Source organism: Arachis ipaensis, chromosome B4 (genome assembly GCF_059453495.1).
Source record: "Arachis ipaensis isolate K30076 ecotype BB chromosome B4, ASM5945349v1, whole genome shotgun sequence".
NCBI classification, from domain to species: Eukaryota; Viridiplantae; Streptophyta; class Magnoliopsida; order Fabales; family Fabaceae; genus Arachis; species Arachis ipaensis.
Window position 1 is genome coordinate 73,356,132 of NC_142439.1, and position 72,089 is coordinate 73,428,220.

At 36.5% G+C, this 72,089-nt stretch overlaps 3 non-coding genes and 3 pseudogenes across 3 annotated transcripts; 3 read left to right on the forward strand and 3 right to left on the reverse strand.

Moving 5' to 3' along the window:
• Positions 1-7,424: 7,424 nt before the first annotated feature.
• Positions 7,425-8,475, reverse strand: LOC110271510 (PR5-like receptor kinase pseudogene; annotated as a pseudogene).
• Positions 8,476-17,228: 8,753 nt separating this feature from the next.
• LOC148567920 (uncharacterized) lies at positions 17,229-17,828 on the reverse strand (annotated as a pseudogene).
• Positions 17,829-26,102: 8,274 nt separating this feature from the next.
• Positions 26,103-28,415, forward strand: LOC148567921 (uncharacterized; annotated as a pseudogene).
• LOC148567922 (small nucleolar RNA R71) lies at positions 26,637-26,744 on the reverse strand. Its single transcript, XR_015882714.1, has one exon. It is a non-coding gene; the product is annotated as a small nucleolar RNA R71 (small nucleolar RNA).
• An 8,172-nt stretch (positions 28,416-36,587) lies between the features above and the next one.
• On the forward strand, positions 36,588-36,695 carry LOC148567923 (small nucleolar RNA R71). The gene has a single exon (XR_015882326.1). It is a non-coding gene; the product is annotated as a small nucleolar RNA R71 (small nucleolar RNA).
• Positions 36,696-66,022: 29,327 nt separating this feature from the next.
• Positions 66,023-66,130, forward strand: LOC148567924 (small nucleolar RNA R71). The gene has a single exon (XR_015881762.1). It is a non-coding gene; the product is annotated as a small nucleolar RNA R71 (small nucleolar RNA).
• The last annotated feature ends 5,959 nt before the right edge of the window (positions 66,131-72,089 follow it).

The window sequence follows — 72,089 nt, forward strand, 5'->3', positions numbered from 1 at the left end:
GAAATTGAGGAACTTGAGCAGAAATCAGATTCAGAGGTTGAAAAAGGACTGCTGATGCTGTTGGATTCTGACCTCCCTGCACTCAAAGTGGATTTTCTGGAGCTACAGACCTCGAAATGGCGCGCTTCCAATTGCGTTGGAAAGTAGACATCTAGAGCTTTCCAGAAATATATAATAGTCCATACTTTGGCCAAGAATTGACGACGTAAACTGGCGTTCAACGCCAGCCTTCTGCCCAAATCTGGCGTCCAGCGCCAGAAAAGGATCCAAAACCAGAGTTGAACGCCCAAACTGGCACAGAAACTGGCGTTCAACTCCACAAATGGCCTCTGCACGTTCTACACTTAATCTCAGCCCAAACACACACCAAGTGGGCCCCGGAAGTGGATTTATGCATCAATTACTTACTCATGTAAACCCTAGTGACTAGTTTATTATAAATAGGACCTCTTACTATTGTATTAGGCATCTTTGGACGCCTGGTTCTTAGATCATGGGGGCTGGCCACACGGCCATGCCTGGACCTTCACTTATGTATTTTCATACGGTAGAGTTTCTACACTCCATAGATTAAGGTGTGGAGCTCTGCTTTTCCTCAAAGATTAATGCAAAGTACTACTATTTTCTATTCAAATCTTCTTATTTCTCTTCTAAGATATCCATTCGCACCCAAGAACATGATGAAGGTGATGATTATGTGTGACGCTCATCATCCTTCTCCCTTATGAACACGTGCCTGACAAACACTTCTGTTCTACATGAATTAAGCTAGAATGAGTATCTCTTAGATCTCCTAACCAGAATCTTCGTGGCGTAAGCTAGAATGATGGCGGCATTCAAGAGAATCCGGAAGGTCTAAACCTTGTCTGTGGTATTCTGAGTAGGATTCAATGATTGAATGACTGTGACGAGCTTCAAACTCGCGAGTGTTGGGCGTTAGTGACAGACGCAAAAGGAGGGTGAATCCTATTCCAGCATGATCGAGAACCGACAGATGAATAGCCGTGCCGTGACAGGGTGCGTGAGCATATGATTCACTGAGAGGAGGGGATGTAGCCACTGACAACGGTGATGCCCTTGCATACAGCCAGCCATGGAAAGGAGTAAGACTGATCGGATGAAGATAGCAGGAAAGCAGAGGTTCAGAGGAACGAAAAGCATCTCCATTCGCTTATCTGAAATCCCTGCCAATGAATCTACATAAGTATCTCTATCCCTTTTATTGTTTATTTTAATCTAATAAAGTATCATGTTTAAATCCGCCTGACTGAGATCTGCAAGGTGACCATAGCTTGCTTCAAGCCAACAATCTCTGTGGAATCGACCCTTACTCGCGTAAGGTTTATTACTTGGACGACCCAGTACACTTGCTGGTTAGTTGAACAGAGTTGTGTCCACACATAGTAAAGAGCCATAATAATGATTCCATACAATAACAAAGAGTACTACATTAATGTGATCACAATTTCGTGCACCAAGCACCTACAACAATCCAACTGCTCCAACAGATACTTGAAAAGTTGGATCGGCATGAACAGAAAGCTAAGCTGAGAGAGCGCCGTAACAAGCGCCGATTCACATACCTCAAGGAGCTGATCATGGAAAAATTCAAGGACTCAGACACCCCGAACTCCACTTCTTTTACCAGCACAGGGAGCCATGATGGTCCCGACTGTGGAGATATTGCTACCAGCCCACCCCTATTCCTGACAGATGGCACCGAGGACGGTGCAAAGCCTTAAGTGTGGGGAGGTCGGTCAGTACCTGACTTCCGAAGGTAATTTCTCTTCCCTAGCACCAATAATTAGGATATTTTAGTTAGATTTTCTTTCTTTTATAGAATAGGATAAATTGTATAGTAATAGGTTAGTCGCATGCATGTTCTCCTTGATTGAAAAGACAATAGGTTTCTTCTAAGACTCTATCTTTGGAACAAAATTTCACTAATTTTTAAAATTTTTATGATAAAATTGCTTGAAGTTATATTTGGAACATGATGTTTGAGCTAAAGAACACACAACCTGTGAGGATTTGAGCCATTATGCATGATTACATTATTTAATCATAATTATTTTATTCTTGTGTGTGTTACTTCTCTATGATTGTAATCTATATTTTGTTTTATCTTATACGCCCAATATTTATTATATTTATATACTTGCACATGATTGAGGCCATTATTTATTTAAACTCACTTATCCAAATTAAGCCTACCCTTTTCAATTACCTTTGTTAGCCACTTTGAGCCTATAAATCCCATTTGTTATATATTTTACCACATTACTAGCCTTAAGCGGAAAAACAATTGTATATCCCAATTTGAATCTTTGGTTAGCTTAAGATAGAATTGTGTGTACTAGTTAAGTACGGGAAATTGTGGGAACAAAAGTCATTAAAGGAATGTATCATGATAATACAATGGGAATTTGGATACCTACTCATGTGAGACTATAAGAATTAAAAATCTATGTGCATTGATAAGCTATATTTATTTTTATGAAAAAAAAAAATATATATATATAATAAATAAATAAGGGGACAAAATCACCCCAATGCTGAATTAAGATTCAAGGATCAATGCACATATGATAAAAATTAAAATAAAAAGTTGATACATGAGTATGGATTGAAAAAGGGAATTCTGGGTAGCTAGGTATGAATTTTAAAATTACATTATATATAGGTTGGGTTGAAGCTTGGGTTAATTAAAGATTCAATTTATAAGCTCACTTGACCATATATGTATCCCTACCTTTACCTTGGCCCCATTACAACCTTGAAAAGACCTCATGATGTTTGCATTGGTATATTAACTGTTGTTGATTGGTTAAGAGAAGAACAAAAGTTAGAGAGCATGATTAGAGAAGAATAGAGTGATCACCCTATACACTAGAGATTAGAGCGTACAAACATTATCAGTGAGGGTTCAATGCTTGAATTTCCATGTTCCCTGCTTTCATGAGCTATCTTCTTGCACTTTTGTCTGTCTTACTGTATAACGATAAAATTAGTAGAATTTGATTTGTAATTATTCTGAAGAGCCTATTTACTTTTGATCAAGTGGACAAGTATCATATAGTTGCATTCATTCATAAATATAGGATTGCATTGCATGAGTTTCTACATGTTCATACTTATTTACTTTATCTCCTTCAATTAAGCATGAGGACATGCCAATGTTTAAGTGTGGGGAGGTTGATAAACTACTATTTTATGGTTTATATTGTGTTTAATTGTGTGGTTTTATCATGATCTTCACCTACTTATTCATTAATTTAGCATGCATTTATATTTCCTTCCTGGAATTAGTACATGATTGAAAACAGCTTCCTAGAGATTTTAATTATGCATTTTAATTCTCCTTTATTCCATTCGATGCCGTGATCTGTGTGTTAAGTGTTTCAGGCTTTATAGAGCATGAATGAGTTGGAGATTTGAAAGGGAAGCTAGCAAAAATGGAAGGAACACAAGAAATTGTGGAGATAACCAGCGAGAGGTGACGCGGCCGCATGAACAACGTGACCGCGCGGAAGAGAGCAAATTGCAGTGACGCGGCCGCATGGATGACGCGACCGCGCGACATGGAACAGCACGAGTGACGCGGCCGCATGGATGATGCGCCCGCGTGGTAAAGCGAAAACGCGAATGACGCGTCAGCATGAGCGACGCGATCGCGTGACATGCGCGATCTGCACAATTTGCAGAATCACTGGGGGCAATGTCGGGCCACATTTTGACCCAATTTTCGGCCCAGAACAGCGGACTAGAGCCAGAGAACATGCAGAAACAAAGCAAAACATTCATTCTACATATTTTGAGTGTAGAGATCTAGTTTTACTCCTCCTCTAGGTTTTCTCTCTAGACATTCATAGTTTTAGGATTTTAATTTTTACTTGCTCTTTGCATTGGAACACTGAGAAGAGTTATTACCTCATCAAGACTCCGTCATTCTAATTCGTTTTCTTTACTGGGTACTATTCTTCCATGTTCTTTGCTTTGTTTAATTTCACCATTGGGATACTTTTATGCTTATTTAATACAAAGATTATTTTTATTTTCTAATTAATCAATTTAATTTCTATTTATCATGTCTTCTTTTAATTCCCTTTCATATGTTATGGATTTATTATTTACAATGAGCGAGTAGTTCCCTCACTTGATGGGGAGTTGATTCAAAGGAACTCTTGAGTTGGAAGGATTGAAAGAGAAATTGTAATTGGGTTAACTGTTGGATTGCTCTCTAGTCACCAACACCAATCCCTTTGAACTAAGTGGGTTGCAACTTGTGAATAGACGTAGTATTCCAACTTGTTTGACTTTCCTTTACCTAGTAAAGGATAACTAAACGGAACAACCATTAATTATCAATTAATCTTGAAAGCATTCCAACAATAATAGAGATTCCAACTAATCAACTCCCAGTCAAGGCTTTTATTTATATTATTTAATTTCATCAATTTAAATTTCCTGTTTACTCAACTCACTCCTTTGAAAACTTCTAGTTAATAAAATAGCATACTTTTCTGCAACTCATTGGGAGACGACCTGGGATTCATACTCCCAGTAATTTAAATTTTAATTTTCTGTGACACCTTTCTAAATTGATTAGCGGATTTCCGGCAAGTTAAGAACTATACTTGCAACATGAATATTTTAACAATTTTTAATTTGCCAAATTCTGCACCCCATCAGGAACCCCCGAGATATAGTGCTCGGATCACTGTCCAGGTACCGGCTCCTGCACACTCTATGGATCTGAAGGGATGCGAGCGGGATACTCTTGTCACCGACCTCGCATCTAAGCACAAGCAGGATGAACCACCACCCTTACGACGCCGCCGCCGCTACATCGACAGGCGGGATCCAACCGCAGCCCCTGCCGGGCGCATAGCGTCTCATAATCTCAATATAAAACAATAGTACAATGGTTTTTCAGAAAATAGTTTCAATGCATCAGTGATTCCTCATCACACATTCGAGTCCTCGACTCATCTCAACCACCACCAATTCACATTTTAGTTTTCGAACATCAACAGTTAATCATTTCTCATTTCATATATCAATCATCGTTCACCTAACATCAGACCATCCTCAGCACGGCAGAAATCTAGGCCTCCGTTTTCTAAGTTTTCCAAATAATATCCTTTAAAACCCTTAGATTCATTCCCATGTTCTAAATAGCCAAAACTAGGCCCAAGAGTCCTAAAAATGGTGTTAGAGAAGCTTGCAACCTTGTTGGGAAGGTTAAATAGTTGAAAACAAAGTTTAAATTTGTGAAACAGGACATGTGCGTACGCACAGGGGAGTGCGTGCAAACAGGTACTAAAAATTATGAGGTCTGTTCATTCGCACAGGGTGTGCTAGCGCCCCCAATAGACAACCCTTCCCGACTTGTGCGTGCGCACAAGGCTGTACGTCCGCACAGGTTGCAATTCTTCATTGATGTGCCCGCGCACAAGCCGTGCTAACGCTGCAAGCAGTAAGCCTTTACCTGCCTGTGCGTGCACACATATCAGAAATCCTGAAATTCTGCAACTCTGTAGAATTTCAGATTTTTCAACACCATCTTTGAATGATCATAACTTCCTCTACAAAATTCCAAATTTCAAAAACTTTATATCGATTTAAAGGATTTTCAAAGATCTTTAATTCTAGACAAGTTTCATCTGATTTTAAAAACCAGAGAAAAATTTATGATCAGACAAAGTTCACCAAAAATCCACTTTTACCAAATAACCCAAAATTACCAATTTTTCCCACTTTCATATCTCAAACCAACCAAAACAATACCAAACCATTCCAAATTCCCTTCTTCATAAAAAATCAACACTTTATATCACATCACACCAAAATTACCACACTTTCCTTTACCATTCATCATCCTCAACCTCAACATCAACATATCACATTATAATCAAAATCCCTGTTAATATTTTTCCAACTACATTACTAAATCATCAACATTATCATCACATATATCAACACAAATCACTTCTCAACTTCACAATTATTCATCATCATCATATCACTACCAATCATCATAATCAAACTCAACAATCACCAACTCATCATAAATCACCACATACCATCATTCCATAACTCAACAACCATTTAAATTCAAACTTATCCTATGGGTCACTAGCCTAAGTGTCTATGAATATTATATACTACATAGAGAAAACCGAAACCATACCTTGGCCAATCCCCAATATGCATCAAGACCCCAATTTGAGCCCAAGATAAGCTTCCAATCACAATCTAAGCCACCAATAATCTCCAACAAGCTCCAAACTCACCATAATCAAGCTATATATACATAAATCATCATAAATCAACCTAGAGCTCATTATAATTGAAATTTCACAAGAGTTTCAATATCTCTTACCTTGCCTAACAGTTTTGAAAGCCAAAACCAACATCAATCAAAGGCTAAAGTGTACCTAAACACCCAAAATACAAGGATCAGTCAAAATCAAAACCAAAATTCGACTTTCACAAAGGGCACAAAAATGAGCAAGGAACTTCGAGTTCTTACCTACACAAGTTAGAATAAAACTAACGGGCTCGATGAGGGCTTCACGTAGAAACTGACGGCACGCGAATCAGAGGTCTGGAGAGTGAGATATGGCTCCAAGAAGAAGATGATGAATAGTAAATAAAACCCTCACCTCTCCTCTCTTCACATTCACGTTGCTGCTGCTATTTGGTGTTAAAAGTGACTGAGTTTGCCACTTAATGGACTTATATAAGGTTGGGCTTGGGCCCAACTTGAGCTCGGTCCAACCCGTTAGCGTTTTTAGTCCGTTTGGCCTAACTTCGGGTCAAACCTTTAAAATTAATGCCCGGTTTTCGACTTCTAATATTTTTCCAAAGTTTTCGACTGTTTTCACTTTTTCTCGCACAGTATCGGGCAGACTTGAACCGGTTCAACTGCTGGTTCATATTTTTTTTGGTTTTTCGCAAAAAATATATTTTCTGACTCCGAAAGACCTACTGAGTCCAAAAATTATATTTAAATTCCCAAATTCTCATCCTAACTTTTTGGAATCTAATTTGGCATTTAAAAGATTTTATTTGTGAAAAAATCTGGTTCTTACATTTTGTATGATATTAATTAATAATTAGATGGTTTAAGATTTATTTTAGAATTTTAAAATCGAAATTTTGAATTTTAATTAATTTGATTTTTGGATGTGAATTTAGATTCTAATATTTTAATAGTTAAAATATATTAAATCTGAAATAGAAATTTAAAATTTAAATTTTAAATTTTAGTTTTATTTAGTTTGTATTTTAGATGTGTATTTAATTTTTAAAGACACTAAATTTATTTCTTTAATTATCGAATTTGTCTCAAATACATCGCTATGAGATGCATCTAAATACAATAAGAGAGGCAATGTAGAAGAAGACATGATAGATTTCTAAAGATATGGTATTGACTTAAGTTGTCCTTGTAACATTTTCACCACTTTTGACATTGATGGTCTTTTTAATGGATCTATTTGAATATACCATAAGCCCACCAATAAAATCTTTTTTATTATAATTTTTTCTTCTTCTTCAAAAGTCAAACTCGTGAAACGAATAAAATCTTCATCTAGATCCTTATAAAACCAATCAGGAAAGTAGGATTCATTACCATGAGATCCTCTAATATCATAATTATCTTTTTCCCCCAATCATTTCAAGAATTAACATTTCATAACTATACACATCTGATTGGGAAGAAATTCCTCCATACGTTTGACTAAATATTTCTCGTGCAATATAACCTAGAGTCCCTCTTATGCTAAATATTGACCCACTATTTTCATTATTTTTATATATTTTAGCTAATCCAAAATCTGTAATTTTTGGACAAAATTTTTCATCAAGAAGCACATTTTGAGGTTTGATATCAAGATGCAAAATTCTTGTATTTCATCTTTCATGTAAGTAGTCTAATCATTGAGCAATGCTAATTACAATATGATATAATTCATTCCAATCTAAAATAGAAAAGAGAGAAATGAGAGAGGAACGTCCCTGTTTATATTTATATCTATCGAAAGAGCCATTGCACATGAATTCATAAATAAGAGCTTGTTTATTCATTTCGTAACAAAATCCCAAAAGTGAAACAATGTTCACATGAGATGTTCTACTGATAATAACAACCTCATTTACGAATTCTTCCACACTTCTTTTTTACTCCTTAAATATCTTCACTGCCACTTGATGACCATCATTTAAATTTGCTTTATATTACCATATTCTCCTTGTCCCAATTTCTCACCAAATGAGTTTGTTATCTGTTTTACCTCTACATAAATATATCTTACTGGTACTGTAGTACTATAACTTCTTATCAACATATCAACTTGCCGATCAATAAAAAAATTTTTTTTTATAATAAATGTCTCTTATAATAATAAACAATCACAACAAAGATTATTACAATAACATCAACACCAGCAATTAATATACCTGCATATATACATTGAAATGAAGAATAATTACAAAATAGAAATTTAGATATATCAAAAAACGTCACTTTTCTTCTACCATTATATGCATTCTAAACTATTAAGTGTATAGTAAAAATTAGTTGGTATATGTCTATTAAAATATAGAAAAAGAGAGTCTAAAGTAATGTTATAGTGTATGAATGATATATAAGATCTTAAATTTCATATAAAATTGATATGTCATCTATTGTAACAACATAGAAAAATATCTATTTTAAAATTATATTTATACTATCATAAAAAATAGTATTTATATAATCAATCTAATGTTAATCTCATAATTTCACACACTAAACTATCTAACTCTAAATAAAAAATATAGTATAAAATATTAATTCATATCAATGGTCTAAATTCTAATATTGCATATCCTATTTAAAAAATAAATTTTATTTTATAAAAATCTATTTATTTATCTATCTATCTATTAATTTATTATAATGTATAGAAAAATCAAGTAATAACACAATAATCTCTTGACATACTAGATAACTTTTAATATTATCATATAAATATTTTGGTAAAATTGTCATTTTATAGTTTTTCTATCATCATATCACTTTTTATTCTTCTTATGTAGTACTTAATTTTTAAATTTTTGTCATTTATATATCATATTTTTTTTAACAATATACATTTTTGATATTATTTAGTTATAATAATAATATTAAAAATTATATTCATCTTTGCATATATGCCTCATTTTTGTATTACATTATTTAAATTTGTTAAACATATTTATTAAGTAATCAGTAACGAAGTCAAAAAATTTTAGTTGTGGAGACAAAATTATATTAAAATAAATTTTGTTAGACATTAATATTTATATTTATACTTTTATCTATCTATATTTATACTACATATAATGGGGATATGAAAATTTAAAAAAGTTGATCACAACTTTCTATTCTAAAATACCCTCCATTATATATAATTTATAAACAATATCTTTTGTTTTTTCTATTTCCAAAACTTGAAGTTAATTAAATTATAAATAATTTGTCATTTCAACTAATTTCATTGTTATTACTTTTACACACATTTAATAAATAAAAGTATAAATCAATGGACATATATGCAAATTTATAATTTGAAAATAGAATTATATATAAAATATATGAAAATTAAATTTATGTTCTTAAATAATTATTTTGTTATTTATTGCAAATTCTAACAATTAATTATTTCCTACTCAATTAAAAAGTCCATTTACATTGTTAAATATTTAAGATATAAGAAACTTATTAACAACATACAGTTGTTACAAATAAAATTATTTAAAAGTAAAAATAAAATATTAATTAATAGATAAATAATATCATTTTTTATCTCTTTTTATTTTTTATAACAAAAAGAAAGTATTAATAATTTCACTTATGGTTAAAAATTAATCTTTAGTTTGATAGTTAATTTTGGCTAATTTCAAAAAATATATTATTATTATTTATTAATTTTTTATTAAGTCAAATTATTTATTTATTTTTAAATGAATACTAAATTAAACTTGCAAGATGAAAGAAAATGGAAACAAATAAAGACAACCTAATAATTTATAACTGATTATGGACACAAAAATAATATAACAAAGGGACAGTGATATATTTATTATATATAATTATATATATTTTTTTTAAACTCTTCGGAGGCAAGTGCTCCCTCACTCTTTAACTTTGATCTGTGAATTCTTTTAAATATTAAAATATATAATGTTCTTGTAGTTTTATTTAAATTTAATATTAAGTTTTAAATTTTTTTATTGAATAATTTTTTATATACAAAAATTAAATTTTTTAGTTAATTAGGAAGTTAGAAGTCCTAAGTATTAATGTATGAGTGTATGAGAGTATAACACTTGTAATCAGAATATCACAATCAATATGTAGAGTTCTATATCAGTTTTTATTTCTTTTCTCTATCATCATCAATTTGTCAATGGTGAGTTATTTGGTGGCAAAAGATTGCATTCCAAATTTGCCGAAATGCTTCAACACTCAATGGAATATGGACAAGTATTATGATGTGGGTCCAACAAAGGTAGAAAGATTTTAAATAGATGAATGGAATTAGTTGTTTCTTGGAGATTGGAGTTTGTGCCACTGACATTAGGTCAATAGGACATCTGAATGACTAATAGCTTATAATAAAATATGTGGCACTAGCATTAGTGCATTACTGAAATGCTTTAATTTTTTAACTAGGTTAATTTAAAATACTATTTAAGTATCATCTTATTAAATAATTAAATGTATATTATTTTATATATTTTTAGAAAATAGGTAACAAATTAACTAATTTTACTAATCTACCAAAAAATATTATATATTATTTTTATACAATGATAATAAAATTTTATTATCTCCTAATAATATTATTTTAGTTAATTATGACATGCCACTTGAGAAACTTAATTAAGATTTAATCCTAATTATAAAATTATAAAACTATTATTATTTATTTTGTATTAACAACTGAAAAAACTATAAAGTAATTACTTTAGAGTTAAAAACACCAATGTATGGGTATTTAACAATTAAATATTTCTAAATGTATCATGTAATTTTGTAGAAAGTAAAAATATAAAATGAATATATATTATATTCAAAAGTTAAAATAATAATTTTAGTGAATGTTTTTTTATAAGCCAACAAATACTGTATATGGAAAAATGAAATTTATATTTGTTTGGTAATGTAAATTTGCATACTAGTTAAACAAAATTTTAAAATATTTTATTTTTAAGCACCATATTTAACAAAAAAATATATATAGCAATGTTAGAACCCAAGTATCACACCATCCATGATAACTACATGCATTTTTAGTTTTATAATAGGACAAATTTTATTTTCCAATATTTTACGTAGGTCAACTTACTCCGTTAATAGAACTGAGGTTTTCGGCAAATTCGGCACACAATCTTTTGGCATCGAAGAACTCACCTCAAAATAATTGTTGTGTAATTTATTTTAATGTTACATTCTGTTATTATAAGCTCATTATTCACACACTGCTTTCTTAAATTACTACTTTTGCATGTAATCTCTTATATGTATAAATTTATAAGTTTAACATCTTAATTTTGTTTTGTTTTTTATTTTTATAAATTTAATATTACTCAATATAGAGATAATAATGAGCGTACCTAAAATAAAAGTAGAAGATAGCGAGATTTTGAATGAGTGAGACTGTTGAAGAAAAACATTACTTGTGGTAATGACGATGATTTTTGTTGAGAATGGTAAAAGGTTTTCTGATAGATTGTTATTGGACGCATACAGAAACTTGAGTTTTTTCATTAGCTTGTCAAGCTCTCTGGTGTGGACCCATTCAATTTATTCTCACCAAGATACGATTCACACATATCCGTTAAATTCTTGAATGAAGGAGATATTGACCCCGTCAAATTCAAATTTGTTAAATTTACGGTTCTGATGTTGCCCTTGTCATCATAAGTGATGAAATCCCAAGCTTGACAGGGATTGTTTCCTCGCCACGATTGCACCAACAGAAATGGGTAATGAAATTCCTGAACAACTTAAAATAAAGTAGTGACTCTGTGATCACAAGGCCCAGTATGGTCTAAACAAAATGTATTAGAAGCAAGATTTACTTTTGGACTCCAAACTTTACTAAATGAAGGAAGAGGACCCTGCAACCAGTTGTTTTCTAATGGAACTTGATAGATTTCATTGAACATTCCTAGAAAAGGTAAAACTACACCTGTTAACCTATTATTTGCAAGAGATAGATATTTCAAGTGTTTTTAATTGGATAGGTCTCGAATAGAATCCTTGAAAGAGTTTCCCTCAAGACTCACTTCAAACAATTGTGGCATAGATGAAAGAAATTGAATTGTACCTGACAACTTATTATCCTTGGGGTGGTTGAAATTCAATCTAATTAGCTTGGTTAGTTTTGAAAAAAACTTAGGCAACATTCCCATGAGATTTTTTTTAGAGAGATAAAAAGTTTGCAATACAGAAAAAGAATCAAAGATATCCGGCAAGGAGCCCATGAGGTTTATAGTCTTGAGTATGATGATGGTAAAGTGTGAGTTGGTATTCATGTTGGTGGGAAAAGTCTAGGGTGAGAGGTTGGTATTGTTACTCAAGCCAAGGAGCTCTAAATTTTCTAAACCCCGAAAGCAATCGTGAGGAATGGAGGTAAAGTTGTTCTGGAATAAATATAGATATTGGAGGTAGGAGACGCTCGTAAAGGAAGGCAAAGTATCACTGAGAAAGTTGTTTCCAAGATCGAGAAAGTGTAGATTGACAAGAGATTCATTAATATATAAAGGGATTGTTCCGTTGAGCTGCCTTGAATTGAACTGGATCTTTTCTAGATACTGAGAATTAGTGGCTGAAAATTAACCGCAAACAGTGGCGTATCCAAAAATTTTATAAGAGGAGGATCAAATTAAATACAAAATAAATTAAATATAATATAACAAAAACTCAACAAAATATTAGTATATAGGTCAAAATTAATAATTATATTATATAAAAATCAACATTCAACTACATACTTTAGGATTTTGGTATTTTTAAATTTGTTCTGCAATGTTCATATAACTAAAATGATCAATTTACCATTTGAAATAAATTTTGAAGCATTCTCTTTTTCAACATATACAATCATATAATCTGCTAAAAATTCGTTTTTCATCTTGTTTTAATAATTTTTATTGTTTAAAAAGTTTATTTAGTTGTTACTGTTGTCATAAAAAGAGTCAAAATAATTCTTTTTATAGTTATTGATTTTTTACATTAATTCAAACCTATATTTTTCAATAACTTTTCAATTATTTATATATTTATAAACTTTTATTATTTTTTAAACTTATTTTTTAATTGCTACTAATATATTATAATACACATTATAATTAGTACATATTAAGTTACTAACATGTAAATTTTTTTAATATGTAATATACTAAAATATATTTAATTTATAATTAATATATGTATATATATTAATTATATAATAATAATAAACTAATAATACTATTTTTTTAAAAAAAAAATGGGGGACCATGGCCACCTTAGACCTCCCTTAAATCCGCCTCTCTGACAGCAAACCACACCAACTCATTTGCACATAATAGTATTGTTGTCGAACCAATTAAAGGGAAGATTGTGTATAGCTTTTCTAAACTTCAACAAGTACGTAGCTTCTTTATGACTAATCTCATTATCATTACTATTAGATAATACATGTGCACACATAATAAAAAAAAAAAGAATGTTGCAATATTTTTTAGATGAGCCATCTATGCCATAGTTTTGAGATGAACTATCTGTGCTTTTTTTTTTCTCTCGCATAATGAAAGATGAAGAATGTTGCTTTCCTTTTATTTTCGTTTAGCTTTCCATAATAGAAAAAACATGCCCTTCCAATGCTAATAATTTGTTTTGCTTAAAGTAAACTATCATACAAATTCTTGTCCTTTTCATTATCCTTACATTTTCAAGGACATTTACAAGTATGAATACTCAGTAAAATTATAGAGCTAGTACTTACGAGTCCCAAAATTTACAAGCATAATGAAAATGAAGAAAACGGAGGTATCAACTTTCCTACTTTAGTTCTTTTGGCAGCTTATTCCTTAGAATAATAACTACTACTATTTAGAATTTTACAGGTCCAAATGATGTATAATCTCTTCACCGCTTTTTTGAATGGTAGTGGTGTTGATTGGCAATTTGGCACCATACATATAACATGATTGAATCCTCACCTCTTCACACTTGAACCTATACATTCAATTTTTCACAAACAAACTACATCAATTCATTGACTACTTCTGAAAACTAACTGACGTGACGGAAATTGGCGAGTCAAGAATTGTTATAAGATATGCGTTAGTATAGTTCTTAACCAACCAGAAATTCGCTTATCAATTTAGAAGGGTGTCACAAAAATTAAAATTAATATACTGGGAGAATGAATCCCAAGTCGTCTCCCAACGAGTAGCAGAAGGGTGTGCTATTTTATTAATCAGATATTTCAAAATGGTTTGAATTGAATAACAGAAAATTAAATTAGAGAATTTATGTAAATTAAATAAAAGCCTTGACTGGGAGTAGATTAGCTGGAAGCCCTATTCTTGTCGGAGTACTCTCAAGATTAATTGACAATTGAAGGTTGTCCTGTTTAGTTATCCCTTACTAGGTAAGGGAAAGTCAAACAAGTTGGAATGCTACTTCTATTTACAAGTTCCAACCCACTCAATTAAGAGGGATTGGTGTCAGTGACTAGAGGGCAATCCAACAATAAACCCAATTACAATTTTTCTTTTTGAGCATTCCAACTCAAGGGTTCCTTTCAATCAACTCCCCATCAAGTTAGGGGACTACTCGCTCATTGTGAATGTAGAATTCATAACATAGGAAAGGGAATTAAAGAAAGACATGATAAATAAAAATCAAAGAAATCAATTAAAAATAAAAGTAATTCTTGTATTAATAAATTCTAAAAATAATTCAATAGTAAAATTGAGTAAATTAAAGGACATGGAAGAGTAAGAGCTAAGTAAAGAAAACGAACTAGAATGACGAAGTCTTGATGAGGAAATAACTCTTCTCAATATCCCAATGCAAAGAGCAATAGAAATAAAATCCTAAGAACTATGAATGTGTACAGAGAAAAGCTAGAGGAGGAGTAAAACTAGATCTAAAAACTAAAAATTGTGTAGAATGAATATTTTTCTCGGTCTCTGCATGTTCTCTGGCTCTAGTCTACTTTTTTGGGCCGAAATTGGGTCAAAACAGGGCCTAAAATCACCCCCAGCAAATTCTACAGATTATGCAGATCGCGCACATCACGCGATCGCGTCATTCATGCGGCCGCGTCATTCGGCGTTTTGCCCTGCCACGCGAGCGCGTCGTCCACGCCTCCGCGTCACTTGTGCTATTCCAATCCGCGCGGTCGCGTGAGCCATGCGGCTGCGTCACTTCTCGCTGGTCATCTCCTCAATTTTTTGTGTTCCTTCCATTTTTGCAAGCTTCCTTTCCAATCTCCAACTCATTCATACCCTATAAAGCCTGAAACACTTAACACACAGATCACGGCATCGAATGGAATAAAGGAGAATTAAAATACATAATTAAAAGTCTCTAAGAAGCAAGTTTTCAATCATGTAATAATTTTAGGAAGGAAATATAAATGCATGCTAATCATATGAATAAGTGGGTAAAGATCATGATAAAACCACACAATTAAACACATTATAAACCATAAAATAGTGGTTTATCAACCTTCCCACACTTAAACATTAGCATGTCCTCATGCTTAGTTGAAGGAGATAAAATAAATGAGTAGGAACATGTAAAACTCATGCAATGCAATGCAACCTATATATGTGAATGCAACTATATGATTCTTGTCCACTTGATCAATAGTAAATAAGCTCTTCAAAACAATTACAAATCAAATTCCACTAATTCAGTTCTTATACAGTAAAAACAGATAAAAATGCAAGAAGGTAGCTCATGAAAGCAGGGAACATAGAATTTTAAGCATTGAACCCTCACTGATGATGTATGTACACTCTAATCTCTCTAGTGTATAGGGCAATCACTCTATCCTTCTCTAATCATGCTCTCTAATTTTTGTTCTTCTCCTAACCAATCAACAACATTTAATATACCAATACAAATATCATGAGGTCTTTTCAAGGTTGTAATGGGGCCAAGGTAATGGTAAGGATACATATGTGGCTAAGTAAGCTTATAAACTGAATCTTTAATTAACCCAAGCTTTAACATAACCTATATATATTCTTTATAACTTTAGAATTCATACCTAGCTACCCAGAATTTCCCTTTCACATTCCATACTCGTGTATCAACTTTTTATTTTAATTTTATCATACAAGCATTGATCTTTGAATTCTTAACTTAGCATTGGGGTAATTTTGTCTCCTTATTTATTTATTGAATATTTTTGGTTTTTTTTTAACATAAACATAAAATAAACATAGCTTATCAATGCACATAGATTTTCAATTCTTATAGTTTCACATGAGTAGGTATCCAAATTCCCATTATATTATCATGACACATTTCCTTATTATCTTTTGTTCCCACAATTTTCCATACTTAATTAGCACACACAATTCTATCTTAAGCTAACCAAAGTTTCAATTTGGGATATATAATTGTTTTTTTCTGCTTAAGGCTAGTAATGTGGTAAAATATAGAACAAATGGGATTTAAGGCTCAAAGTGGCTAACAAAGGTAATTGAAAGGGTAGGTTTAATTTGGATAAGTGAGCTAAACAATTAATGGCCTCAAAAATATGCAAACATATAAATATTATAAACATTGGACATATAAGATGGAAGAAAATATAGATTACAATCATAGAGAAGTAAACACACAAGAGTAAAATAATTATGGTCAAATAATGTAACCATGCATAAAGGCTCAAATCTCACAGGTTGTGTGTTCTTTTAGCTCAAAAATCATGTTCCAAATACAACTTTAAGCAAATTTAACATAAGAGTTTTAATTAAAGTTAGTGAAATTTTGTTCCGAAAATAGGGTCAGAGGAAAACTTATTGTCTTTTCAATCAAGTAGAACATGCATGCAACTAACCTATTACTATGCAATTTATCATATTCTACAAAAGAAAAACTAACTAAATATCCTAATTTATTGGTGTTTAGGGAAGAAAAATTATCTCCAGAAGTCAGGTACTGACCGACCTCCCCACACTTAAGGCTTTGCATCGTCCTCGGTGCCATCTGTCAGGAACAAAGGTGGGCTGGTAGCAGTATCTCCACAGTCGGGACCATCATGGCTTCTTGTGCTGGTAAAGGAAGTGGAGTCCGGGGTGTCTGAGTCTTTGAATTTTCCCATAATCAGCTCCTTGAGGTATGTGAATCCGCGCTTGTTACGGCGCTCTCTCATCTTAGCTTTGTGTTCCTACCGATCCAACCTTTCGAATATCTGATGGAGCAGTTGGTCTGTTGTAGGTGCTTGTGGTGTTGAAGAAGGAATATCTTCAACCGATTCAGTAGGATGGCTTGTGGCGGCTGGTGGAGGTTTGATGTATTTTCCGTTAGGGACATACTGATCATCCCGTGGGAGCATGGCTTTGGTGTCCCCAGCTATGTAGGAAATTCTGGTTGCTGAGACAAGATCTGAGACCAAGGCGGGAAAAGGTAAGTTGTCCGCAATTTGTACGTGTCCCATGGCATTCCGGATGTGTCTTGGTAGGTTCAGAGGTTGGTCTGTAAGGATGCACCATAGTAGAACGGCCATGTCCGCAGTGAAGGAGGACTCGTGAGTGCTCGGAAAGACGTAAAGGGACATGATCTGTGCCCATACGCGAGCCTCCAAGGTAAGTACTGAAGCCGATATTCCCTTAGGGCGGGTACGATGGTATCCGTAGATCCAACGGCTGCCAGGTAGTGCGATAACTTTGAGAATGGCGTCCCAGTCAAATTAGTACATCTGGCGCTTGAGTATGGCTTCTTGAAAGGTGTCCAATCCTTCTGGAACAGGGGGAAGACCTAGAGCTTTTTGAATGGCCTCTTCTGTAATGGGGACTTGCTTTTGACGGACAAAGACAGATTGCAGGGTTGGCAGGTAGAAGTTGGAGTAGAACTCGACTACCCAAGAAAGATTGACTTGCCTCGGCTGTTTCTGTAGGAAATTCCATTGTCTTTGTGCAATTTGCGGCTCAACAAAGATAGCAATATGGTTTGGGAGGAGAAGAAGGTATTCGTTGTTGTAACTCCTTGCTGCCAGGATGGGAAACATCTGCTCACAGTAGCGATTAGGAAATCGCGCAGTGTCCTTTGCTGGGAAGGCTTTTTCTTTATCATCAACCTTTATAATCCTCTTAGTTCTTTTTGTTGAGGGTTTAACCGCAGTTGAAGAGGGCTCTGCCACTAATGCTCTTTTTGTTCCTCTTCTTGCTGGTGGTTTGGGAGTAGCTTTCTCTTTTCCTTTCTTGGTGGCCATCCTGAAAAGGGAAAAAAAGAAAGTAACATAAATTCAAAGAGATAGAGCAAGGAAGAGGGTTGTATAAGTGATAAATAATGCACGGTAAAGAGGATGTTGTTAACACATGGTCATGACTACATGCAAAAAGTTCATCAATGGAAATATAGCAAGTGTATTGGAGGATAATTAAATGCAAGGGGTTTATTGGCATGCAGGCAAAGGCATGAGTAGCATAGATCAAGCATTTAATTAGTTGAATGTGTTATCACTCGTAACAAACTAGCCATCACGTTTGTATTGACAATTAAATTCAATTAATACAATAGTAAAGGGAATTTGTAAAAAGCAAGCATTGAATAGTAGAATAGAATAATGTAGAAAAATGCATGATGCCATATAGGCTTTTTCACAAACACATAGCATGCATGGTAAATAAGGTATAGAAAGTATTAAAGTGAACATGCAAGCAACTCTTTAAAAAAAGTAATATATAATTGTCAAACAATTTTACAATAATCCACAAGCATATAATGAGAAATAATGACTCAAATAAATTTCCAACACCAAGTAAAAAGGAAAAAGAAAGAAAAAGAAAATATGGATAATGAAAGTAAAAAGAAAAGAAAAGAAAGTAACATATAAAAATAAGAAGAATAATAGAAAAAGTAAGGGGGGAAGAAGAAAAGAAAACCTTGTTAATGGGGGTGAGAGAGAGAGAGGGTAGAAAGTGAGAAAGAAGGAAGAAGGAAGAAGGAAGAAATAAGGAGGGAAAAGAGAAAATAGGATTTGGGGAAAAGAAAGATAAGATAATTGGCAAATTAGGGAAGCTGTGTGGCGCAAGCGACGCAGTTGCGTGGGGCACGCGGTCACACGACTTGCACTTATACTAATTGACGCGGTCGCGTCGGTCACGCGGTCGCGTCGGTCACGCGGTCGCGTGACCCGTTTTATGCTACTGGCGCGAGGGCAGCCTCGCACTTGCACAACTCTCTGTTCATACTCTTATTGCACCAAATGTTGGGTGACGCGATCGCGTGGGGCATGCGATCGCGTGAGAGGCCATTAGAAGGATATGACGCGGACGCGTGAGCCATGCGTCCGCATGGAAAGAATTGTGCGTTCAGCGCCAATCCAACACCACTCTAGCACAACTTTCGGTCGTGCACCCTTTTCACGTCGAATTCCAGGGTACGCGGCCGCGTGAGTGACGCGGTCGCGTGGGAGGCCAATGTTCCCACCCGACGCGGACGCATCAGCGATGCGGTCGCGTGGGGAAATTTGTGCCACGGGCACGCCTCTAGCCACGCTCTCGCATGACTCTCTGATCTTTTTATTATTTTCTCCAATCACCTGCGACGCGGACGCGTCAATGATGCGGTCGCATCGTGAAATTTTTTTTTTTTAAATAAAAGTATGTAAATGCAGATGCACGAAATGTACTAATAAAGAGAAGAGTTATGGAATAGGAAAACAAAGAATAAAAAAAAGAACGATCATACCATGGTGGGTTGTCTCCCACCTAGCACTTTGCTTTAACGTCCGTAAGTTGGACGCTCCACTAGCTCAGTCTTTGGCTATGTGGGGATCTTCCAAGAGGAAGATCTCGAGCTCCTTGTTTTTCTTCATCCTCTCTCCATGGTACAACTTTAAACGTTGTCCATTAACTTTGATAAGTTCAGAGCTTGAAGGATGACTTAGGTGAAAAACTTCGTACGGTTCGGCCTTCTCTACTCTGTATGGACCTTCCCATCTTGATCTCAACTTGCCTGACATGAGTCTCAGTCGAGATTTGTAAAGGAAGACTAAATCCCCAGGTTGGAACTCTTTTCTCTTGATGTGCTGATCATGTACAGCCTTCATCTTCTCCTTGTATAGTCTTGAGTTCTCATAAGCTTCTAGGTGAAGGCTTTCCAGTTCTTGCAGTTGCAACTTCCTTTCAGCTCCAGCTTTCTCAATTCCCATGTTGCACTCCTTTACTGCCCAAAAGGCTTTGTGCTCTACTTCAACAGGGAGATGACAAGCTTTTCCCTAAACTAAGCGGAAAGGACTCATCCCAATGGGTATTTTGTATGCTGTTCTGTATGCCCAGAGTGCATCTTGTAGCCTGATGCTCCAGTCTCTTCTATGAGGTTTGACTATCTTCTGTAAGATACGCTTTATCTCTCTGTTTGACACCTCGGCTTGCCCATTAGTCTGAGGATGGTAGGCTGTTGCAACCTTATGAATTATCCCATGCTTCTTCATTAATCTTGTTAGTCTCCTGTTACAAAAATGGGTGCCTTGATCACTCACGATTGCTCGTGGTGATCCAAAGCGACAAATAATGTGGTTTCTCACAAAGGAAACAACAGTGTTAGCATCATCAGTGCGGGTAGGAATTGCTTCCACCCATTTGGAAACGTAATCCACAGCTAACAATATATAAAAATAACCATTAGAATTTGGAAATGGACCCATGAAGTCAATGCCCCAAACATCAAAAATTTCACAGAAAAGCATAATTTGTTGAGGCATCTCATCCCTCTTGGATATATTACCAAATTTTTGGCATGGAAAACAAGATCTACAAAATTCAGCAGCATCTCTAAAAAGAGTAGGCCACCAGAATTCACAGTCTAAGATTTTTCTAGCTGTTCTTTGAGGGCCAACATGTCCTCCCCTCTCAGATGAGTGACAGGCCTCTAAGATGGACTGCAATTCTGATTGAGGCACACACTGTCTAATTACCTGGTCAGCGCCACATCTCCTTAAATATGGGTCATCCCATATATAATATTTAGACTCGCTTTTCAGCTTGTCTCTTTGATTCTTAGAAAAGTTTGGAAGAAAAGTGCGGCTAACTAGATAATTAGCTACAGGTGCATACCAAGGGACTACCTCAGATACTGCTTGCAGGTTATCAAATGGGAAATTATTAGCTATAGGAGTGGGGTCATCTGTAATGTGCTCAAGGCGACTCAAGTGGTTTGCCACTAAATTTTGGTTACCACTCCTATCCTTAATTTCCAAATCAAATTCTTGTAATAGCAGTATCCAACGTATAAGCTTTGGTTTGGACTCCTTTTTAGCTAATAGATACTTTAGAGCTGCATGGTCTGAGTACACTACTACCTTCATACCAAGTAAATAGGCTCGAAATTTATCCAGAGCAAAAACAATAGCAAGAAGTTGTTTCTCAGTAGTAGTGTAATTGAACTGAGCGGCATCTAAAGTTTTAGACGCATAAGCAATAACAAAGGGGTCCTTACCTACACGCTGAGCCAGTGCTGCTCCTACTGCATGGTTGGAGGCATCGCACATTATTTCAAATGGCTGGCTCTAGTATGGTCCTTTCACAATTGGAGCTTGAGTCAGGGCGGTCTTCAGCTTATCAAACGCTTGTTTGCAATCCTCACTGAACTCGAACTCAATATCCTTCTGCAGTAGTCTGGATAAGGGTAGTGCTACCTTACTGAAGTCCTTAATGAATCTCCTGTAAAAACCTGCATGGCCAAGGAACGAACGGACTTTCCTCACAGAGGAGGGGTAAGGTAAACTAGAAATAACATCCACCTTTGCTAGATCTACAGAAATGCCAATATTAGACACAACATGTCCTAGTACAATACCTTTTTTTTTACCATAAAGTGATATTTTTTAAAATTTAATACAAGGTTTGTACTGACACATCTATCTAATACTCTAGATAATCCATCTAAGCAAAGGCTAAAGGAATCGCCATATACACTAAAATCATCCATAAAAACTTCCATACAGTCCTCAATAAGATCAGAGAAAAGACTCATCATGCACCTTTGGAAGGTAGCTGGTGCATTGCACAAGCCAAAGGACATTTTCTTATAAGCATAAGTCCTAAAAGGACATGTAAAAGTGGTCTTTTCCTGATCCTCAGGAGCTATATGAATCTAGAAATAACCTGTGTAACCATCTAAAAAACAATAATGTGATTTACCTGATAGGCGATCCAGTATTTGATCAATGAATGGAAGAGGATAGTGATCCTTATGAGTGGCTTGGTTGAGGCGTCTGTAGTCAATGCAGACCCTCCAGGCGTTCTGAACTCTAGTTGCCATGAGATCTTGATGAGCGGAAAATTTATACGCTTTTTGGCATTGTTTTTACATAGTTTTCAGTATGATTTAGTTAGTTTTTAGTATATTTTTATTAGTTTTTAATTAAAAATCACATTTCTGGACTTTACTATGAGTCTGTGTGTTTTTCTGTGATTTCAGGTATTTTCTGGCTAAAATTGAGGGACCTGAGCAAAAATCAGATTCAGAGGTTGAAGAAGGACTGCAGATGCTGTTGGATTCTGATCTCCCTGCACTCAAAGTAGATTTTCTGGAGCTACAGAATGCCAAATGGCGCTCTTCTAATTGCATTGGAAAGTAGACATCCAGGGCTTTCCAACAATATATAATAGTTCATACTTTGCCCGAGTTTAGATGACACAAACTGGCGTTGAACGCTAGTTCCATGTTATAGTCTGGCGTTCAGCGCCAGAAACAAGTTGCAAAGTAGAGTTCAATGCCAAAAACACGTTACAAACTGGCGTTCAACTCCAAGAATGACCTCTCCATGTGTAAACTTCAAGCTCAGCCCAAGCACACACCAAGTGGGCCCCGGAAGTGGATTTCTGCATCATTTACTCATTTTTGTAAACCCTAGTAACTAGTTTAGTATAAATAGGACTTTATGCTATCTTTGTAAGGGATCTTTGATTAGTTTTATGCTATCTTAGACTTTCATGGGGGCTGGCCATTCGGCCATGCCTGGACCATTATCACTTATGTATTTTCAAACGGTAGAGTTTCTACACACCATAGATTAAGGTGTGGAGCTCTGCTGTTCCTCATGAATTAATACAAAGTACTACTGTTTTTCTATTCAATTCAAGCTTATTCCTATTCTAAGATATCCATTCACAGCCAAGAACATGATGAATGTGATGATTATGTGACGCTCATCATCATTCTCACTTATGAACGCGTGCCTGACAAACACTTCCGTTCTACATGCAAACAAGCTAGAATGAATATCTCTTAGATATCTAATACAGAGGACCGAGTCTGAGATATTAGAATCTTCGTGGTATAAGTTAGAACCCATGGATGGCCATTCTTGAGATCCGGAATGTCTAAACCTTGTCTGTGGTATTCCGAGTAGGATCTGGAAAGGGATGGCTGTGACGAACTTCAAACTCGCGAGTACTGGGCGTAGTGACCAACGCAAAAGGAGGGTGAATCCTATTCCAGTATGATCGAAAACCTCCAGATGATTAGCCATGTAGTGATAGCGCATCGGACCATTTTCACAGAAAGGATGGGAAGTAGCCATTGACAACGGTGATGCCTTACATACAGCTTGCCATAGAAAAGAGTATGAAGGATTGGATGAAGACAGCAGGAAAGCAGAGGTTCAGAGGGACGAAAGCATCTCTATACGCTTATCTGAAATTCTCACCAATGAATTACATAAGTACCACTATCCTATTTTATATTTTATTTATTTTCATCCACTATAATTTCTTAAAACAATTTAATCCGCCTGACTGAGATTTACAAGATGACCATAGCTTGCTTCATACCAACAATCTCCGTGGGATTCGACCCTTACTCACGTAAGGTATTACTTGGACGACCCAGTGCACTTGCTGGTTAGTTGTACGAAGTTGTGAAACAGAATTAAGAACATGAACGTACGTATTTAGTTTTTAGCGCCGTTACCAAGGAAGGAACGATCACGATTTCGCACACCAAGTTTTTGGCGCCGTTGCCGGGGATTGTTCGAGTTTGGACAACTGACGGTTCATCTTGTTGCTCAGATTAGGTAATTTTCTTTTTGTTTTATTTTCAAAAAAAAATTCTTTCAAAAAAATGTATCACCTGTTTTTGAAAAAAAAAATTTCAGAGTTTTTAAGAATGAATTCTAGAGTTTCATGTAACATGTTGAAGCCTGGTTGGCTGTAAAGCCATGTCCAAATTCTTTTGGACTGAGGCTTCTAAACCATCAGCATAGAGGCAAGTTAATTTGAAGTATCAGCTGTTGTATGTCTGATTTGAATGCTAAAGCTGGCTGGCTATTAAGCCATGTCCAACCCTTGGATTGGAGCTTTAGGCTAAACATTGAAAGATTCCTGGAATTCTTCTAAAAAAATTTTGAATTTCTTATTTTCTTTTTCCTATATGTTTTTCAAAAAAAATAAAATAAAATACAAAAAAAATATAAAATCATAAAAATAAAAAATTATTTTGTGTTTCTTGTTTGAGTCTTGAGTCAATTTTTAAGTTTGGTGTCAATTGCATTTTTTCTAAAAAAATTTATGCATTTTTCGAAAATTCATGCACTCATAGTGTTCTTCATGATCTTCAAGTTGTTCTTGGTAAGTCTTCTTGTTTGATCTTGATGTTTTCTTATTTTGTGTCTTTTGTTGTTTTTCATGTGCATCTTTGCATTCATAGTGTCTAAGCATTAAAGATTTCTAAGTTTGGTGTCTTGCATGTTTTCTTTGCATCAAAAATTTTTCAAACACATGTTCTTGATGTTCATCATGATCTTCAAAGTGTTCTTGGTGTTCATCTTGATATTCATAGTGTTCTTGCATGCATCATGTGTTTTGATTCATAATTTTCATACATTGAGTCTTTTTGATGTTTTTCTCTCTTATCATTAAAAATTCAAAAATAAAAAAATATCTTTCCCTTTTTCTCTCATAAATTTTCGAAAATTTGAGTTGACTTTTTCAAAATTTTTAAAATTTAGTTGTTTCTCATGAGTCAAATCAAATTTTCAATTTAAAAATCTTATCTTTTTCAAAAATCAAATCTTTTTCATTTTTCTTATTTATTTTCGAAAATTTTAAAAATATTTTTCAAAAATCTTTTTCTTAATTTTATCTCATAATTTTCAAAAATATTATCAACAATTAATGTTTTGAGTCAAAAATTTCAAGTTTGTTACTTGCTTGTTAAGAAAGATTCAAACTTTGAGTTCTAGAATCATATCTTGTGATTACTTGTGAGTCAAGTCATTAATTTTGATTTTAAAATTTCAAATTTAATTTTTAAATCTTCTTAATATCTTTTCAATCATATCTTTTCTATCATATCTTTTTAATCATATCTATTTTCAAAATAAATTTCTATCATATCTTTTTAAATCTTATCTTTTTCAAAAATTTGATTTTAAAATATCTCTTCTAACTTCTTATCTTCTTATCTTTTTCAACTAACTAATTGACTTTTTGTTTGTTTCTTATCTTTTTCAAAACTACCTAACTAAATCTCTCTCTAATTTTCGAAAATCCCTTCCTTCTTTTTCAAATTTTCTTTTTAATTAACTAGTTATTTTAATTTTAATTAAATTTGATTTCAAATTTAATTTTCGAAATTTAACTTTAAAATTTTAAATTTTATTTTAATTAATTTTCAAAATTCCCCCTCTCTCATCTTCTTCTATTTATTTATTCATCTACTAACACTTCTCTTCCACCCAAAATTCGAACCCCATCTCCCTCTCTGTGTTCGAATTTTTCCTCTCATCCTTCTTATATTCTTCTCTTTTCATACTTGCATAAGGAATCCCTATACTGTGACATAGAGGATTCCATGTTTTCTTTGTTATTCCCTTCTTTGTCATATGAGCAGGAGCAAGGATAAGAACATTCTTGTTGAAGCAGATCCTGAACCTGAAAGGACTTTAAAAAGGAAACTAAGAGAAGCTAAAATACAACAATCCAGAGACAACCTTACAGAAATTTTCGAAAAGGAAGAGGAGATGGCAGCCAAAAATAATAACAATGCAAGGAGGATGCTTGGTGATTATACTACACCTACTTCCAAGTTTGATGGAAAAAGCATCTCAATCCCCACCATTGGAGCAAACAATTTTGAGCTGAAATCTCAATTAGTTGCTCTAATGCAACAGAACTGTAAATTCCATAGACTTCTATCAGAAGATCCCTACCAGTTTTTAACTGAGTTCCTGCAGATCTGTGAGATTGTTAAGACTAATGGAGTAGATCCTGAAGTCTACAGGCTCATGCTTTTCCCTTTTTCTGTAAGAGACAGAGCTAGAACATGGTTGGACTCACAACCTAAAGATAGCCTGAACTCTTGGGATAAGCTGGTCACATCCTTCTTGGCTAAGTTCTTTCCTCCTCAAAAGCTGAGCAAGCTTAGAGTGGATGTTCAGACCTTAAATCCAAAAGATGGTGAATCCCTCTATGAAGCTTGGGAAAGATACAAGCAGATGACCAAAAGGTGTCCTCCTGACATGCTTTCAGAATGGACCATTCTGGATATATTCTATTTTGGTCTGTCTGAGTTCTCCAAGATGTCACTGGACCATTCTGCAGGTGGATCCATTCACCTAAAGAAAACGCCTGCAGAAGCTCAAGAACTTATTGACATGGTTGCAAATAATCAATTCATGTATACTTCTGAGAGAAATTTTGTGAATAATGGGACGCCTCAGAAGAAGCGAGTTCTTGAAATTGATGCTCTGAATGCCATATTGGCTCAGAGCAAAGTGTTAACTCAGCAAGTCAACATGATTTCCCAAAGTCTGAATGGATGGCAAAATGCATCCAACAGTACTAAAGAGGCATCTTCTGAAGAAGAAGCTTATGATCCTGATAACCCTGCAATAGCAGAGGTAAATTACATGGGAGAACCTTATGGAAACACCTATAATTCATCATGGAGAAATCATCCAAATTTCTCATGGAAGGATCAACAAAAGCCTCAACAAGGCTTTAATAATGGTTGAAGAAACAGGCTCAGCAATAGCAAGCCTTTTCCATCATCTTCTCAGCAACAGACAGAGAATTCTGAACAAAATACCTCTAATTTAGCAAACTTAGTCTCTGATCTGTCCAAGGGCACTTTAAGTTTCATGAGTGAAACAAGGTCCTCCATAAGAAATTTGGAGGCACAAGTGGGCCAGCTGAGTAAGAAAATCACTGAAACACCTCCTAGTACTCTCCCAAGCAATACAGAAGAGAATCTAAAGAGAGAGTGCAAGGCCATTGATATAACCAAAATGGCCGAACCTACAGGGGAGGAAGAGGACGTGAATCCCAGTGAGGAAGACCTCCTGGGACGTCCAATGATCAACAAGGAGTTTTCCTTTGAGAAACCAAAGGACTCTGAGGCTCATCTAGAGACCATAGAGATTCCATTGAACCTCCTTATGCCCTTCATGAGCTCTGACGAGTATTCTTATTCTGTAGAGAATGAGGATGTTACTGAAGAGCAAGTTGCCAAGTACCTTGGTGCAATCATGAAGCTGAATGTCAAATTATTTGGTAATGAGACTTGGGAAGATGAACCTCCCTTGCTCATCAATGAACTGAGTGATCTGGATCAACTGACATTACCTTAGAAGAAATAGGATCCTAGAAAGTTTCTAATACCTTATACCATAGGCACCATGACCTTTGAAAAGGCTCTATGTGACCTTGGGTCAGGGATAAACCTCATGCCACTTTCTGTAATGGAGAAACTGGGAATCTTTGAGGTGCAAGCTGTTAGAATCTCATTAGAGATGGCAGACAAATCTATGAAGATGGCTTATGGACTAGTAGAGGACGTGCTAGTAAGGGTTGAAGGCCTTTACATCCCTGCTAATTTTATAATCCTAGACACTGGAAAGGATGAGGATGAATCCATCATCCTTGGAAGACCCTTCCTAACCACAGCAAGAGCTGTGATTGATGTGGACAGAGGAGAGTTGGTCCTTCAACTGAATGAGGACAACCTTGTGTTTAAAACTCAAGGATCTCCTTCTGTAACAATGGAGAGGAAGCATGAAAAGCTTCTCTCAGTACAGAGTCAACTAAAGCCCCCACAGTCAAACTCTAAGTTTGGTGTTGGGAGGCCTCAGCCAAACTCTAAGTTTGGTGTTGAACTCCCATATCCAAACTCTAAGTTTGGTGTTGGGAGTCTATAAAATTGACCTGATCACCTCAGGATCTGTGGACCCCACAGGATCATCTCAGCATCTGTGGACCCCACAGGATCCCCACCTACCTCCACTCATACTCTTCCCTCTTCTCAACATTCATCCTCTCTTTCTAATAAACACCCTTTCCCAAAACCCTTTACCAATCACCTCAAACTCTCTTCCCTATTACCCCTTCACCACTCACATCCATCCACTCTTCCCTATAAACCCCACCTACCTTCAAAATTCAAAATCACTTTTCCACCCAAACCCACCCAAAATGGCCGAACCTACCCCCTCTCCCCTCACTATATAAACCCCTCCATCCCTCCTTCATTTCCACACAACACAACCCTCTCTTCTATACCTTGGCCGAATACACCTCCCCCCACTATCCTCCATATTTTCTCTTCTTCTTCTTCTTTTCTTTCTTCTCTTGCTCGAGGGCGAGCAATATTCTAAGTTTGGTGTGATAAAAGCATAAGATTTTTATTTTTCCATTACCATTGATGGCACCTAAGACCGGAGAAACCTCTAAAAAAGGGAAAGGAAAGACAAAAGCTTTCACCTCCGAGTCATGGGAGAAGGAAATATTCATCTCCAAAACCCATCAAGACCACTTCTATGATGTTGTGGCCAAGAAGAAGGTGATCCCCGAGGTCCCTTTCAAACTCAAGAAAAATGAGTATCCGAAAATCCGACATGAGATCCAAAGAAGAGGTTGGGAAGTTCTAACCAACCCCATTCAACAAGTCGGAATCCTAATGGTTCAAGAGTTCTATGCCAATGCATGGATCACTAGGAACCATGATCAAAGTAAGAACCCGAACCCAAAGAATTATCTTACCATGGTTTGGGGGAACTACTTAGATTTCAGTCCGGAAAATGTAAAGCTGGCGTTCAACTTGCCAATGATGGAAGAAAACGCACGCCCCTACACAAGAAGAGTCAACTTTGATCAAAGGTTGGACCAAGTCCTCATGGACATATGTGTGGAAGGAGCTCAATGGAAGATTGACTCAAAAGGCAAACCGATTCAACTAAGAAGATTGGACCTTAAGCCTGTAGCTAGAGGATGGTTGGAGTTCATTCAACGCTCAATCATTCCCACTAGCAACCAGTCTGAAGTTACTATAGACCGGGCCATCATGATCCATAGTATCATGATTGGGGAGGAAGTGGAAGTTCATGAGATTATACCTCAAGAACTCTACAAGGTGGCTGACAATTCCTCCACTGTGGCAAGGTTAGCCTTTCCTCACCTCATTTGCCATTTTATGCAACTCGGCTGGGATTGACATAGAGGGAGATATCCTCATTGATGAGGACAAGCCCATCACTAAGAAAAGGATGGAGCCAACAAGAGAGACTATTCATGGACCTCAAGGGACGCATGAAGAAGCTCATCACCAAGAAATCCCTGAGATGCCTCAAGGGATGCACTTTCCTCCACAGAATTTTTGGGAGCAAATCAACACCTCCCTAGGAGAACTGAGTTCCAACATGGGACAACTAAGGGTGGAACATCAAGAGCACTCCATCAACCTCCATGAAATTAGAGAAGATCAAAAAGCAATGAGGGAGGAGCAACAAAGACAAGGAAGAGACATAGAAGAGCTCAAGGACATCATTGGTTCCTCAAGAAGAAAACGCCACCATCACTAAGGTGGACTCATTCCTTGTTCTTAAATTTTCTGTTTTTCATTTTTATGTTAAATGTTTATCTATATTTGTGTCTTATTACATGATCATTAGTATTCAAGTGTCTATGCCTTAAAGTAGTGAATATGAATCCATCACCTCTCTTGAATGAAAAATGTTTTAATTACAAAAGAACAAGAAGTACATGGTTTCGAATTCATCCTTGAAACTAGTTTAATTATTTTGATGTGGTGACAATACTTTTTGTTTTCTGAATGTATGCTTGAACAGTGCATATGTCTTTGGAAGTTTATGTTTATGAATGTTAAATATGTTGGCTCCTGAAAGAATAATGAAAAGGAGAAATGTTATTTGATAATCTAAAAAATCATAAAAGTGATTCTTTAAGCAAGAAAAAGCAGTGAATACAAAAGCTTGTAGAAAAAAATGGCGAAAAAAAATGGAAAGAAAAGAAAAAAAAGAAAAAAAAAGAAAAGAAAAAACAAGCAGAAAAAAAGCCAATAGCCCTTAAAACCAAAAGGCAAGTGACGTTGGGATTTTTGCCAGTAAAGAAGTTCATAAAAACAGTTGCGTTGTAGATATAGTCTTTAAACCAACAGAAATTCCTTCGTACAAATGTTTTGGTTGTCACAAGTAACAAACCCCTTAAAAATTGTTAACCGAGTATTCAAACCTCGGGTCGTCTTCTCAAGGAACTGCAAGAAAGTATGTTCTTATTATCGGCTATAAAGGTTGTAATTGGGGTTTAGAAGGTGAGAAGCAAGTGATTTGAATGACAAGTAAAGTAAATGGCAATTAAAATAAATAAATGCTGTAAAGCAACTTTTGGCAAGGTAAGAGAAATTAGAAGTCCAACTTAGTTATCTCTATCAACAATAATGAAAGTTGAATCTAAGTTCCACTTAGTTAACCTTTACTAAAATAAAGGAAAGTCAAGGGACTAATTAGTTTGACCTTCGAATCCTAATTATTTTCTAAGAAAAGGTTGGGATTATTGAAGTTCAGTTTAATTAGCAAGATAACGATTATCAATTATGCTGAGGTTAATAATGTTGAGTTACTGATTTCTTAACCAAGACCAAAAAGGGAAAAAGTAAAATTGTTGGAATAAAAATGTCCTTAGATGGAAAGCAATGGTAACACAAATTAAAGAGAAAGCAATCAATAACTGGAATACCTCAAATAATCATTAATTCAAATAACAATCTGTAACATGGAATAATTCATAAATCAAATTGTAAAAGTAAATAATCAACTCAAGTGCTAGAATAAATAAATAAAAGTGAAAAGGGAAGCTTAAAACAAAGGAACATAAAACCTGGATCGAGAGTCACTCTTAAAAACTAAGAGAAGTCCTAAATCCTGAGAGAGAGGAGAGAACCTCTCTCAAGACTAAATCTAAATCATGGGAAGTAATAAAAATGCGAGCTCCCTATGAATGGATGCATTCCCCCACTTTATAGCCTCTAATCTGTGTTTTCTGGGCCGCAAACTGGGTCAGAAATAGCCCAGAATTCGCTGGTTACGAATTCAAATGCGCTAATTTCCGTCACTGCGATGCGGCCGCATGGATCACGCGGTCGCATCACCTAGCGTCAGGGGAACTATAGCATATTATATATCAAATCGAAGCCCCGGACGTTAGCTTTCCAACGCAACTAGAACCGCATCGTTTAGACCTCTGTAGCTCAAGTTATAGCCATTTTAGTGCAGAGAGGTCAGGCTGGACAGCTTAGCAACTTCTTCAACTTCTTGTATTCCTTCCACTTTTGCATGCTTCCTTTCTATCCTCTGAGCCATTCCTGCCCTGTAATCTCTGAAATCACTTAACACACATATCAAGGTATCTAATGGTGATAAGAGAGGATTTAATATTAGCAAATATAAGGCCAAAGAAACATGTTTTCAATTAAAGCTCATAATTAGGAAGGCAAATGTAAAACCACGCAAACAGTATGAATAAGTGGGTAAAGAGTAGATAAAAATCACTCAATTAAGTACAAGATAAACCATAAAATAGTGGTTTATCAGCAAGGATAATAAAAAAGGATCCAAGGCTTTGAGCATCAGTGGATAGGAGGGCCTAAAGGAATAAAATCCTGGCCTAAGTGGCTAAACCAAGCTGTCCCTAACCACGTGCTTATGGCGTGAAGGTGTCAAGTGAAAACTTGAGACTGAGCGGTTAAAGTCAAGGTCCAAAGCAAAAAAAGAGTGTGCTTAAGAACCCTGGACACCTCTAATTGTGGACTTTAGCAAAGCTGAGTCACAATTTGAAAAGGTTCACCCAGTTATGTGTCTGTGGCATTTATGTATCCGGTGGTAATACTGGAAAACAAAGTGCTTAGGACCACGGCCAAGACTCATAAAGTAGCTGTGTTCAAGAATCAACATACTGAACAAGGAGAATCAATAACACTATCTGAACTCTGAGTTCCTATAGATGCCAATCATTCTGAACTTTAATGGATAAAGTGAGATGCCAAAACTATTCAAGAGGCAAAAAGCTACAAGTCCCGCTCATCTGATTGGAGCTATGTTTCATTGATAGTTTGGAATTTATAGTATATTCTCTTCTTTTTATCCTATTTGATTTTCAGTTGCTTGGGGACAAGCAACAATTTAAGTTTGGTGTTGTGATGAGCGGATAATTTATACGCTTTTTGGCATTGTTTTTACATAGTTTTCAGTATGATTTAGTTAGTTTTTAGTATATTTTTGTTAGTTTTTAATTAAAAATCACATTTCTGGACTTTAATATGAGTTTGTGTGTTTTTCTGTGATTTTAGGTATTTTCTGGCTGAAATTGAGGGACCTGAGCAAAAATCAGATTCAGAGGTTGAAGAAGGACTGCAGATGCTGTTGGATTCTGACTTCCCTGCACTCAAAGTGGCTTTTTTGGAGCTACATAACTCCAAATGGCGCTCTTCTAATTGCGTTGGAAAGTAGACATCCAGGGCTTTCCATCAATATATAATAGTCCATACTTTGCCCGAGTTTAAATGACGCAAACTGGCGTTGAACGCCAGTTCCATGTTGTAGTCTGGCGTTCAGCGCCAGAAACAAGTTGCAAAGTGGAGTTCAACGCCAGAAACACGTTACAAACTGGCGTTCAACTCCAAGAATGACCTCTCCACGTGTAAACTTCAAGCTTAGCCCAAGCACACACCAAGTGGGTCCCGAAAGTGGATTTTTGCATCATTTACTCATTTATGTAAACCCTAGTAACTAGTTTAGTATAAATAGGACTTTATGCTATCTTTGTAAGGGATCTTTGATTAGTTTTATGCTATCTTAGATTTTCATGGGGGCTGGCCATTCATCCATGCCTGGACCATTATCACTTATGTATTTTCAAACGGTAGAGTTTCTACACACCATAGATTAAGGTATGGAGCTCTGCTGTTCCTCATGAATTAATACAAAGTACTACTATTTTTCTATTCAATTCAAGCTTATTCCTATTCTAAGATATCCACCAAGTACAGAGGACCGAGTCTGAGATATTAGAATCTTCGTGGTATAAGTTAGAACCCATGGATGGCCATTCTTGAGATCCGGAAAGTCTAAACCTTGTCTGTGGTATTCCGAGTAGGATCTGGGAAGGGATGGCTGTGACGAACTTCAAACTCGCGAGTACTGGGCATAGTGACATACGCAAAAGGAGGGTGAATCCTATTCCAGTATGATCGAAAACCTCCAGATGATTAGCCATGCAGTGACAGCGCATCGGACCATTTTCACAGAAAGGATGGGAAGTAGCCATTGACAACGATGATGCCCTACATACAGCTTGCCATGGAAAGGAGTAGGAAGGATTGGATGAAGACACAAGGAAAGCAGAGGTTCAGAGGGATGAAAGCATCTCTATACACTTATCTAAAATTCTCACCAATGAATTATATAAGTACCACTATCCTATTTTATATTTTATTTATTTTCATCCACTATAATTTCTTAAAACAATTTAATCCGCCTGACTGAGATTTACAAGATGACCATAGCTTGCTTCATACCAACAATCTCCGTGGGATTCGACCCTTACTCACGTAAGGTATTACTTGGACGACCTAGTGCACTTGCTGGTTAGTTGTACGAAGTTGTGAAATAGAATTAAGAACATGAACGTGCGTATTTAGTTTTTAGCGTCGTTACCAAGGAAGGATCGATCACGATTTCGCACACCAGATCTCCATGCTCATTCTTCACTGTAGTGACTCCAGACTTCTTGGGAACCACTTGTACTGGGCTTACCCATTCACTGTCTGAAATGGGGTAGATGATATCTGCCTCCAGTAGTCTGGTCACTTCCTTCTTGACAACCTCTAAGATAGTGGGGTTCAGTCTTCTCTGGGGTTGACAGACAGGTCTTACTCCCTCTTCTAAAAATATCCTATGCTCACAGACTTGAGGGTTGATGCCTACTATGTCTACCAAACTCCAACCAATTGCCTTCTTGTGTCTCCTCAGCACACTAAGTAACTGCTCTTCCTGTTGAGAAGTGAGTTCCCTTGCAATGATAACTGGAAACTTCTGCTCATCTTCAAGGAAAGCATATTTGAGGTGTGGAGGAAGGGGATTTAATTCTAACTTCTGATCATGGTCAGGCTCTGTGTTGTCTAGAGCTGGTAACAATGGTAAAGCACCGTTATTGTCCTTTGAGAATGTCCCCACATTTGGACCTTGTCCTATGTACTTCTCTTCAAATTCCTCCTGGTGAACTTCAGCCACAGTTTCATTTATGATGTCACACTGGAGGATAGAATGATCCTCCGGAGGATGCTTCATAACTCCATTCAGATTGAAGATTACTACTCGGCCATCTATTTCAAAAGAGTATGTTCCTGAAAAAGCATCTAATTTGAACTTCGAGGTCTTCAGGAATGGTCTTCCGAGTAGGATTGATGATGGCTTCTCTGAGTCATTTTGGGGCATCTCTAGGATATAAAAATCAATGGGAAATGTGAGCCCCTTAATGCCCACTAATACATCTTCAGCAACTCCAGCCACTGTAATAATGCTTTTATCTGCTAACACAAAACAAACTGCCGACCTTTTTAATGGAGGGAGCCTCAAAATATCATATATAGACAAAGGCATTATACTCACACATGCTCCTAAATCACACATGCAGTCAGAAAATACTACACCACCAATAGTACAATTAACCATACATGGACCTGGGTCACTACACTTTTCAGGTAAACCTCCCATTAAAGCAGATATGAAACTACCTAAAGGAATAGTTTCTAATTCATTAATTTTGTCTTTATGTATACATAAATCTTTTAGAAACTTTGCATATTTAGGTACCTGTTAAATAACATCAAAAAGAGGAACAGTTACCTCAACCTTTTTGAACATCTCTACCATTTTGGGATCAGGTTCCAGCTGCTTCCTGGGCTTCCTTGCAAGTTGTGGAAATGGAATGGGAGTGGTGTCTTCTATAGTGTCTGCGCCCTTTGGTGCTTCCTCCTGTGGTTGAACTTCTTCTTTTTCAGCCATGTCCTGTATGTCCTCTTCCTCTTCAACATCTTCTATTTCCACTACCTCTTCAGCTGAGGCGTGTTCTGGTGGGCTTGGCTCCTCCTGATTCCTCTCCTGCAGTGTGGTTCCGGACCTTAGGGTGATGGCATTAATGCCACCCTTTCGATTGGATAATGGTTGAGAGGGGATTCCACTGGAGCTCAAAGGCTGGTTATTGGAGTTATTCATTGATCCAATCTATGAGACAAGAGCTTGCAAAGTAGAGTTCAGACCATTTAGTGTAGCATAAAGGTTATTTTCCATGGTCTGTTGTCTCCGATCAATAGATTGTAGTAAGTCGTCATTAGAAGATGAAGAAGGATAAGTAATTTGAGAGGTCTGCTGTTGGTTATTCTGTGGTCCTTGGGATTGCCTCAGGTGAGGTGCTCTGTAAGGCTGGTTCTAGTTCTGCTGCCTGTTGTTGTTATTATTCCACCTCTGATTTCTCTGATTGTCTCTGCCTCCTCTGTTGTTATTGTCCCTCCAATTCTGGTTAGAATTGTCCTGCCATCCATGGCTGTAATTGCCACCTTGATTGTACCCTTGGTTGGGGCGGTCATAGAAGTTATGAGTGGCTGCCACAGTGTTGTCTTCCTGCTGGAGCTGCGGACATTCATCAGTATAATGGCTTTAATCAGCACAGACTCCACAAACTCTCTGTGGGACTAACTGTTGGCTTTGCTGTGGTGGAGAAGGTTGAGCTTGCTAAACTTGTTGTTGATTCAATTGCATCTGCTTCAGCAAGTTGGTCATTTCACAGATACTCTGAGTTAGAGCAGCAGTCTCTCTGCTAGAGGATACTTCTGCAACGGCTTTTGAACGGCCTTGTTTCTGCCTGTAATTCCGAGTAGATTCTGCTAAGTCGTTGATCAATTGCCATGCCTCATCAGTGGTCTTGTACATTTTCATAGACCCATTGCTAGCACTTTCCAATGTGGTCTTATCTTGGGGCCTCATGCCCTGTGTGACGTAACCGAGTAACACTATCTTGTCAATCATATGGTGGGGGCATGCTTCCAGAAGATTATTGAAGCGCTCCCACTATTCATAGAGAGTCTCAGATTCGTCCTGAACGATCATGGAAATGTCTTTCCTCAGTTTATCAGTAACTTCAACTGGAAAGAACTTTTCCAAAAATTCTCTTCTAAGTGTATCCCAGTCGGATACAGTTGCTGCGGGTTGAGTGTAGTACCACTCTCTTGCCTTTCCCTCAAGAGAAAACGGGAAAGCTTTCAACAAAATTGAAGTTTCATTTTCACCATCACGCCTGACAGTAGAACAAGCTGCTTGAAAATCTCTCAGGTGCTTGATAGGCTCTTGAGTAGGTAAGCCATGAAACTTGGGCATCAAATTGAGTAGTGCAGTCTTTATTTCAATGTTTGTAGCCACCGCTGGGTGATGCGCTTGAAACGGTTGCATTGAAAAATCAGGGGCTCCAGCCTCCTGGATAGTAACTCTTCTAGCTGCTGCCATGTCACCTGCACGTAAATCAACCAAATCAGTAGAACGGGGGCTAGTTTCTTTCTCAAGTGACATTTCGGATCCGCCCTCAGAGAGGACTAACCGACGCTGAGCTTGCCCTATTCGTGAAATAGTTCTTTCAATCTCAGGATCGAATACTGGCAAGCTTGGATCAGGAAGTGAACGCGTCATCTAACGAAATAAACAAGCAGCTCATAGTAGCCGGATGAAATAAAATGCAAATAAATAAATTCTAATTAATAACTTTAGCACTCTATTGCAACTCCCCGGCAACGGTGCCAAAAATTGACGTGGCGGAAATTGGCGAGTCAAGAATTGTTATAAGATATGCGTTGCAAGTATAGTTCTTAACCAACCAGAAATCCGCTTATCAATTTAGAAGGGTGTCACAAAAATTAAAATTAAAATACTGGGAGTATGAATCACAGGTCGTCTGCCAACGAGTTGCAGAAAGGTGTGCTATTTTATTAATCAGATGTTTTCAAAATGGTTTGAATTGAATAACAGGAAATTAAATTAGAGAATTTATGTAAATTAAATAAAAGCCTTGACTGGGAGTATATTAGCTGGAAGCCCTATTCTTGTTGGAATACTCTCAAGATTAATTGACAATTGAAGATTGTCCTGTTTAGTTATCCCTTACTAGGTAAGGAAAAGTCAAACAAGTTGGAATGCTACTTCTATTCACAAGTTCCAACCCACTCAATTAAGAGGGATTGGTGTCAGTGACTAGAGGGCAATCCAACAATAAACCCAATTACAATTTTTCTTTTTGAGCATTCCAACTCAAGGGTTCCTTTCAATCAACTCCCCATCAAGTTAGGGGACTACTCACTCATTGTGAATGTAGAATTCATAACATAGGAAAGGGAATTATAGAAAGACATGATAAATAAAAATCAAAGAAATCAATTAAAAATAAAAGTAATTCTTGTATTAATAAATTCTAAAAATAATTCAATAGTAAAATTGAGTAAATTAAAGGACATGGAAGAGTAAGAGCCAAGTAAAGAAAACGAACTAGAATGACGAAGTCTTGATGAGGTAATAACTCTTCTCAATATCCCAATGCAAAGAGCAATAGAAATAAAATCCTAAGAACTATGAATGTGTACAGAGAAAACCTAGAGGAAGAGTAAAACTAGATCTAAAAACTAAAAATTGTGTAGAATGAATGTTATTCTCGGTCTCTGCATGTTCTCTGGCTCTAGTCTACTTTTCTGGGCCGAAACTGGGTCAAAACAGAGCCCAAAATTGCCCCCAGCGAATTCTGCAGATTATGCAGATCGCGCGCGTCACGCGATCGCGTCATTCATGCGGCCGCGTCATTCGGCGTTTTGCCCTGCCACGCGAGCGCGTCATCCACGCCTCCGCATCACTTGTGCTATTCCAATCCGCACGGTCGCGTGAGCCATGCGGCCGCGTCACTTCTCGCGGGTCATCTCCTCAATTTCTTGTGTTCCTTCCATTTTTGCAAGCTTCCTTTCCAATCTCCAACTCATTCATGCCCTATAAAGCCTAAAACACTTAACACACAGATCACGGCATCGAATGGAATAAAGGAGAATTAAAATACATAATTAAAAGTTTCTAAGAAGCAAGTTTTCAATCATGTAATAATTTTAGGAAGTAAATATAAATGCATGCTAATCATATGAATAAGTGGGTAAAGATCATGATAAAACCACACAATTAAACACATTATAAACCATAAAATAGTGGTTATACACTCACATAGACTAAGGCATATTTTTATAAGAGAAATTTAAAAAATTGAAAAGTTTATATCAAGTTAAAGGGTTGAAATAATATTAAACAAACTAGTAGAATCATCGTCGCAAAACAAGTTCAGATCATATCATGTAAATAATAATATACCTGGCCATATACTTAGCACGTTCTGCTTCATTCCAAGATAATGCTCAACTTTCAAGAGGGCTCAACTTCCTTGCATGATCTTCATCCTTCTTCTCAGACACCTTGCAAGAAGGATTCTATGATCCTTGATGACCCTCACTAGAATGAGATTCCATCCCACCATTTTGGGGCCTCATCGGAGTTGAAGCCCCAGAGTGAATTAAAATACTAGTTGCCGGAGTAATGGCTCGAATTCGCGTAGTGGTTCTTGAAGGCTTTTAGCTAGCAATTGGTGTCATCTCATTCTCAAACATATGCCTCACCCTCACACATGGACTAATGTGACATGAACCCTGTGCAAAATTCTTTTATATAAATAAATTAAATAATATCATTTCTTATCTCTTTTTATTTTTTATAACAGAAAAAAGGTATAAATAATTTCACTTATGGTTAAAAATTAATCTTTAGTTAGATAATAAATTAATTGGTTAATTTAAAAATATATATTATTATTATTTATTTATTTTTTATTAAGTCTATTTATTTATTTTTAGTCTAATACTTAATTAAATGTGCAAGATGAAATAAAATAAAAACAAATAAAGACAACATAATAATTTATAACTAACTATGGAAAAAAAATAATGTAACAATAGGACAATGATATATTTATTAAATATAATTATATATTTAACATAATTATATGCACTCTTTAACTTAGGTTACATTGGAGGGGCCTACCATATTACAAGTACATGCAAGTTTCAGTTTTATTTTCTCTCAAATCTTAATCTTTGTCACAAAATCAATCATTTCTATTATTTTTTTGTCACAAAAATCAATCATGTTCTTATACTTTATTATTCTAAAAACTAAACAACGTTATTTTCTATATACATGAATTTGTAAAGAGATACCTCCCTAACTTTTCAGCCATAGTAATTATATATTATATGTAATTATATATTATATTATACAAATTTAAATATTTTTTTGTAGCAAATAAATCCAATATTTATCTACTTTCTTAAAGAATATACCCCTTTGATAAGTTTTGGATTTTATTTGACACCTTTCACCCAAATTATATATTATATAACAATAATTAAATATCTCCAAATTTAAAATTGATATACATAACTTATTAATTCAAAAAAATTGTAATAGAATCTTCACAACCTTACAATTTACATATGTATGAACCTTAGCTTCTTCCATGGTATAAAATGCATCTTAGTCTTTATATAATTAATTAAGGTAGATAGACATATATAATCAATAACAATTTAGAGACATAAGTATATAGAAAAGGGTTTTCTCCAAATGAAAATAATGTTTTCTTTTTTTTTTTCTCTTCTTATTCAAGGTGATGAATTAGGAAAAAGAAATATAACAAGATATGAAAAAAGAAGCATACTACTAAGGAGTAGAAACATGGTATGTAACATAACATAGAGTAGTATATTCAATTAGCTATATAATATTATATTGTATTTTGAAATTGACAAGTCAAATGAAAAATTTAAGACAACAAAAAAGGGAGCAAATTCATTTGAAGTGATAATTTTTTTTTTCAAGAGATATTTTTTTCTCACTCCAAACAAAATAAATTTTTGGAAAAAAGTGCCTTACTATGTTATAAGCACATGCAAGTTTCAGCTTTGTTTGCTCACAAATCTTAATCTCTGTTACAGAATCATTTCTATTATTTCTCTATCACAAAAATCAATTATGTTCCTATACTGTATTATTCTGAAAACTGAACAACGTTATCTTTTATGTGCATGAATTTGTAAAGAGATTCCTCCTTAAATTTTTAGCCATAGTAATTATATATTATATTATATAGATTTAAATATTTTTTCTGTAGCAAAATAAATCCAATATTTGTCTTCTTTCTTAAAGAGTATACCCCCTTTGATAAGCTTTGGATTTTCTTTGACACCTTTCGCTCAATTTATATATTATATAACAATAATTAAATATCTCCAAATTTAAAATTAATATACGTAACTTATTAATTCAAGAAAATTATAATAGAATCTTCACAATCTTTCAATTTATATATGTAAGAACCTTAGCTTCTTCCATAGTGTAAAATGCATCTTAGTCTTTATATAATTAATTAAGTTAGATAGACATATATACTCAATAAGAATTTAGAGACATGAGGATATAGAAAAGGATTTTCTCCATATGAAAATGATGTTTTCTTTTTTTTTTTTTTGTTCTCTCGTCTTCCTATTCAAGGTGATAAATTAGGAAAAAGAAATATAACAATGGATGAAAAAGGAAGCATACTACTAAGGAGCGTAGGAACATAGTATGTAACATAACATAGAGTAGTATATTTAGTTAGCTATAAATATTATATTGAATTTTTAATTGACAAGTCTGATGAAAAATTCAAGACAACAAAAAGGGAACAAATTCATTTGAAGTGATAATTTTTTTTCAAGAGATACTTCTTTCTCACTACAAATAAAATAAATTTTTGGCAAATGTGCCTTACTATGTTACAAGCACATGCAAGTTTCAGCTTTATTTTCTCTTAAGTCTTAATATCTGTCACAGAATTAATCATCTCTATTATTTCTCTATTACAAAATTCAATCATAATCCTACAGTATTATTCTAAAAACTGAACAACGTTATCTTCTATGTGGATAAATTTGTAAAGAGATTTCTCCCTAACATTTCAGCCATAGTAATTATATATTATATTATAAAATAAATTCAATATTTATTATCTTTCTTAAAGAATATACCCCCTTTGATAAGTTTTGGACTTTCTTTGGCACCTTTCACCCAAATTATATATTATATAATAATAATTAAATATCTACAGATTTAAAATTGATATACGTAACTTATTAATTCATGAAAATTGTAATATAACTTTCACAACCTTACAATTTATATATGTATGAACCTTAGCTTCTTTCATGGTGTAAAATGCATCTTAGTATTTATAAAATTAATTAAGGTAGATAGATATATATATAGTCAATAATAATTTAGATATATGAGGATATATAAAAGGAATTTCTCGGTATAAAAATGATGTTTCCTTTTTTTTCTCTTTTCCTATTCAAAGTGATGAATTAGGAAAAGGAAATATAAAAAGAGATAGAAAAAAAAAGTATACTACTAAGGAGTAGGAACATGGTATGTAACATAACATAGAGTAGTATATTCTATTAGCTATATAATACTATATCCAATTTTTAATTGACAAGTCTAATGAAAAATTTAAGTCAACAAAGAAGGGAGCAGATTCATTTGATGTGGTAATTTTTTTTTCAAGAGATACTTCTTTCTCACTCCAAATAAAATAAATTTTTGGCAAATGTGCCTAATTATGTTACAAACAAAAACAAGTATCAGTTTAGTTTTCTCTCAAATCTTAATCACTATCACAAAATCAATCATCTCTATTATTTCTCTACCATAAAAATCAATCATGTTCCAAAACTCTATTATTTTGAAAACTGAAAAATGTTATCTTCGATGTGCATGAATTTATAAAGGGATTCCTTCCAAACTTTTCAGCCATAGTAATTATATATTATGTTATATAGATTCAAATATTTTTTTATAGAAAACTAAATCCAATATTTGTCTTCTTTCTTAAAGAATATACTCCTTTTGATAAGTTTTGAATTTTTTTTGGCACCTTTCACCCAAATTATAAATTACATAACAATAATTAAATATCACCAAATTTAAAATTGATATACGTAACTTACATATGTATGAACCTTAGCTTCTTCTTTGGTGTAAAATGCATCTTAGTCTTTATATAATTAATTAAGATAGATAGACATATATAGTAAATAATAATTTAGAGACATGAGGATATAGAAAAGGGTTTTCTCCATATGAAAATGATGTTTCCTTTTTTTTTTCCTTTTCCCTCTTTTTATTCAAAGTGATGAATTAGGAAAAAGAAATATAACAAAAGATGAAAAAGAAAGCATACTACTAATGAGTACGAACATGGTATGTAACATAACATCGAATAGTATTTTTAATTAGCTATATAATATTATATTGAATTTTGAATTGACAAGTCTGACGAAAAATTCAAGGCAAGAAAGAGGGAGCAGATTCATTTGAAGTGATAATTTTTTTTGCAAGAGATACTTCTTTCTCACTCTAAATAAAATAAATTTTTGGCAAATGTGCCTTATTATATTACAAGCACATGCAAGTTTCAGCTTTGTTATCTCTCAAATATTAATCTTTGTCACAAAATCAATCATCTCTATTATTTCTCTGTCACAAAAATCAATCATGTTCAAATAATATTTGTATTAAATATTTTTTTCTTAGCAAAATAAATCTAATATTTGTCTTCTTTCTTAAAGAATAAACCCCCTTTAATAAACTTTGGATTTTCTTTAGCACCTTTCACCCAAATTATATATTATATAACAATAATTAAATATCTCCAAATTTAAAATTAATATACGTAAATTATTAATTCAAAAAAATTGTAATAGAATTTTCACAACCTTACAATTTACATATGTATGAACCTTAGCTTCTTTCATGGTGTAAAATGCATCTTAGTCTTTATATAAGTAATTAAGGTAGATAGACATATATAGTCAATAACAATTTTGAGACATAAGGATATAGAAAAAGGTTTTCTCCAAATGAAAATGATGTTTTTGTTTTTTTGTTTTTTCTCTTTCTATTCAAGGTGATGAATTAGAAAAAAGAAATATAACAAGAGATGAGAAAGAAAGCATACTACTAAGGAGTAGGAACATGGTATGTAACATAACATAGAGTAGTATATTCAATTAGCTATATAATATTATATTGAATTTTTAATTGACAAGTCTGATGAAAAATTCAAGACAACAAAATGGAACAGATTCATTTAAAGTGATAATTTTTTTTCAAGAGATACTTCTTTTTCACTACAAATAAAATAAATTTTTGGCAAATGTGCCTTTTTATGTTACAAGCACATGCAAGTTTCAGCTTTGTTTTCTCTCAAGTCTTAATCTCTGTCACAAAATCAATCATCTCAATTATTTCTCTATTACAAAAATTAATCATGTTCCTACACTATATTCTTCTGAAAACTGAACAACGTTATCTTCTATGTGGATAAATTTGTAAAGAGATTTCTCCAAAACTTTTCAGCCATAGTAATTATATATTATATTATATAAATTCAAATATTTTTTCATAGAAAAATAAATCCAATATATGTATGAACCTTAGCTTCTTCCATGGTGTAAAATGCATCTTAGTCTTTATATAATTAATTAAGATAAATAGACATATATAGTCAATAATAATTTAGAGATATGAGGATATAGAAAAGGTTTTTCTCCATTTGGAAATAATGTTTCCTCTTTTTTTTTTTGTTTTTTCCTCTTCCTATTCAAGGTGATGAATTAAGAAAAAGAAATATAACAAGAGATGAAAAAGAAAGCATACTACTAAGGAGTAGGAACATCGTATGTAACATAACATAGAGTAGTATATTCAACTTACCTATATAATATTATACTGAATTTTGAATGGGCAAGTCTGATGAAAAATTCAAGATAACAAAGAAGGGAGCAGATTCATTTGAAATGATAAATTTCTTTTCCCAGAGATACCTCTTTCTCACTCCAAATAAAATAAATTTTTGGCAAATGTGCCTTATTATGTTACAATCACATGCAAGTTTCAGCTTTGTTTTCTGTAACAGCCCAGACCACCCGCTAGCACGATATTGTCCGCTTTGGCACACAAGGCCTCACGGTTTTGCCTTTGATGATAGGGATGATAGCCGAAGCCCCCACACTCACAAGTCAAAACGCGTCATGCTAGGGAGAGATATCCACACCCTTATAAGGCATGCTTCGTTCCCCTCCCCAACCGATGTGGGACCTTACAATCCACCCCCTAAGGGAGCCCAGCGCCTTCGCTGGCACATCAATCCTGGCTCCGGCTCTAATACCATCTATGACAGCCCAGACCACCTGCTAGAACGATATTGTCTGCTTTGTCTGTCTACGCATCGGTGTTTCAGAGGATTGGAGAAAGAGATGAAGAGCTTAGGGGTTAAGTTAGGAAGTTAGATAGAACCAGGAATCCTTAGATACCTCACACTGATTATGGTTTAAAATGTTAGTTTTAAGTTTGAATCGATTGTCAGAAGTTCTAGGATTGCCTTTGGCTTTTCCGGGACCTTATATATTAGTTATGTGGGCACCGTTACCATGCTGAGAACCTCTAGTTCTCATCCCATACATATTTTGTGGTTTTCAGATGCAAGACGTGAGGCACCTCGATGAGGCATACTAAAAGCTTTTGATAGCGGAGATCCTTGTCTTTGGGACTTTATTTTGAATATATGTATATATAAAGATACTTTTATCTCCACTACTTATGTACTGATGTATTAACTTCCTCGTAGAGGTTATTCTGGAGAAATAGGTTCTGTAACTCTGTATTTTGGGTCTATTCTTGGGTTCTCTTATATATATGTTATATACTTATGTGCTCAAGCAGGTTTATCTTCGCGAGCCGAGTCTTGAGCTTTAATATTTGTACCTTGGAAATCTCTTTCGGTTATATCTATATTATCTTCTCTTATCTTTTCTGTTTATCGTTTACGTATTGTGAGTGTTGCGCTTTTTGTTTTACCATTTTTGATTTTAACTTCTCTTCAAAGGCTCCTAGTTATAAATCTTTTTCACTATATTACATATATAAATTTTATTTTTAGAAGTCGTAGTGATGCCAGGGCAACTTAGGCTAGTTTCACTAGCCTTTTTCATTGTTTTTAATAGGTTTATGCACTTTCTTGAGTTATAAGTAAACAATTGGGTTAGAAATTCATGTATGCCTAGATTCATCTAACCATAATTAATTTTATGTAATTTCATGAGAATTATGCTATAATTACTTGTGTGCTAAGAATGATGAGAATTCTCATGACTTTAGCAAGGCTTTGATGCATGGATTGGTTGATGATAGGTGAAGGAAAGCATGGGAGGAAGTTGAAGAAGGAACATGAAAAGAATGAACAAAAAGCAACATCGGTGGCCAAGTTGGACCACCAACGTTGCCTCAAACGTTGAGAAAGAAGCAGAGTAAAGTTCTACATAATTTGCTGGTGCCCATGTTGGAGAGAACGTTGGCAATCCAACGTTACCCCCAACATTGTGAATAAATGAGCTTTCTGGAGATTTTGAAAATCTGCAGCAACGCACACGTGTGGACTGGAAATTCTGACAATCCATGCGCACGTGTGGACTGGAAATTCTGACAATCCATGCGCACGCGTAGCTGACGCGCACGCGTGGATGGGTAACGTTGGACCTAAACGCTACCTCAAATGTTGGTGGCCAACGTGCGCGATTTTGATCCCAAACTTATGAATTTGAAAAAGCATAACGACGCGTACGCATCTAGGGCCTGTACGCGTGGGCTTAACTTTTGAGAATCTACGTGCATGCGTACATCACGTGTAAGCGTGGATAGGCCAACGTTGGAGGGAACGTTGCCAGTCCAACGATGAGGCCAACGCTCTTCTACATGTTTTTAAAACTGGAAATGGGATTTTTACATCCACGCTCATGCGTGGATGCGCATTGTGACCCCAAGGGCGCAAATGCGCAAGGCATGCGTACGCGTGGGTAGAAGAACGTTGGCACTTTAACGTTGAGTCAAACGCTAATGACAGCAAGCAGAACTGGTTTTTCAGAGATGCGTTTGAGTCAACGTTGGCCATCAAACGTGGACTCCAACATGAGCAACAGAATTGTGTAATTCAAACAGATCTCTTCCCAACAGCAAGGGAAACCAATTGGAGCAACTTCCACCCAATTCAATCAAGGCCAAAAGCCCAATTCAGAGATTAAAGATTAATGGAAGAAAGTTTATAAATAGCTTAGAATTTAAGTTAGAGAGCACTTTTACTTTTCAGCGGATTTTAATTTTTTGGTAATTCTTTCAATTCACCAATGTATCTTTCAATTCCATTTTCCATTTTGAGAGCTATGAACAACTAACCCCTTTCATTGGGTTAGGGAGCTCTATTGTAATTCAATGGATCAATAGTCATTTTCATCTTCTTCCTTTTTCTTTTCTCTTGATTTTTGTTAGAAAGCTTTCGATCTTAATTTAATTGGATAGTTGTCTTGACAAAGAAGCTATCCATAATTGGAATTCTTCGGATCCTTGAGAGAGGGATGAAGAATTCATGCTAGAATTGCTTTCTCACATTGGATTAGATTGGGGGTTGGATGGATATTGTGACATTTAATCCTACCAATACTTTGATCTATGAATTTGTGTGGTATAATCAGTGACCGGACTTCAACTCTTCCCATGAGCAATTAAATCAAGACATTGGCAATCGATCATGCTTAGAGAGATTGGTGAGCCAAGACATTGGGATCCAATCATCTAAGATTGCCAAGCAATGTCAATGAATACATTGATTGAGGAAGAGAGAAAAATGATTTGATCCTTAGAGTTCAATATCTCCCAAAACCCAATGAATTCCCTACTCCGATCTTACCCATTCTCATTACATTCTGCTCTTTAATTTCATGCTTAATCCCCATTCCCATTTAATTTCTTGCAATTTAAGATTCTGTCATTTAATTTCTCGTACTTTAATTTTTTTTATTTAATTTCTTGCAATTTATGTTTCCTGCCAAATTTACATTCCGCAATCTCAACCCAATTTTGATTTCGCTCAACTAGCACAATTCTCCAATTAAAATTGATCAACCAACCAATCCCTGTGGGATTCGACCTCACTCTACAGTGAGTTTTACTTGACGACAATCCGGTGCACATGCCGGTAGGAAATTATTGAGAGACAGTTTTCGAGTGTACCAAGTTTATGGCGTCGTTGCCGATTTCATGCCCACAATAGACTATTATATATGGTTGGAAAGCTCTGAATGTCAGCTTTTTAACCGAACTAGAATCACCTCAATTGAACATTTACAACTCAAGTTATGCTCCTTTGAAGGGGACAGGGTCGCTGGCATCGGTGTGCAACGTTGGAGGCAACGTTGGCACACTAACGTTTACACCAATGTTGGTAAAAATTCCAGATTCGAAAGGTCAAATGTATTGTCCACCCTATACTATTATATATTGTTGGAAATCCCTGAATGTATACCTTTTAATGCCATTCGAAGCGCATCATTTGGAGCTCCATAGCTCGAGTTATACTCCATTGAAGGTGTAGAGGTCAGCTGGCCTTACTACAGGTTGGAAGCATGTTCGTCTATGCACTTTTCGGGGAAGTTTTCTCCCTCAATTTTAGTTTCCACCATGTAGTTCCATATAAGCTTGGAAATCTCTGGATTCCTACTTTCCAATGCCTTTGGAATCACCTCATTTGGAGCTCTGTAGCTCAAGTTATTCTTTTTTGAAGTAGACTCCTTCAGGCTGTGAGGAGCAACATTTCCAGCAACGTTGGAGCACCAACTTTGGCTCCAACATTGCTTCCCTTTGCTTCCTTTCATGGCCTTCTTGTTGCTTCTTTGCCTTTCCTTTTCTTAGCTTCCTTTCCACCTATCATCAACCAAACATTTGCATCAAAGTTTGCTATAATTCTCAAGATGATGCATTATTCATAGCATCAAACAATTCTTTGCATAAATCTCATGAAAATGCACAAAATTAACAATATTTGATTGAATCAAGACAAGCATGAATTTCTCATCCAAATACTTACTTATTACCTACGAAATGCATGAAACTTAATGAAAACAATTGAAAAAGGCTAGTGAAATAGTGGACTCTGCATTTGCTGTTTCTTGTACTTGTCCATTGTATAACAGGGAGGAGAAAGGAAACCTCAACCTCTTTTGATAGTGAATGATGCACGAAATTGTGATCATCAATGGTGCCAACAACTTGATACGAACAATTGTAATCTCAACTCTTTGTCACAACTCTGCACAACTAACCAGCAAGTGCACTGGGTCATCCAAGTAATAAACCTTACGTGAGTAAGGGTCGATCCCACGGAGATTGTCGGCTTGAAGCAAGCTATGGTCATCTTGTAAATCTCAGTCAGGTGAATTCAAATGGTTATGGAGTTTAAGATATTTAAAAGATAAATAAAACATAAAATAAGATAGAGATACTTATGTAATTCATTGGTGAGAATTTCAGATAAGCGTATGAAGATGCTTTGTTCTTCTTGAACTTCTGCTTTCCTATTGTCTTCATCCAATCACTCATACTCCTTTCCATGGCAAGCTTATGTTGGGTTTCACCATTGTCAATGGCTACCTGCCATCCTCTCAGTGAAAATGGTACAAATGCGTTGTCACCGCACGGCTAATCAGTTGTTGGTTCTCGATCATATTGGAATAGGGTCCGTTGATCCTTTTGCGTCTGTCACTACGCCCAACACTCGCGAGTTTGAAGCTCGTCACAGTCATCCCTTCCCAGATCCTACTCAGAATACCACAGACAAGGTTTAGACTTTCCGGATTTCAAGAATGCTACCAATTGATTCTAGCCTATACCACGAAGACTCTAATCTCATGGAATGGAAGGCTCGGCTGTCAGGCGAGGCAACCATGTGTCATGAACCAGGAGGCTAAGAGATACGCACTCAAGCTATTGAAAGTAGAACAGAAGTGGTTGTCAGGCACGCGTTCATAGGTGAGAATGATGATGAGTGTTATTAATCATCACATTCATCAAGTTGAAGAACGAGTGTATATCTTAGAGAAGAAGTAGGCGTAAATTGAATAGAAAAATAATAGTACTTTACATTAATTCATGAGGAACAGCAGAGCTCCACACCTTAATCTATGGTGTGTAGAAACTCCACCGTTGAAAATACATAAGAACAAGAGGGTCTAGGCATAGCCGAATGGCCAGCCTCCCAAAGATGAAAAGTATTCCAAGATCAAAAGTATATGTCTAAAAGTCTAGCAAAAGGTCCTATTTATAGAAAACTAGTAACCTAGGGTTTACCGAAATAGGTAATTAATGTAGAAATTTTCTTTCGGGCCCACTTGGTGTGTGCTTGGGCTGAGCATTGAAGCTTTCACATGTAGAGACTTTTCTTGGAGTTAAACGCCAGCTTTTGTGCCAGTTTAGGCGTTTAACTCCAACTTTCATGCCAGTTCTGGCGTTTTGACGCTAGAATTTTTATGCTGACTTGGAACGCCGATTTGGGCCATCAAATCTCGGACAAAATATGAACTATTATATATTGCTGGAAAGCCCAGGATGTCTACTTTCCAACGTAATTGTAGCTCCAGAAACTCCACTTCGAGTGCAGGGAGGTCAGAATCCAACAGCATCTGCAGTCCTTTTTCAGCCTCTGAATAAGATTTTTGCTCAGGTCCCTCAATTTCAGCCAGAAAATACCTGAAATCACAGAAAATACACAAACTCATAGTAAAGTCCAGAAATGTAATTTTTAATTAAAAACTAATAAAAACATAATAAAAACTAACTAAAATATACTAAAAACATACTAAAAACAATGCCAAAAAGCGTATAAATTATCCGCTCATCACAACACCAATCTTAAATTGTTGCTTGTCCCCAAGCAACTGAAAATCAATTAGGATAAAAAAAGAGAATAGACAATGAATTCCAAAAACATCTATGAAGATCAGTCTTAATTAGATGAGCGGGGCTATTAGCTTTTTTGCTTCTGAACAGTTTTGGCATCTCACTTTATCCTTTGAAGTTTAGAATGATTGGCATCTATAGGAACTCAGAATTTAGATAGTGTTATTGATTCTCCTAATTCAGTTTGTTGATTCTTGAACACAGTGACTTTATGAGTCTTGGCCGTGACCCTAAGCATTTTGTTTTCCAGTATTACCACCGGATACATAAATGCCACAGACACATAACTGGGTGAACCTTTTCAGATTGTGACTCAGCTTTGCTAGAGTCCCCAATTAGAGGTGTCCAGAGCTCTTAAGCACACTCTTTTTGCTTTGGACCACGACTTTAACCGCTCAGTCTCAAGCTTTTCACTTGACACCTTCACGCCACAAGCACATGGTTAGGGACATCTTGGTTTAGCCGCTTAGGCCAGGATTTTATTCCTATGGGCTCTCCTATCCACTAATGCTCAAAGCCTTGGATCCTTTTTATTTTACCCTTGCCTTTTGGTTTAAAGGGCTATTGGCTTTTTCTGCTTGCTTTTTGTTTCTCTTTTTTTCTCTTTCTTTTTTTTTATTTATTTTTTTCGCCTCTCTTTTTTTTCTGCAAGCTTTTCACTGCTTTTTCTTGTTTCAAGAATCAATTTTATGATTTTTCAGATTATCAATAACATTTCTCCTTTTTTTTTATTCTTTCAAGAGCCAACAATTTTAACATTCATAAACAATAATTCAAAAACATGCACTGTTCAAGCATTCATTCAGAAAACAAAAAGTATTGCCACCACATCAAATAATTAAACTATTTTAAAATTCAAAATTCTAGTATTTCTTTTTCTTTTGCAGTTAAAACACTTTTTATTTAAGAAAGGTGATGGATTCATAGGACATTCATAGCTTCAAGGTATAGACACTAAGACAGTAATGATCATGTAATAAAGACACAAACATAAATAAAACACAAAGCATAATTTTTGAAAAACAGAAAATAAAGAACAAGAAAATTAAAGAACGGGTCCACCTTAGTGATGGCGGCTAGTTCTTCCTCTTGAAGATCTTATGGAGTGCTTAAGCTCCTCAATGTCTCTTCCTTGCCTTTTTTGCTCCTCCCTCATGACTCTTTCGTCTTCTCTAATTTCATGGAGGAGGATGGAATGCTCTTGGTGCTCCACCCTTAGTTGTCCCATATTGGAACTTAGTTCTCCTAGGGAGGTGTTGATTAGCTCCCAATAGTTTTGTGGAGGAAAATGCATCCCTTGAGGCATCTCAGGGATTTCATGATGAGGAATTTCCTCATGCTCTTGCCCATGAGTGAGATCTCTTGTTTGCTCATCCTTTTCTTGGTGATGGACTTGTCCTCATCAATGAAGATGTCTTCTTTTATGTCAATTCCAGCTGAATTGCAGAAGTGACAAATGAGATGAGGGAAGGCTAACTTTTCCAAAGTAGAGGACTTGTCTGCCACCTTGTAGAGTTCTAGGGATATAACCTCATGAACTTCTACTTCCTCTCCAATCATGATGCTATGGATCATGATAGCCCGGTCTATAGTAACTTCAGACTAGTTGCTAGTGGGAATGATTTAGCGTTGGATGAACTCCAACCATCCCCTAGCCACAGGCTTGAGGTCATGCCTTCTTAGTTGAACCGGCTTCCCTCTTGAATCTCTCTTCCATTGAGTGCCCTCTTCACAAATGTCTATGAGGACTTGGTCCAACCTTTGATCAAAGTTAACCCTTCTAGTATAGGGGCGTGCATCTTCTTGCATCATGGGCAAGTTGAATACCAACCTTACATTTTTCAGACTGAAATCTAAGCATTTCTCCTGAACCATTGTAAGCCAATTCTTTGGGTCCGGGTTCACACTTTGATGATGGTTCTTGGTGATCCATGCATTGGCATAGAACTCTTGAACCATTAAGATCCCGACTTGTTGAATGGGGTTGGTGAGAATTTTCCAACCTCTTCTTCGAATCTCATGTCGGATCTCCGGATATTCACCCATTTTGAGTTTGAAAGGGACCTCGGGGATTATTTTATTCTTGGCCACAACTTCATAGAAGTGGTCTTGATGCACTCTTGAGATAAATCTCTCCATCTCCCATGACTCGGAGGTGGAAGCTTTTGCATTCCCTTTCCTCTTTCTAGAGGTTTCTCTGGCCTTAGGTGCCATAAATGGTTATGGAAAAATAAAAAGCTTTTAGCTTTTACTATACCAAACTTAGAAGGTTTGCTCGTCCTCGAGAAAAAGAAGAAAGAAAAGAGTAGAAGAGGAAGAAATAGAGGAGATGGAGGGGGGTTTTGTGGTTTGTCCAAGGGGGATTAGTAGTGTGTATGATGTGTGAAAATGAATGAGTGAAGATGGGTTTATATAGGAGTGGAGAGAGGGGTAGGGTTCGGCCATGTATGGGTGGGTTTGGGAGGGAAAGTGGTTTGAATTTGAATGGTGAGGTAGGTGGGGTTTTATAATGGATGGATGTGGATTGGTGAAGGGATTATGGAGAAGAGGGTAGGATTTGATAGGAGAGGGGGTTTTGGGGAAGAGGTATTGAGGTGATTGGTGAAGGGTATTTGGGAAAGAGTGTTATAGAAAGGTGTGAAAAAGAGAGAGAGAGAGGTAGGTGGGGATCCTGTGGGGTCCACAGATCCTGAGGTGTCAAGGATTTCTCATCCCTGCACCATGTTAGCGTGTAAACGCCCCTTGCTTGCCAATCCTAGCGTTAAACGCCATGTTGCTGCCGAATTCTGTCGTTTAACGCCATCTTTTCTCCCCTTTCTGGCGTTTAACGCCAGCTCTGTGCCCTTTTCTGGCGTTAAACGCCAGCTCTGTGCCCATTTCTGGTGTTAAACGCCCAGAATGGTGCCAGGCTGGGCGTTTAACGCCCATTCTGCTACCCTTACTAGCGTTTAAGCGCCAGTAAGCTTCTCCTTCAAGGTGTGCTGTTTAAACGCCAGTAAGCTTCTCCTCCAGGGTGTGCTGTTTTTAATACTGCTTTTTCATTCTGTTTTTGCTTTTTCAGTTATTTTTGTGGCTTCACATGATCATCAACCTACAGAAAACATAAAATAACAATGGAAAATAAATATATATAATAAAATTGGGTTGCCTCCCAACAAGCGCTTCTTTAATGTCAGTAGCTTGACAGTGGGCTCTCATAGAGCCTTACAGATACTCAGAGCATGATGATGGCCTCCCAACACCAAACTTAGAGTTTGAATGTGGGGGCTCTGTTTGACTCTGCATTGAGAGAATCTTTTCATGCTTCCTCTCCATGACTACAGAGGAAAATCCTTGAGCTTTAAACACAAGGGAGTCCTCATTCACTTGAAGGACTAATTCTCCTCTCTCAACATCAATCACATCTTTTGCTGTGGCTAGGAAGGGTCTGCCAAGGATGATAGATTCATCCATACACTTCCCAGTGTCTAAAATTATGAAATCAACAGGGATGTAGTGGTCTTCAATCTTTACCAAGACATCCTCTACAAGTCCATAAGCCTGTTTCCTTGAATTGTCTACCATCTCTAATGAGATTCTTGCAGCTTGTACCTCAAGGATCCCTAGCTTCCCCATTACAGAGAGAGGCATGAGGTTTATGCTTGACTGATAAACCACTATTTTATGGTTTATCTTGTGCTTAATTGAGTGGATTTTATCAACTCTTCACCCACTTATTCACATTAATTGCATGGTTTTACTTTCCCTTCCTTATTATGTGATGTATGTGAAAAACATGTTTCCTAAGCTTTAAAATTAATTATTTTAACTACCTTTATTTCCATTCGATGCCGTGATTAGTGTGTTGAGTAGTTTCAGATTTTCCAAGGCAGAATGACTTAAAGAATGGAAAAGGAAACGTACAAAAATAGAAGGGAAGTGCGAAACGGAGTTCCTGAAGGAACTGGCATCCACGCGATCGCATGACTGACGCGATCGCGTGCCAGAAGCAAAGAAGAAGCGACGCGGCCGCATGACTGACGCGACCGCGCGCCTTAAGCAGAACGTATATGACACAGACGCGTGACTGACGCGACCGCATGGCTGACGCGACCGCGTGGCTAGGAAATGCTCCGAATGATGCGACCGCGTGACCCACGCGGACGCGTGACAGAGGCCACGTACCAAAATTCACAGAATACGCCCCCAGCGGTTTTTGAAGCCCTTTTGGCCCAGATCCAAGTACAAAACACACAGATTAGAGGCTATAAAGTGTAGGAATGCATCCATTCAAAGGAAGGCTCTCATAATTCACTTTTCATGTTTTAGATGTAGTTTTAGGGAGAGAAGTTCTCTCCTCTCTCTCTCTTAGGATTAGGATTTAGGACTTCTCTTAGTTTTAGGAGTGACTCTCGATCCCAGGTTCAATGTCCCTTTCTATTTACTTTCGCTTCTATTTTTATTGACTCTAATGCTTTTATTTGTATTTGATTTATGTTGCCCAATTGGCTTATGAACTTTTCCATGTTAGATTTTACTGCTTTGAATGTATTTTATTTGAGGTATTCCAGATATTTATGATTTTAATTTAGCTTTCTACATTCTTGCCTTTGGTTAAGAAATTAGTAACTCAGGAGTTATCTTAACTCAACATAAGTGATAATTGTTATCTTTGCTAATTGAACTGAACTTCGATAATCCCAATCTTTCCTTAGGGATTAACTAGGATTTGAAGATCAAACTAATTAGTCACTTGACCTTCCCTTGCTCTAGTAAAGGTTAACTAAGTGGAATCAAGAGTCAATTTTCATTATTGTTGATAAGGATAACTGGGCTAGGACTTCCAATTTCTCATACCTTGCCAAAAGTTTATTTTACAGTTATTTATTTATTTTAATTGCAATTTAAATTACTTGCACCCTATTCTCAAAACCCCAAATTCACAGTCTCCATAACCAATAATAAGAACATACTTCCCTGCAATTCCTTGAGAAGACGACCCGAGGTTTAAATACTCGGTTATAAATTTTAAAGGGGTTTGTTACTTGTGATAACCAAAACGTTTGTACGAAGGGATTTCTGTCGGTTTAGAGACTATATCTACAACGCGACTGCTTTTATGAACTTCTTTACTGGCAAAAATCCCGATGTCAAAATGGCGCCGTTGCCGGGGAATTGCAAACGTGTGCCTTATTATTGGTTATTGTAAATATTTAATAAAAAAAATTTCTTTTGGTTGTTTATTTATTTTTGTTTTTAATTTTTATTATATACAATGAATTCTCACCCCTTTGGTTTCAAGTTTGGTTCCAATGTTGTTGTAAGGAATGGAAACTATAATGAAAATAGGCATCAAGGTTGGAACAATCAAAGATGGGAGGAGCCACAAGGATTTGATCAACCCTCATGGCAATAACCACCTCCAATGGACTATCAACAACCACCACCATATGCCTATGAACCCTTTCCTCAACATAACTTTGGACCACCATACTCACAAGCCCCTTTCTGCCATTCACTTCCATATAACCCCAACCCTCAACCACCATACCAACCACCTTATGAGCCATATGAACCATATATAGAACCACCCCAATTCCAACCCAATTACTCACAAGAACCACCACTTCAATATTCACCATCTCTATATCCATCAATCCAAGAGCACTATGATCCTATTTATGAAAGCCGAGTGCATCAAGAGACAAAGGATCGTCTCAAGGAAACAGTGGATCGATGTCAGGCAACCATTCATCAATTGGGGCAAGCAATAATGAGTCAATTAGCTTCCCGACGTTCGGACACTCAAGGAACCCCCATGGCTTCATGTGGACAATCTAATGGAGAACGTAGTATGAAGGAGATACTAGAAACTCCAGTGAACAGTACGGAGCATGACTTTGTACTGGAACAAGTAGAGGAAGCCGGGATTATTGAAGAAGAAGAATTGGTTGAAGACTTAGGAGATGCTGAACCTCCATGGGAAAGTCAAAACATAGAGCCTCCTTCCAAGACGGTTGCAATTGATGTTGAGGAGGGTGTACAACCTCCAAGGCATATCACAGTTGAAGACTTGGAAGAGGTTGATCAAGTGATGGAGATTCAAGAAGAAGAAGCACAACCTCCCATGCCCTTGGAAAGCAATGAAGAGGAGATTGAATTGGAAGAGAGCTGCCAAAAGGAAGAGGTTGAAATTGAAGAAGCTTGCAAAGAGGCGATAGTTATCAGAAAAGAGCACAAGGGAGTGGAGCTTGTAATTCCATTAAAGATGCCTCCCCCTAAGTTGCCATCATCCTTCACAACATTCAAGTGGGTAAAATTCATATCCCTTAGCTTTCTAACCCCACTTGAATATGGGCTACTGGAGACGGATGGTCAACTTAGAGCTCTTTGTGATATTAAGAGTAAGAGGAAGATGGCCAGTGGTAAGAATTGTCCTGCAAGGTTCATCACGGTTGGAAGCTTTAAGTTCAAATGCAAAGGTTGGTATAAAGCTCAACTGAATGGGTCTAGGAAGCTGTTTGGTCGCTGCAGTGAGAATTCAGATCACCTTTCACCCGGCTAGAAAAATGCAGATCGAGACAAAAACGGGTGTAAAAGTAAAGTTTGGGATCCTGGAATCTGCTCTGACACTTGTTACCCCGGGAGCCTAAGAATCTGTTTGAAGCTTCTTAAGGGCTTTACATGCTTAGTTTGGGACCCCGGAGGTTACTGGAAGTACAAACATTGGTGGGGATTCCTGGATCAGTACAAGCATAAGCCACCATAACAGGGAGCTCACCAAATGTCCAACTTAAGGACTTTAACTAAAAGTGCTAGGTGGGAGACAACCCACCATGGTATGATCGTTCATTTTTTATTTTTATTTAGTTTTATTTGTTTTCGAGTTTTATTTTATTTTATTATATTGAACCTGGAGTTTTGCATCACATTCATATTAACACTACATTCTGCATTTTTTCAGATAAAAAAAAAGAATTTTCGCACGCGACGCAACTGCGTCGTCGACGCGTCCGCGTCGTATGTGCGTTTGGAAGAAAATGAGGTTGAACAGAAAGTCACGCGAAGGTGTGGCTGGAGGCGCGCCATTAGCACAAATTGACTCCGCGCGACCACGTCGATGACGCATCCACATCATTTGGAAAAATAGCCTACCACGCGACCGCATCAGCCACGCGGCCGCGTGACCTGAAATCGGCGTAAAAAGGGTGTATGGCAGAAAGTTGAGCTGGAGTTGGGATGGACTCGTGCTGGAAGCCCAAGCCCTACCACGCGAACGCATGCCACACGCGTCCGCGTCATTTTTAAAAGAAAGGCAACTCACGCGATCGCGTCACCAAGAATTTTGGCAAAAAGAGTTTCGAACAGAGAGTTGTGTGACCGTGAGGCTGCACTCACGCCAATCGCACAAAACAGGCCATGCAATCGTGTGACCCACGCGTCTGCGTCACCTGACCTTATCGCGCACCACGCGACCGCGTAACTCATACGACCGCGTCACAAGCGGCGCACAGAATATCCAGATCAGCCAAATTTCTTATCTTTTCTTCTCTAATCCTTATTTTTCTTATCTTTTCTTATTTCTTTCTTCTTCCTTTCTTATTTTCTTTCACCTCCTTTCTTATTTTGGCAGAATCCATACTTCATAAAGAGCTAGAGGAGGCCCTACGGGTAAGGGTAGGAGAGACCCTTGAAGATGAAAGAATAGTTGAAAGGAGTTGTCATGGGAAGAAAAACATCGAGGATGAGTACGATTTCATACTTTAACAACTGGACAAAGCAGCAATTATTAAAAAGGAAGAAGTGGTTGCAGACTTAAGAGATGATGTACCTCCATTGGAAAGTCCAGTCACAGAGCCTCCTTCCACGGTGTTTGATGTTGATGTTGAGAAGATTGTACAACCTCCAAGGCAGATCATGGTTGAAGATTTTGTAGAGGTTGATCAAGAGGTAGAAGATGTCAAAGAAGAGCACAAGGGAGTGGAGTTTGAAATTACCTTGCCAAAGTTGTTGGAAATCCCTCCCCCTAAGTTGCCATCATCCTTCACAACATTCAAGTGGGTAAATTTCATATCCCTTAGCTTTCTAATCCCACTTGAATATGGATTACTAGAGACGGATGGTCAACTTAGAGCTCTTTGTGGCATTAAGAGTAAGAGGAAGATGGTCGGTGGTAAGAATTATCCTGCAAGGTTCATCATGGTTAGAAGCTTTAAGTTTAAATGCAAAGGTTGGTGTAAAGCTCAACTGAATGGGTCTAGGAAGTTGTTTGGACGCTTTAGTGAGAATTCAGATTGCCTACCACCCGGATGGAATCACGATGATCAACAAGAAGACGGGTGCAAAAGCAAGATTTGGGACCCCGGAATCCAATCTAGAAATCAGCACTCTTGGGGCCTTGTCACATACTTTAACTTACTTGAAGGCTTTCTGCGCCTAGTTTGGGATCCCGGAGGACATTGGAATCATAAACATTGGTGGAGATTCCTGGATGAGTTCAGGCACAAGCCACCATAACAAAGGATTCCCCAAATGTCCAACTTAAGGACAATAACTAAAAGTGCTAGGTGGGAGACAACCCACCGTGGTATGATCGTTTCTTTTTCATTTTTATTTAGTTTTATTTGTTTTTGAGTTTTATTTTATTTTATTGAACCTGGAGTTTTGCATCACATTCATCTTAACACTGCATTCTGCATTTTCTTTTCAGATTAAAAAAAAATGCCACGCGACGCGACCGCATCAGCGACGCGCCCGCATCGCAAGGAGAGGGGAGAAAATAAAAACGAACAGAGAGTCACGCTGGAGCGTGGCTGGAGGCGTGCCAGTGGCACAAATCGACCCACGTGACCGCGTCGCCGACGCGTCCGCGTCACATGGGAACTTTGGCCTCCCACGCGACCGTGTCACCCACGCGGCCACGTGACCTGAAAATCGACGTCAAAATGGTGCATGGATGAAAGTTGTGCTGGAGTTGGGCTGGACTCGTGCTGGAAGCCCAAGCCCTCCCACGCGAACGCGTGCCCCACGCGTCCGCGTCATATTGAAAATAGGGCCACTCACGCGATCGCATGCCCCACGCGATCGTGTCACCCAGATTTTTGGCAATATGTATTTAAACAGAGTTGCGCGAACGCAAGGCTGTACTCGAGCCAATCGCACAAATCAGGTCACGCGATCGCGTGACCCACGCGTCCGCGTCGCCTGACCTTATCGTGCACCACGCGACCGCGTCACTCACGCGTCCGCGTCACAAGCGGCGCACAGAATATCCAGATCAGCCAAATTTTTTATCTTTTCTTCTCTAATCCTTATTTTTCTTATCTTTTCTTATTTCTTTCTTCTTCCTTTCTTATTTTCTTTCACCTCCATTTTATTTTACTTAATTTATTTGCATATTTAATTCATTGCATCTTAATTTTGTGCATATTTTTATTTTCTTTTCTAAAATTAATTATTTCTCCTTTGGTGTTAAAATTTTCTTATTTAACTGTTGCATTTTCTCTTGAATTATTTTGGGTGCTTCATGACTTGTTTTATTCTGATTGGGTAATATTATTTAAATCAATGCTAATTTTTATATTACTGATATTCCTTTTGCATTGACATGCACTTACATTGTCTTTCATTACCCACTCTCTTCCCCATTGTTGCAAATTTTGCACCACTGGTATGCCATAGCTTCTATTGTTTTCTCACGTACATGTTGAAGCTTCCATGTAAATGAGACCTTTATCATCTGGCATTAACACCCATATTTTATTTATTTTCTATCTTTTGGGTTACTTTTCTTCTTTTTCTCTTCTTTCAGGCTGGCCATTGAAGACGGCAAAAGGGAGACACTTCTAAAAGGGGAGACAAACAAGTCCATCTGCACATTCTTTGAAGAAAAGCATCAGTTGGAACAACCCGTCCACCTGCATATCTCAGCATACACCGAGGACGGTGCAATTTTTAAGTGTGGGGAGGTCGATACCAACTTCCAGGGGTTAGTTACCTTCTTTTCAACACCAATATTTTCTTTGTTAATTGCTGCATTTGCATATTTAATTGCATGATTATTTGAATTTTTTTGCATACTTTACCACTTGGTTGAAGTAATATTTTCTTTTTCAAGAAACCTTTTAAGAGTATTTCACTAATTTGAATAAAATTTAATGTTACACTTGTTTGAAGTGATATTATACTGGAACATGATTTAGAACTCGAACACACAAAAACCTGTGAGATTTTGAGCCTATTTGAATTGGTTGCATTTTTCAACCAATATTTTATTTTTGAAGTGTGTATTTTTCTCTCTAAAATTGTGATCTTTGTCTTGCTTAATTCTATATTTCTATTATTTGATGTATGCATACACTTACATGATTGAGGCCTTATTTCACTGAGCTTACACACCCATATGGCCTTAACCCTTTCATTATCCATTGCAAACCAATTTTGAGCCTATTTTACCCCTTTGTTCTTTACTTTAGCTCATCACTAACTCTAAGCGGAAAACAATAATGTCCTTAATTTGAATCCTTGGTTAGCTTAGACTAGTGAGAGTGCTTATAATTTAAGTGTGGGAAAATTGAGATTGAAAATATTTGGTTTGAGAATTGAGTATGTTAGAATTTTGAAGAACTTGTGAAAGAAATGTTTAGGACATGTTCATGCATTCAATAATTTAACCATATGCATTGAAAAAAAAAGAAAAAAATATATATAATATAAAAAAAAAGGAAAAGAAGAAGAAAAAGTGTGAGAAAAAGAAAAGAAAAAGAGCAAATAAGTAAAAGGGGACAAAATGCCCCAAAGTTAAGTGTTGAAAGCAATGCATATGTACTGCACTTGAAATTTGAATGCATGAATACATGGAAAACATGGTTAATGGACAGTTAGGTTTTTGTATTATGATTACATGGATTGTTTAAGTTAGGTTGAAAGTTTAAGTTAATTAAGGATTCAGATTTTAGTCCACTTGGCCAAATACAATCCTACCTTGACCCTAACCCCATTACAACCCTTAAAAGACCTCTTGATATGTGTATCTGTGCATTCAATTTGTGTTGATTGTTAGATGAAGAGCAAGCCTTAGAAAGCAAGGTTAGTAGAGAATTGAGAGATCGAACCTTAAACACCTGAGTGATTAGAGTGTATACACTACCAGTAAGGGTTCGATGCTCAATTCCGTGTTCCCTGCTTTCATAAGCTATTTTCTTCTTACAAGTCTATTTGTGCTTCATTTTTATGATTTGAATTAGTGAAATCCAGTTCATATTTGTTCTTGAAAGATTTGTTTATTTTTAACCAAGTAGGTAGAAACATCTTAGCATGTAGTTGCATTTTCATATACATAGGCTGCATTTCATACATTCTACCATTCCTCTTCATTTCTTTATAGTTTCTCTTGAGCTTAGCATGAGGACATGCTAATGTAAGTGTGGGAAGGTTGATAAACCTCTATTTCATGGTTTATCTTGTGCTCATTTGAGTAGTTTTTATCAACTCTTTACCCACTTATTCATACTATTTGCATGGTTTTACACTTGCCTTCCTAATTATGTGCTTTGATTGAAAACATGCTTCTTTGGACTTATAATTGCTAATATTAATCCTCTCTTATTACCATTAGATACCTTGATATGTGTGTTGAGTGATTTCAGAGATTACAGGGCAGGAATGGCTCAGAGGATGGAAAGGAAGCATGCAAAAGTGGAAGGAATACAAGAAGTTGGAGAAACTGCTAAGTTGTCCAGCCTGACCTCTTCGCACTCAAACGGCTATAACTTTAGCTACAGAGGTCCAAATGACACGGTTCTAGTTGCGTTGGAAAGCTAACGTCCGGGGCTTCGATTTGATATATAATATGCCATAGTTACCCTGATGCTAGGTGATGCGACTGCATGACCCATGCGGCCGCATTGCAGTGACGGAAATCCAGCGTGGTTGAATTCAGGACCAGCGAATTCTGGGCTGTTTCTGACCCAGTTTGCAGCTCAGAAAACACAGATTAGAGGCTATAAAGTGGGGGAATGCATCCATTCATGAGGAGTCTCTCATAATTCACAATTTTTAGGAGTAGATGTAGTTTTTTAGAGAGAGAGGTTCTCTCCTCTCTCTTAGGATTAGGATTTAGGACTTCTCTTAGTTTTAGGAGTGACTCTCAATCTCAGGTTCAATGTTCTTTTTATTTATTTCTCCAATTTAATTTGTATGTCAGATTTAAGTTCTTTTGTGAATGCAATTCGAGGTATTTTCAGACTTAATTTTGCTTTGCTTTATTTATATGAATGCTTTTAATTTAATTTAGATATTTTCCCTTTTGGTCTTAGTTAAGAAATCAGTAACTCAGGAATTATCCAACTCAATAGCATAATTGATAATTGTTATCCTTGCTAATTGAATTGATCTTCAATAATCCCAATCTTTTCTTAGGAATTAACTAGGATTCAAAGATCTAACTAATTAGTCGCTTGACCTTCCCTTGTTATAGCAAAGGTTAACTAAGTGGAATTAAGATTCAGTTTTCATCATCATTGATAAGGATAACTAGACTGGACTTCCAATTTCTCATACCTTGCCAAAAGTTTATTTTACAGTTATTTATTTATTTATTTGTTATTTAAATATATCTGTGCTCATTGCCCAAGCTCCAAAACCCCCCAATTTACAAAACTCATAACCAATAATAAGAACATACTTCCTTGCAATTCCTTGAGAAGACGACCCGAGGTTTGAATACTCGGTTATCAATTTCAAAGGGGTTTGTTACTTGGGACAACCAAAACATTTGTTACTAATTTCCTCTTCATTCTTTTATAGTTCTCTCGAGCTTAGCATGAGGACATGCTAATGTTTAAGTGTGGGGAGGTTGATAAACCATTATTTAATGGTTTATCTTGTGCTTAATTGAGTGGATTTTATCAACTCTTCACCCACTTATTCACATTAATTGCATGGTTTTACTTTCCCTTCCTTATTATGTGATGTATGTGAAAAACATGTTTCCTAAGCTTTAAAATTAATTATTTTAACTACCTTTATTTCCATTCGATGTCATGATTAGTGTGTTGAGTAATTTTAGATTTTCCAAGGCAGAATGACTTAAAGAATGGAAAAGGAAACGTACAAAAATGGAAGGGAAGTGCGAAACGGAGTTCCTGAAGGAACTGGCATCCACGCGATCGCATGACTGACGCGATCGCGTGCCAGAAGCAAAGAAGCAGCGACGCGGCCGCATGACTGACGCGACCGCGTGCCTTAAGCAGAACATATATGACGCGGACGCGTGACTGACGCGACCGCGTGGTTAGGAAATGCTCCGAATGACGTGACCGCGTGACCCACGCGGACACGTGACAAAGGCCACGTACCAGAATTCACAGAATACGCCCCCAGCGGTTTCTGAAGCCCTTTTGGCCCAGATCCAAGTACAAAATACACAGATTAGAGGCTATAAAGTGTAGGAATGCATCCATTCAAAGGAAGGCTCTCATAATTCACTTTTCATGTTTTAGATGTAGTTTTAGAGAGAGAGGTTCTCTCCTCTCTCTTTCTTAGGATTAGGATTTAGGACTTCTCTTAGTTTTAGGAGTGACTCTCGATCCCAGGTTCAATGTCCCTTTCTATTTACTTTCGCTTCTATTTTTATTGACTCTAATGCTTTTATTTGTATTTGATTTATGTTGCCCAATTGGCTTATGAACTTTTCCATGTTAAATTTTACTGCTTTGAATGTATTTTATTTGAGGTATTCCAGATATTTATGATTTTAATTTAGCTTTCTACATTCTTGGCTTTGGTTAAGAAATTAGTAACTCAGGAGTTATCTTAACTCAACATAAGTGATAATTGTTATCTTTGCTAATTGAACTGAACTTCGATAATCCCAATCTTTCCTTAGGGATTAACTAGGATTTGAAGATCAAACTAATTAGTCACTTGACCTTCCCTTGCTCTAGTAAAGGTTAACTAAGTGGAATCAAGAGTCAATTTTCATTATTGTTGATAAGGATAACTGGGATAGGACTTCCAATTTCTCATACCTTGTCAAAAGTTTATTTTACAGTTATTTATTTATTTTAATTGCAATTTAAATTACTTGCTCCCTATTCTCAAAACCCCAAATTCACAGTCTCCATAACTAATAATAAGAACATACTTCTCTGCAATTCCTTGAGAAGACGACCCGAGGTTTAAATACTCGGTTATCAATTTTAAAGGGGTTTGTTACTTTTGACAACCAAAATGTTTGTACGAAGGGATTTCTGTCGGTTTAGAGACTATATCTACAACGCGACTGTTTTTATGAACTTCTTTACTGAAAAAAATCCCAATGTCATTGACCCTAGGTCACACAGAGCCTTCTCAAATGTCATGGTGCCTATGGTACAAGGTATTGAGAACTTTCCAGGATCCTGTCTCTTTTGAGGTAATCTCTGCCTAGTCAAGTCATCCAGTTCTTTGGTGAGCAAGGGGGGTTCATCCTCCCAAGTCTCATTGCCAAATAACTTGGCATTTAACTGCATGATTGCTCCAAGGTACTTAGCAACTTGTTCTTCAGTAACATCTTCATCCTCTTCAGAGGAAGAATACTCATCAGAGCTCATGAATGGCAGAAGTAAATTCAATGGAATCTCTATGGTCTCAGTGTGAGCCTCATATTCCCATGGTTCCTCATTAGAGAACTCCTTGGAGGCCAGTGGACGCCCATTGAGGTCTTCCTCAGTGGAAATCACTGCCTTTCCCTCCTCTATGCATTCGGCCATGTGGGACGTGTTTATGGCCTTGCATTCTCTCTTTGGGTTCTCTTCTGTATTGCTTGGGAGAGTACTAGAAAGGAGTTCAGTAACTTTCTTACTCAGCTGACCCACTTGTGCCTCCAAATTTCTAATGGAGGATCTTGTTTCAGTCATGAAACTTTGAGTGGTTTTAATTAGATCAGAGACTATGGTTGCTAAGTCAGAATGGCTATGCTTAGAATTCTCTGTCTGTTGCTGAGAAGATGATGGAAAAGGCTTGCTATTGCTAAACCTATTTCTTCCACCATTACTGTTGTTGAAGCCTTGTTGAGGTCTCTGTTGGTCCTTCCATGAGAGATTTGGATGATTTCTCCATGAAAGATTATAGGTGTTTCCATAGGGTTCTCCCATGTAATTCACCTCTTCCATTGATGGGTTCTCAAGATCATAAGCTTCTTCTTCAGATGAAGCTTCTTTGGTACTGCATGTTGCTGCTTGCATTCCAGACAGACTCTGAGAAATCATATTGACTTGCTTGGTCAATATTTTGTTTTGAGCCAATATGGCATTCAGAGTATCAATCTCAAGAACTCCTTTCTTCTGATTTATCCCATTATTCATAGGATTCCTTTCAGAGGTGTACATGAATTGGTTATTTGCAACCATCTCAATGAGTTCCTGAGCTTCTGCAGGTATCTTCTTCAGATGAAGAGATCCTCCAGCAGAGCTGTCTAATGACATCTTGGACAGTTCAGACAGACCATCATAGAAGATACCTATGATGCTCCATTCTGAAAGCATGTCAGAAGGACACCTTTTGATCAATTGCTTGTATCTTTCCCAAGCTTCATAGAGGGATTCACCTTCCTTCTGTCTGAAGGTTTGGACTTCCACTCTAAGCTTACTCAATTTTTGAGGTGGAAAAAACTTTGCCAAGAAGGCATTGACCAACTTTTCCCAAGAGTTCAGGCTTTCTTTAGGTTGTGAGTCCAACCATATCCTAGCTCTGTCTCTTACAGCAAAAGGGAAGAGCATAAGTCTGTAGACCTCAGGGTCAACCCCATTGGTCTTGACAGTGTCACAGATTTGCAAGAATTCAGCTAAGAACTGATGAGGATATTCTAATGGAAGTCCATGAAACTTGCAATTCTGTTGCATTAGAGAAACTAATTGAGGCTTAAGCTCAAAGTTGTTTGCTCCAATGGCAGGGATTGAGATGCTTCTCCCATAGAGGTTAGGAGTAGGTGCAGTAAAGTCACCAAGCACCTTCCTTACGTTGTTGGCATTGTTGTTTTCGGTTGCCATGGCTTCTTCTTGTTTGAAAATTTCTGTTAGGTCCTCTCCAGAGAGTTGTACTTTAGCTTCTCTTAGCTTTCTCTTCAAGGTCCTTTCAGGTTCAGGATCAGCTTCAACAAGAATGTCTTTGTCCTTGCTCCTGCTCATATGAAAGAGAGGAGAAGAAAGTATGGAATCCTCTATGTCACAGTATAGAGATTCTTTGAGATGTCAGAGGAAAAGAAGAATAAAAGGAGGAGGTAGAGAGGAGAGAATTCAAACTTATAGAGAGAGGGAGTCCGAATTGCACATTGAGGAAGAGTGCTAGTCCTTAAATAGAAGGATGTGAGAAGAGGGGAAGAATTTTCGAAATTAAATTTAAAAAGATTTTGAAATAATCGAAAGAAATTTTGAAAAATTGATTGATGATTTTCGAAAATTAAAGTTGAGAAAGTAGTTAGGTGATTTTGAAAAAGATTTTGAAATTAGAAATCAAAAAGATATGATTGAAAATTATTTTGAAAAAGATGTGATTGAGAAGATATGATTGAAAATCAAATTAAATAAAGAAAGTTTTAAAATTAAAGTTGATTACTTGACTAACAAGAAATTAAAAGACATGATTCTAGAATTTAAAATTTGATCCTTTCTTAATAGGCAAGTAACAACTTGAAAATTTTGAATTAAATCATGAATTGTAGCAAGGATTTTCGAAAAAAAATGAAAAGAAATTGATTTTGAAAAGATATGATTGAAAAGATATGATTTGAAAAAAAATTTGATTTTGAAAAATTATGAAAGTTTAAAAAAGATTTGATTTAAAAAACAAAATCTTCCCTCTTATGCCATCCTGGCGTTAAACGCCCAGAATGGTATCCATTCTGGCATTTAACGCCCAAAATACTACCTTTTTTGGCTTTTAACGCCCAGCCAGGTACCCTGACTGGCGTTTAAACGCCAGTTTTCCTTCCTCATTGGGTGTTTTGAACGCCCAGCTTTTTCTGTGTAATTCCTCTGCTGACTATTCTGAATCTTCAATTCTCTGTATTATTGACTTGAAAAGACATAATTTTGAAATTTTTTTTTAATGATGAGAACCAACAAAATAAAACTAATCATGTAAAACTAAGATCAAATAAACAATGCATGCAAGACACCAAACTTAGAAATTTTCATATTAGAGACACTAACAAATTTAGAGTACATATAAAAAAACAATAAAACACACAAAACAAGAGAATTTAAAGATCAGAGCAAGGAAATCATCAAGAACAACTTGAAGATTAATGAAGAACATAATGCATATATTCGAAAAATGCAAGAAGAATAAAGACATGCAATCGACACCAAACTTAAAATTAGACACTAGACTCAAACAAGAAACATAAAATATTTTTGATCTTAAGATTTTATAATTTTTTTTGTGATTTTTCGAAAATTATTTGGAAAAGAAAATAAAGAAATTCAAAATTTTTAATAAGAATTCCAGGAATCATGCAATGTTAAAACTCCGGTCCAGGAATTAGACATGGCTTACTAGCCAGCCAAGCTTTCAGTGAAAGCTTCGGTCCAAAACACTAGACATGGCCAATGGCCAGCCAAGCTTTAGTAGATCATTACATTGAATAGCAAGATTGATAGAAATCAACAAGCTCTTGTGATGATAAGTTGAAACCTCAGTCCAAAAGATTAGACATGGCTTCACAGCCAGCCAGACTTCAACAAATCATCATGAATCTCTAGAATTCATTCTTAAAAACTCTGAAGAACAGAATAGAAATACATTCTTTTTTGAAATTTTTTGAAAAATAAAAAGTAAAAAGCATAAAATAAAATTACCTAATCTGAGCAACAAGATGAACCGTCAGTTGTCCAAACTCGAACAATCCCCGGCAACGGCGCCAAAAACTTGGTGCACGAAATTGTGATCATCAATGGCGCCAACAACTTGGTACGCACAATTGTAATCTCAACTCTTTGTCACAACTCCGCACAACTAACCAGCAAGTGCACTGGGTCGTCCAAGTAATAAACCTTACATGAGTAAGGGTCGATCCCACGGAGATTGTCGGCTTGAAGCAAGCTATGGTCATTTTGTAAATCTCAGTCAGGTGAATTCAAAAGGTTATGGAGTTTAAGATATTTAAAAAATAAATATAACATAAAATAAGATAGAGATACTTATGTAATTCATTGTTGAGAATTTCAGATAAGCGTATGAAGATGCTTTGTTCCTCCTGAACTTCTGCTTTCCTATTGTTTTCATCCAATCACTCATACTCCTTTCCATGGCAAGCTTATATTGGGTTTCACCATTGTCAATGGCTACCTCCCGTCCTCTCAGTGAAAAATGTCCAAATGCGCTGTCACCGCACGGCTAATCAGCTGTTGGTTCTCGATCATGTTGGAATAGGATCCATTGATCCTTTTGCGTCTGTCACTATGCCCAACATTCGCGAGTTTGAAGCTCGTCACAGTCATCCCTTCCCAGATCCTACTCGGAATACCACAGAAAAGGTTTAGACTTTCCGGATCTTAAGAATGATGCCAATTGATTCTAGCCTATACCACGAAGACTCTGATCTCATGGAATGGAAGGCTCAATTGTCAGGCGAGGCAACCATGCGTCATGAACCAGGAGGCTAAGAGATACGCACTCAAGCTATTGCAAGTAGAACGGAAGTAATTGTCAAGCACGCGTTCATAGGTGAGAATGATGATGAGTGTCACGAATCATCACATTCATCAAGTTGAAGAACGAGTGTATATCTTAGAGAAGAAGTAGGCGTTAATTGAATAGAAAAATAATAGTACTTTGCATTAATTCATGAGGAACAGCAGAACTCCACACCTTAATCTATGGTGTGTAGAAACTCCACCGTTGAAAATACATAAGAACAAGAGGGTCTAGGCATGGCCGAATGGCCAGCCTCCCAAAGATGAAAAGTATTCCAAGATCAAAAGTATATGTCTAAAAGTCTAGCAAAAGGTCCTATTTATAGAAAACTAGTAGCCTAGGGTTTACAGAAATAGGTAATTAATGCAGAAATCTTCTTCCGGGCCCACTTGGTGTGTGTTTGGACTGAGCATTGAAGCTTTCACATGTAGAGACTTTTCTTGGAATTAAATGCTAGCTTTTGTGCCAGTTTGGGTGTTTAACTCCAGCTTTCATGCCAGTTTTGGCGTTTTGACGCCAGAATTTTTATGCTGACTTAGAATGCTAGTTTGGGCCATCAAATCTCGAGCAAAGTATGGACTATTATATATTTCTGGAAAGCCCAGGATGTCTACTTTCCAACGCAATTGAGAGCGCACCAATTGGGCTTCTGTAGCTCCAGAAAATCCACTTTGACTGCAGGGAGGTCAGAATCCAACAACATCTGCAGTCTTTTTTCAGCCTCTGAATCAGATTTTTGGTCAGGTCCCTCAATTTCAGCCAGAAAATACCTGAAATCACAGAAAAACACACAAACTCATAGTAAAGTCTAGAAATGTGATTTTTAATTAAAAACTAATAAAAACATAATAAAAACTAACTAAAATATACTAAAAACATACTAAAAATAATGCCAAAAAGCGTATAAATTATCCGCTCATCAGTGAACCAGAAAGAACCTTCCTGAGATTAAGGAAGGAAGCAAGAGGAAAGAGGGCTGTTGGTGCAGAAGAAGAGGAGGAAGACTTGGATATAACCATGGAGGATGATATAGAAAACCATCATGAAGGAGAGGTGAACAATCATGCCAGAGGAGGAGCAGCCAACCCTGCTGGACAAGAGAGGAGAGTTCTAGGCTCCTACATCAATCCAAACCCAAGAAAATGTGGTAGCAGCATTCAAAAGCCAACTATCCATGCTAATAATTTCGAATTGTAGCCTCAGCTCATAACTTTAGTCCAGAACAACTGTTCTTTTGGAGGGAGTGCCCAAGAGGACCCTAATGAGCATCTCACTAAATTCCTAAGGATATGTGACACAGTTAAATCTAATGGTGTTCATCCTGATACCTATAGAATGTTACTGTTTCCATTTTCTTTGAGGGACAAGGCATCAAAATGGTTAAAATCATTTCCCAAGGAAAGATTGACAACTTGGAAAGATGTAGTGAATAAATTCTTAGCAAGGTTCTACCCTCCACAAAAAGTAAACAGGCTAAGAACTGAAGTGCAGACATTCAGACAGCAGGATGGTAAGACTATTTATGAAGCATGGAAGAGGTTCAAAGATTTGACAAGGAAATGCCCCTGATATGTTCAATGAGTGGGTGCAACTTCATATCTTTTATGAAGGACTGAATTGTGAATCAAAGAAAGATGTAAACCACTCATCTGGAGGTTCCTTTAACAAGAAGAAGACCATTGAAGAAGCCATTGATGTTATAGAGACAGTGGCTGACAATGAGTATTTTTATGCCTCAGACAGAAGCAACAACAGGGGAGTCATGGAGTTAAACCATATGGATGCAATCCTGGCCCAGAATAAGATGATCACCAAGCAACTGGCTGAATTGACCAGGCAAATAGAGAAGCCATCTACACTCAACCATCACCTCAAGGAGAGTTGGAAACAGAAGAAGGAGTTAACTGGGAGGAAGCTAATTACCTTGGAAATTCATCTAGGCAAGCTCACGATCCATATTCTAAAACCTATAACCCAGGTTGGAGGAACCACCCAAACTTTCGGTGGGGAAACCAACAAAACCAAGGCCAAGACTACAGTCCCCATAACTCAAACCAGTATAACAACTCCACTCACCAACATTCCAACCAAAGACCATACCAAACCACACAAAATATTTATTCATAGCCACCATACCAAAAATACAATAACCACTCTCAACACCCCAATTCCAACCAACCATCACTACATGATGATGATAGAATGTCCAAAATGGAAGCTATGCTTGCAAATCTTTGCAAGGAGTCTGAAGACATAAAAAAATTCAGGGAAGAAGTAAGATCCAATCTGCAAAATCAAGATGCTGCCACTCAAAAAATTGAAGCACAAGTTGGATACTTGTCCAAGCAAGCCCCTGGCTACAGTTCCGGTAATTCCACCAAGATAACTTCAAGAGAGGAATGCAAAGCTATTACCCTCAAAAGTGGAAGGGAATTGACAGAGAATTCAAGGGAGACTCACGAGGAGAAAGCAGAGGGTAGTTCAGATGACAAGGAAGAAGCACAAACACCTGCTCCCAATCCATCAGAAGAAAAAGAAGTTCTAAGGCTATATGTCCCAAAGGCTCCTTACCCTCAGCGCCTAATGAAGAATGCAAAGGACAGCCAATTCTCCAAATTTTTGGAGATTTTCAAGAAACTTCAGATCAACATTCCCTTGGTTGAAGTACTAGAGCAAATGCCACTCTATGCTAAGTTTCTAAAGGAATTAATGACCAAGAAGAGAAGCTGGAGGAATGATGAAACTGTGGTATTAACTGAGGAATGTAGTGCTATCATCCAATACAAGCTACCTTAAAAATTGAAGGACCCAGGAAGCTTCCAAATTCCCTGCATCATAGGGAAAATAACAGTTGAAAAAGCCTTATGTGACTTTGGAGCTAGTATAAATTTGATGTCCTTGACAATGATG